The 60,948-nt window shown below is 41.0% G+C and overlaps 2 protein-coding genes across 2 annotated transcripts; one reads left to right on the forward strand and one right to left on the reverse strand.

The window, feature by feature from the left end:
- The first annotated feature begins 31,062 nt into the window (after nt 1-31,062).
- On the forward strand, nt 31,063-57,648 carry LOC128733412 (phenoloxidase-activating factor 2-like). The gene is made up of 4 exons (XM_053826985.1): nt 31,063-31,350; nt 44,620-44,744; nt 56,162-56,776; nt 56,839-57,648. Exons 1-4 carry the CDS (start codon nt 31,183-31,185, stop codon nt 57,440-57,442), a joined length of 1,512 nt encoding a protein of 503 aa, XP_053682960.1. The 5' UTR covers nt 31,063-31,182; the 3' UTR covers nt 57,443-57,648.
- Nucleotides 44,828-46,783, reverse strand: LOC128733422 (mitochondrial import inner membrane translocase subunit TIM44). Its single transcript, XM_053826996.1, has 3 exons — nt 46,632-46,783; nt 46,407-46,517; nt 44,828-46,298 (listed from the first exon to the last, which is right to left on the reverse strand). The coding sequence occupies exons 1-3, from the start codon at nt 46,632-46,634 to the stop codon at nt 45,099-45,101; spliced, it is 1,314 nt and encodes a 437-aa protein (XP_053682971.1). The 5' UTR covers nt 46,635-46,783; the 3' UTR covers nt 44,828-45,098.
- Nucleotides 57,649-60,948: the final 3,300 nt, after the last annotated feature.

Below are 60,948 nucleotides of genomic sequence, written 5' to 3' on the forward strand. Positions count from 1 at the left end.
TCGACTGAAGTAGAATGGATGAACTGAAAAGAACTGAAACTGAACTAAAACCTAACAGAAACAGGACAGAAATTAAATTAAAATTGAATTGATTCTGAATTGAAATTGAAATGAACCCGAACTGAAACTGGACAGAAAGTCAACCAAAATTGAAGTAAAACTTCACTGACACTGAACTGAAACCGAACGGAAACTGAGCTAAAACTGAACTGAAATTGAACTGAAAGTGAAATTAAACAGTAAATGAACTAAAATTTAATTGAAACTGAACTGATAGTGAACTAAAACTGTATTGTAACTGAACTGAAACTAACCTGCAATTGATACTGAACTGTAACTGAACTGAAACCTAACTGAAATTGAGCTCAAACTGAACTGAAACTGAACTAAAAATGAACTGAAACTAAACTGAAAATGAACTGAAACTGAACTGGATCTAAACTGAAACCGAACAGAACTTGATCTGAAACTGTATTGGAACTGAATTGAAAATGAAATTGTACTGAGACAGTATTGAAACTGGACTGAATCCGCAATAATAGCTTGCAATAGGATTAACATTTTTTGAAACGATGGTTTTACAATTGATGGAGGGACGATAGGGGAAAGTAATGAAAATTTTTTGGGAAAGGAGGGGAAAGAGTGGAAAGGAAGGGGGGGGGAGGGTAATAGGTAGCTACGCTTAACAAGTTGTCGTTGTGACTCCTATCTTTTGTCCAATGCTGGAAGGTTCATGGGTCGAGATTTGAACCCACAACACCTGCCAGGGCGTGTGGCTCGCTGGTACCCGTGTACCTTTGAACCAGAGGCGCTGGACAAAAGTAGACTGCGCCACCCACCCCCCTTATTAATGTAGCGACCTATCTGGATTTATTTTGGGTTATTTTTAGACACACAGATTGTGTCTCTTCCTCCGTCAACTGTAGAAACCACCGACCGAGAAGTTTTGATCTAACTTGTTTTTACTTTCAGGACGACGACGCTATGCAGGCCCTTACGACTTGCAAGGTACTGTGTGTGACGTTGTTCGTCCGGGTAAGCGTGTTAGTCCGCGTTTCTCAGCGCGGGTCTTCGGAGAAAGGCTCCGTTCCTATGAAATTGACCAAACTCGTGTTTTAGTCTTTGACCTTGAAATACGGTCAGGCATTAATATTAATATTTTTTTGATACGATGGTTTTACAATTGATGGAGAGCCTGAGAAAAACGAAAAAGAAGAAGAAAAGATGGCTGAAAAAATAAAATTCTGTCTTCTTTTTCTTTGGCTGTGTTACGTTTAAAAACCTCAAAAATTATAAAAGTCTTTGCAAAGCTACTACCAACAAAACAAAAAAAGTTTGTTCCAATAGGTTGTGTAGTTTCTGAGAAAAAGGTACATAAAGTCCGAAAATCGTGGTTTTCCCGGAGCGGCGTTTTATTTCGCCGAAGTTGTTCCACGCCGCACTGGAATGCCTATGTGTATGATCGTTTTTCGGCCACTTCCCGTGGTCGGATCATTACAAATTTAGTATCAAAATAAGCGGAAAAGACTGCAGAATCAAAATCTAAAATTAAAAAAAAATGATTTTTCAAAATTTTTAGTCGTTTATGTCCCCTTAAAAATGGAGGTGCTCCCATCAATCGAGGGAATGTCCGATCGGCACCAAATTTTGGATTTTTAGTTTCTGATCGAAAACAACCAATCTGGCTAAATTTGGTTCAAATCCGTGAAGGTCGCTTACACGGGTCTCGGACACTTCGCGTGGAATGACCCAACTATATTGTAACTGAACTGAAACTAATCTGAAACTGAAAGTTAACTGAAACTGAACTGAAACGGAACTGTAACTGAACTGAAACTGAATTGAAACTAAACTGAACTGATCTCAAATTGAACTGAAACTTCACTGAAACTGTATCAAAACTCAACTGAAACTAAATTGAAACTAAACTGAAACTGAATCGAAATTAAACTGCAACTGAACTAAAATATAAATGAAGCTGAACAGAAACTAAACTAAAATTGAACTGACAGTGAACGGAAACTGAATTGAAACTGAGCTAAAACTAAACGGAAACAATACACAAACTGCATTGAAACTGAACTGAAACTGAAATTAAGCTGTAACTGAACTATAATATAACTGAAACCGAACAGAAACTAAACTGAAACTGAATTGAAATTGAATTGAAACTGAATTAAAACTGAAACTTTAATTAAACTGAAACTTACATGAAACTGAAACTGAACTGAAATTAAACTGCAACTGAACTAAAATATAACTGAAACCGAGCTGAAACTGAAACTATACTGAAACCAAACAGAAAATGAAATGAAACTTAACTAAAACTGTATTGTAACTGAACTTAAACTAACCTGAAACTGAAACTTATCTGAAACTGTATTGAAACTAAACTGAAACTGAAACTGAAACTGAAATTAAGCTGTAACTGAACTAAAATATAACTGAAACTGAACAGAAACTAAACTGAAACTGAATTGAAATTGAATTAAAACTTAACTGAAACTTGCTGAAACTGGACAGAAATTGAATTCAAACTGAACTGAAACGAAACTGAACTGAAACTGAACTGAAACAAAATTAAAACGAAACTAAAACTGAATTGAAACTCTTCTAAAGTTGTATTGTAACTAAACTGAAACTAACCTGAAACTGAGACTGGACTGAAACTAAAATTAAACTGTAACTGAACTAAAATATAACTGAAACCGTGCTGAAACTGAAACTATACTAAAACCAAACAGAGACTGAATTGAAACTTAACTAAAACTGTATTGTAACTGAACTGAAACTAACCTAAAACTGAAACTTATCTGAAACTGTATTGAAACCGGACACGAAACTGAACTTTTTACTAAAGTGAAACAGAATTGAAACTGAACTGAAACAGTACTAAAACTGTATTGAAACTAAACTGAAAAAGAAGCTGAAATCAAACTGTAACTGAACTGAAATATAACTGAAACTTAACTAAAAATGAACTGAAACTTCGTTGAAACTGAACTGAAACCTAACTGAAGCTTAGCTGAAACTGAACTGGAACTGAAATTGAACTGAAATGAAACTGAAGTGAAACTCTACTAAAATTAAATTGAAACGGAATTGAAATCTATTCGAAATTGCGGTTTAACTGAACTCACTGAAAGTAAATTGAACCCGAACAGAAACTGTATTGAAACTCAATTAAAAATGGAATTGGACTAAATTTTAAATTAGTTTAAAAACATAAACTTTTGAATTTTACTTAAAACCAGACTTCGAATAAAATAGATTTAAAATTAGAATTGAGATTGGACTTAAATTCTGACATCAAAGTGGACTCAAAATTTAATTCAGGGGTCAAAAATTAAAATGGGGTCAAAATTAAACTTGAAATTTTACTTGAAACCAGACTTGAAACTGGATCTATTTTTACACAATTAATTTAATAATTGCTTGAACAAATTATATTCTGCAGATTTTTGTGTTACCCCTTTTGTTTTGAAATGGATCTTTGAGAGAAGGTGGGGTACTTGGGCCCCAGTGTCCCCCAAGCCTGAGCTCGCCAGTGGTCAAAACTCTGCTCAAACACAAAAGGGCTCTGCTCAAAAATAGAAAGGGCGAAGTGGACAGTTGAGTCCAAAAAAAGTTACTTTACTTCAGGTTAAGTTACTGACTTTAAATGGAACTTCTATTAAACTTAAATTAGACTTCTAATTTGATATGAAAATGAGCTTAACTTCAATCGGACCTTAAATTAAGCTCGAAATCAGACTTATAATGGACTTGAAAGCAGAGTTTGAATTGGACAGAATAGATTCGTCGAAAAACCATATTCTAGCATTAGCCGACTAAGCTCATCTCGTTCGACTGAATCGTACGCCGCCTTAAAGTCAACAAACAGATGATGAATACCGGAAATTGTCTAGTAACTTACGCATGCTAACTATCTGGTCCGTCTCAATCCTACCCGCATTTTCAAAAACCTACTGCATTTACCAGTAGAATAGCAAAGTAGGGGTTGCTGCCTTACAAAGTATACAGAAATGATAAACTCAACATCATTTCTGTCACCATAAAACACGATGATGAGATGAATTTTTGATTGATTTTTTCGGTGAACTCAATCGAAAGAAATTATTCATCGATATGAGTTCCAGCTTTCACATGCCCGGCGTGTTTCACAGTTTCACATTTACTGTCAGAAAAGAAAATATTTACTTTTATTGAAATGCTCTCCACCTGCTCAACGTTCGCATTGCTTCTTCTGATAGGAATATCCGCCCAATGCCTACACATCATGACTTCGAGAATAGCACACCGACGCACGCACGGGCGACCTTTTCAACCTATCAAATACCTACACAGGTAATCCTATGTCTACGGAAACTTTCGGAGAAAAAAAACTCAACTTTATAAAAAAGAAGGCCGGAATCGGTATGCATAAATATATCTCCCACTTGATAGCATTTCAATAAACTTTGCTGCACGAACGTTGTCGACCCACGGCAACCGGAAAAAAGGAAACCGTCTGACTGGGGGATGGCGTTCCAAAACCTGCCCCAAAGTTATTCCCTACTTTATTGACTCAATCAATTTGCAATTCGAGAATGTTTAAATTTCGATTGTGGCTGCCTGCCTGTGCCTGCCTGACTGCCAGTGCTCCATTTAAAGCTTTAAAATATTGGCAAAAAAAAAATTCTAAACCGTCACACTCTCACGCAAATGTCATGGAATCCTCATAATTTGGATTGAGGTTATGATAACCCTCGTTCCGAATCCGGACAGTAGTGACAGCCGTCGTCAGGTGGTGGGCGTGCGAACAGACAAACGCGACAACTCGTCTCACACCTGTCACCGTCAGCGTCACCGTTGTTCGTCGGAGTCGGAGTCGGATTATATTCCGCTCACGGTTTCCAATTAGGACAGTGCTCCCCTGCCGCCTGCTGGCTGTTGGCTGCTGCCGGCTAGGGTGAGATTCCTGCGGAAGACGCGCACACAGTGGAAAATTCGGTCTTAATCCATTTTTCTTACTGTCTGCTTATTTACTCACAAAATAAAAAATAAATAAAACCAATCTCTGACGGCTGCGACGGAAGCATTTTCGTCGAGCCTGAAAGACAAAATGCTTTATACTTACGTGATTTCTCCAGTGTGCTGTCCTCCAGTCCAACCAAACCTCCGGAGGCACTTGCTTTTCCAGCCTGGCCTGGGTCTGGTCTGGTGATGAGACCGAGTGAAGCGACCGAGGTTGTGGAATCTCAAAACGTTCCACATTTCATGACACGACATGAAACATCAAACACACGGGGAATTTTCACCCACGTAAGGATGCGTGCTCGCACGCTTATGCCTGCTCTCTGTCAGGGAAGATTTGCCGGGTTCCTTCGTGAAATTGTAAAGGTCAGAGCAGCTGTCAACCGTCGACGGACGGTCGACGTCGGAGGCACTATTCCAAAACCGGAGTGAAGAGGTTTAAAATATTCAAACCCAACCGGTACACACGTAAATTTATCCTAAATTTCAAAGAGTTCATGGGTTTCGTTTTAGCGTGTACCATCATTGGAGCAATGTATGCAACCACCGCACACCCCACTGACTTTTCCCATTACACCACGCTTTGCACAACTCATAATGACAGAGTGTCAGCCGGATTGCGATGACGGTGCGATCTTTGAGCGTTCGCTCCTTAAGGGGCTGTGGATAGGATTGCTCCTTAGGTCCTTGGCAAGGCACAGTCGATGTAAGATGAACTACAGCCTGCCTCTGCCTGCCGGCAGCATAAACCACTACCAGGACACCAACGCGACACCATACACGGGAACAACGAACGCAAACGACGTGTTTCATGCTTGCCTGCCGTGTTTACTAGCGATTGCAATGGCGGTGATGGCGGCTTGCTTGCTGTCTATCGCAGTAGGCAAGAAGGTGAAATGTGAAGTTTGAGCTGTAAGCAATTTGAGGCAGAGGACGAAGATTAAAGCACTGTGGAACTTGATGATTTTCTTTGCAATCTTATTTACCGTTCCACTGATTGTGAAGCACAGAGATTTTTGTTGGTTCGGTGGTTGGTGAATTTAGTACAAAGAAAAAAAAATATACAGCAAAACTGGTAAGTTTTCTTTATTTGTCATTTTTTATTTTTCCTTTTTTCATTTGTCATTTTTCTTTTTTAATTTTCATAGAAAATTGAAAATAAAAAATGGAAAATAGGAAACAAAAGAAAACCAGAAAACAAAAAACAGCAGATCAATAATCTGCAAGCAAAATACAAAAAATGAAAAACGAGAAATGGAAAATGAAACATCTTAAATTCGATAATTCGGAAAGCCAAAAGGTTGAAAAGCCAAAAATTCGACAAGTCAAAAGTCGAAAAGAGAATGAAATTAGAAATGAAAAGTTATAGATTTTAAAACAAAAATCTATTTATATAATCTATTTAATTTAATCTATAAGCGGCTTATGTCTGTACCGAAAACCAGGTCTCTGACAGGACGTCATAAGAGGCTTATCGGTAACTAAAAACAGGTCCCTGACAGGACGTCATTTCGTTTCGTAGCAATGGGTTGTATTCTCAGTCACCTCACTGCACAGTGGTCCAAACAGCGAAATACGTGATCGTTTGATATTGCGCCGAAACGTGAAGTTTCTCGCATATGGTGCCTTTAGGAACATTTCTTGGTATAACAAGCCCCTTCTTGTGAGATAAATCTTTGGGTGATTAATTCCCTTAAAAGTGAGATGCGAAATTTATTTTCTCGTACATTCGAGATACAGGTTTGGTACTCTCGGAAAAGTTGTAGTAAATATCAATACAAACAACTTTGTCGAAGACACCATACTTGCATCTCTTCATGGAAACCCTTTAAAACAGTTTTTAAACCCTGACTTATTCTGATCAACTTTTATGTGTTCCTAGTGTTCTAGAAAATTGTTTATCTAGCTAAAATCAACGTATTTGTAGAACATTATTACACGCGATTTTCTGCAGTTTCGGAGATTTTGAGCATTTTTGATGAAAACTAGTACTAATTTGAGCTTAAATATTTCCCAAGGTGGCAAATGGTGGCAGATCAAACACCTCCTACTTAAAAGTACAACAAAAAACCTTAAGCGAGTGTCAATTATCTGTATCCATCTCAGTCATGTTTATCGAACAATTAAACTGTACTTCGGATGCAATAAACGCCATTTTGTTTACGCTGACAATCTCTTTCTAACAAGTTGAGTTACCAGCAATTTTTCACCTATTTTCGAGTCGAAAATGAATGTAGACTTGAAATTATTATTCGCAATCAATAAGAGAAAAGCTTCCAAATAACCAACTTAAGTCTATTTTGTTCAATACCTCCGATTGATGTCTTTTCAAAAGAACGCACTCATAATGGGCCGGTGCCGAGTGACCGAAACACAAATGGTCGAATCACGAATGGCTGAAATCCAAATGGCTGAATTTCAACAACAGTCACAGAATGCCGAATTTTCCCGGAATGACTAAATAACTATTTAATTAGAAAACACGAACTAACAAGCAGTTAACAGTTAACTTTACTCAAACCAAAAATAAAATAAGCAATACATCTTTTTGTTGTACTTTTAAGTACGAGTTGTTTGATCTGCCACCGTGGGAAATATTTAAACTATTTTTCATCAAAAAAGTTCAAAATCTCCGAAACTTCAGAAAATCGCGTATAATAATGTTCTACAAAAACGTTGATTTTAGCAAGATAAACAACTTTCTAGAACACTATGAACACGTAAAAGTTGACCAGAATAAGTCAGGGTTTAAAAACTGTTTTAAAGGGTTTGTCCACGAATAACACTTCAAAGGTAATTTCCATGAAGAGATACAAGTATGGTGTCTTTGACAAAGTTATTCGCATTAATATTTACTACAACTTTGTCAAAAGTACCAAATCTGTATCTCGAATGTACGAGAAAATAAATTTCGTATCTCACTTTTAAGGGAATTAATCACCCAAAGATTTCTCTCACAAGAAGGGGCTTGTTATACCAAGAAATGTTCCTAAAGACACTATATGCGAAAAACTTCCCGTTTTTTGGCACAATATCAACCGATCACGTAATTCGCTGTTCGGACCACTGTGCACTGGTCGACTGCTGGACTGCTCGATTGCTCAACTGGTTGTCTAAACTGCTCGACTGGACTGGTCGATTAGACTGCTCGATTTGATTGCTCGACTAGACTGCTTAACTGAACTGCTCGACTGAGCTGTTCGATTGGACTGCTCGACTCAACTGCTCGAATGGACAGATCGACTTGACTGCTTGACTGAACAGCTCGATTTAACTGCTCGAGTGGACTACTCGACTTAACTACTCGATTTGACTGCTTGACACATTTGCTTGACTCACTACTCGACTTAACTGCACGATTGAACTGCTCGACTCAACTGTTCGATTCGACGCTCAACTCAACTGTTCGATTCAACTGCTTAATTTCACTGCTCGGCTGGACTACTCGACTCAACTGCTCGACTCGACTGCTCGAATGAACTGCTTGACTAAACTACTCGATTGGACTATTCAAATCGACTGCTCGACTCAACTGCTCGACCGGACTGCTTGACTGAACAGCTTGATTTTACTGCTCGACTGGACTGCTCGATTTGACTGCTAGACTTGACTGTTCGACTTGACTGCTCGAACCAACTGCTTGACTCGACTGCTCGACCCAACTGCTCGACTCGCGTGCTCAACTCGATTGCTTGTCGCAATCGAGATGAGTTAATGAGTTGAGTTAATGAGTTAATGATAGTAAACGATCAAAAATTTTCTAAGCAACATTGTACTCTAATCAGACTACATAAATATTGCAAACAGCCAGAAGTTTTTATTCAGTTAAATAATATTTAATACGACCATAAAAACTATTAGTTTCAGTTTCCGGCTATGACTCTTTTATGTACAACATCTTAGAGCTATATTATGCAATATAAGAACTGAAAGAACTAATACAAAGATTAAACATCTTCGCAAACACTGGCCAATGGAATGTATGCGCAGTTTTCGGAATTCTGAACAGACATTTATATTTTCCGGATCGTAAGATTCGGTCTCAACTAGTAGATTATAACCTTGACAATTTGTTATCTGTATCAGTATCCCAAGCAACAATGTGGGTTTTATTGTACTCTTATGGCGATTTTCAAGACCAATTTTGGTCTTAAAGTGCGTAATAAAACCCAAACCCCAAGTAACAATACTTGGGATGACAATTCAAGCGTGAATTGTATTTGTAATTAACGTTTTGTATTTTACATCGAAAAGATGATGGGGTTTTTACGCCCACTTGAAGGATCATCACCTCAACAGAGTTTTCTCCATCCTAGCCAAGAACGCTAGCCTGAACCTCAGGAAGGCACTCTGTGTATCGAGTATAGATCATGTATGACAGTCTAATTAAAAAAAATAGTTAACTTCAATGAAACACTGATTTAGGAAACGAGGGGGCGCCTAATCGGGTCTTCGCCAAGGGCGCCACAATGCACAATGGGCAAAAACGCGCTTGTAATCCTAATAATTAGAAGCCGCTAGTTTAGAATCTTACAAGATACCTATTCCTGTGTAAAAAAGATGCAAGAAATCGATTGATAATAGTGGTGATAGATGATGATGATAGTAGTATTTAATTGTGAATTGAGTAAAATAGACTATTCTTGTATTTCGCACAGTATGGAATGGATGGGATTTGATACTTTTGATATTTTGACAACATTTGGAAGCTATTTGAATTCAGTTTGAGACCACTTACCGAAGTTTGCACAAAATGGGACCATCACCAATCGATTCCTTGCATTTTTTACATAGCAATGGGTATCTTGTAGGATTTCAAACTAGTGGCTTCTAATTATTGGGACTACGAGCTCGTGTTTGCTCATTCTGCAATGTCACGCTGCGGTACTGGAACCAGGTCCAGGATCTGCATCCAAAATCTGATCTAATATCTGATGAAAAACGTGGTTCAAAATATGGTCCACAATCTAGTGAAAAGCTGTTGCAAAATCTTGAACAAAATATGATATAATATAGTCCAGATCCAAAAAATATGGTCTAGGTCCAGAATCTCCTTCAAAATCGGTTTCAAAGTCTGGTTGTTGGTTTAAAACCTGATTAAAAATGGGACCCAAAATTTGTTTCAGGTTCAAAATTTGATGAAAAATGTCATCCAAAATCTGATTTATAGTCACCCAGTTTGAGAATCTGGTCCAAAATTTGTCCCAAAATCTGGCCCATTTTGAACGAAAATCTGATAAAAATCGAGCCCAGGGCAAGCTGGATCAGATCTAGAAACTGGTTTTAAAATCTAATCCAAAATCTTATAAAAAATCTAATCCAAAATGTGGTTCAAAAGTCGGTCCAGAATCTAGTCCAAATCTGTTCCACAAAGTGTGTAACAAAAGTTGATAAAAAAATCAGAGGGGTTGTGCACAAGACACGACCGCATAGGTGACATAGGACCACGTAAGTCTCTTTGTAGCGATAGTAGGATGTATCCATGTATGTAATAATCTTCATGTATACAAGCTACATACGTAAACGTAACGTTTATCAAAGTAGAAAAATTGTATATATTCAATCCTCAACCGATTTTGAAGTTATATCCATGAATTGGTTGAATATATTTTATTAAAACGAAACCAGGTCAGTAACTAAACCAGTAAATAAAAAAATAGATAAATTTTTATATGTTTCTACGTTGAATAGTGCTTTTCCTCTAGTTATCGGTACACGGTACGCGCGAGTTTTCAAGAAGTTGAAATATTGCGCAACTTTTTTGCGGCTTACAAAAGAACACTGATAAAGCATTTACAACCTGCAGACGTTTTGGAAGTCGCAGAAAATGTCGCCCGTGACCAGAAAACTTATTTCCGTCATTTGTTGGTCGTCCGCAATGGCGAAAAATTCAACTTTTCCCTCGTTGCCTGTGTTATTATGCCATAATAATTATGGTATTAACTGGGCAAGAAAATATAATAAACTCTTCAATCTTTGTGTGGCCCTTAAAAGGACCGATTGTTTGATTATCATAACTCCATCGAATCGACCACACCTATTTTTCATGGTCCTTCATTCTATCATGTACGTAAAATAAACTAGAACATTTCAATTTCAGTCTGCTGAACAAAAGAGCAAAGTTACCAGTGAGCTGTTCGCCTTTTGCTGCCAAAGAAAAATTACGCTACGTATTATTACTGTAGCATTGGTGATGAATAAATTTGTGTTGCTAAAGAAAACCAAGCGGAAAGCCCTAAGTTCCAAGTTTCCTAGGTTTCATCAATTACTGAAAACCGTTCTTTGAAGAACGAACAAATTCTTATATGAAGATGTAAAAGATGTTACTAAATCTCTTACATTTTATTAAACCCATGGTTTCTTTCATTTTGACGCATGACCGAACACATTTACTTGGAGCTGGAATATTTGTTGGCTGTTTTGGTACCTTCCGAGACGTCCAACTCAACCAGCAACAAGCGAACAGAAGCACGAGAGGTTAAAATCGGTTAAAATTATTTGATATGAAGTGAACAATTATCAATCAATCAATCAATCTAAATTAAATAGAATTCAAATCAGTGAGTGAAAATTCCTTAAATCTCCATGAACATATGTTTCGTTCTTAAAAGAACGGCTTTTCGACGTGATATGCTGGAAATTTAAGCCTTCTTTTCCGTCTTCTTGGGCAGCAACAAAACAGTTTAGATGTGCCATCACGGCAACGAAATAAACCACCAACAACAAGCGAACAGAAGCGCGAGAGGTGATCGGTTAAAATTATTTGATAAGAAGCGAACAATCAGATCAATCTAAATTAAATAGAATTAAAATCAGTGAGTGAAAATTCCTTAGATCTTCATGAACATGTGTTTCGTTCTTAAAAGAACGGGTTTTCGACGTGATATGCTGGAAATTTAAGCCTTCTTTTCCGTCTTCTTGGGCAGCAACAAAACAGTTTGGATGTTCAGAAAGACACTTCTCATAGCAGCGGTGACACGGGACAGCAATTTGTTCAACTCTTCGTTGTTGCGGATGGCCAGCTGCAAGTGACGATAATTCTGATCGTTTCGTTGTCGCGAGAAGCATATGTCCTCCCAATTCCAGAACTCCTGTCGCCAGATATTCCATCACGGCAGCGAAACGAGTGCTCCAGCTCTAACACCTCGCTAAGTGAATGTGCATGTCTTCGTTGCCTTATCCGTGGGAAGCAGCAACAGCTGAAGATCAACAATTTTAGGGCAAACAACAAACTATAGGGCGTAAATTCAATACAATCATAAGGAAGCTTAACCCATAGCTTATATCGTATATATTTCTGTCATCCGTGCTAGGGAAGCACTGACGAGGGAAGGCAAAAATATGAAAATAATTCAAATTTTCAAAATCAATCCAAAAACAAAAATTTTTCAAATTCAATCGATAAATAATTTATTTATGAAAATATGAAAAAATATTTTCAATCGATTTCCCGATCAATTGGTGTAAATATCTTGGAAATCTATTGAAAATTGACTGAATTATAAGCCGAAGCGTGGAAACGCGTTTCTACTTTGATGACGTCATTTCCTACAACCAATCACGAAGCGAGAATTCTGGTAAAACATAGGTTCATTATTTTCAATTTTTCAATAGTTCAACATCAAGAATCCACTCTTTTCTTTATTTGGGTCAATTCTTAGAAGATTTTCCAATCGATTGGTGTAAGAATATTGAAAATCGATTGGAAAACCGCTGAGCTATTAGCGCTCAAAACCTTTCATTTTTCGTGACGCTCGCATTTTTCGATTTTTTGGAATGACACCCTGTCTCAAAACTTGCCGTAAGACGTAGTCCTACGTCAAAAATGTGGTCCAGATTCCGAGTCTGGTACAAAACCTGGTCCAAAATCTGGTTGGTGGTTTGACGCCTGATCAAAAAACTGTAGCCCAAAATCTTCTTCACATTCAAAACTGACCCAAAGAAAAAGGTGGTTTAAAACCTGGTCCATTTCCATAATCTGGTCCAAAATTTAACCCAAAATCTGGCTCAAAATCTGGGGTGACATTGCGATTCTCGTTTCGAGTGATTTTGGTTCGTTTCGACCACGTTAAATGAATGGGCGAAACGAACCAAAATCACTCGAAACGAGAATCGCAATGTCACCCCTGATCGAAAATGTGATCCATAATCTGTTCCAGAATCTAGTCCAAATATGTTCCAAAATTTGAAACAAAATTCGGAACAAAGTCTGATACAAACTGTGGTCCATAATTTAGTGCAAGTTCAGTAGTTGATTGGTGGTTTAAAATCTTATGAAAAATAACAAACTTGAAAGGAACATTGATTTCAGAAATGAGCGAGTGCTGAATCGGGCCTTCGTCAATTCAAGGGCGTTTTTTCGGAGGAGGTTTTAACACTGGAACCAATTGAATCTGCTACTGAGTTGGTCACTTTTCTTGGTCAGTCGTTCAACCATATCGATCGATGACGAATCGATGATTAGATCAGCAATAAGTAAACTCAAAGCATCTTACTCCGCTGGTTCGTCCTAATAGAATCGCATCCATCTTGCTGTAAAAGTGTTCTGCGCCATATTTTTAGTATGTCTTTGGCAGATGGCAAGTTACCAACCTTTTGGAAATCTTCGTTTTTGTTTCCTGTCTATAAAAAGGGAGACAAAATGCACATTGACTATTCTCGAGGAACTTTCGCCATGAGCTCGATATATTGGACCATATTTTTGGATTTCACCTACCAGCTTGCATTTATGCCAAAATGTTGCAGTAACCAACCTTCTGCCGTTTACTTGTTATGTAACGGATGGTTATAATCACGCTGAGGAATAAAATGCAATTTATTTCAACCTGACAGCAGCCTTCGATAGCATCAACCACGAAATCGTTTTAGCCAAAATGGGGAAAGTTAAGCTCCTGCGGCACATCTATCAGCTGATTACGTTCGTACCTCGTTGGTCGTCAGCTATCAGTGGAAATCAGTGATAATCTTTCCGATGATTTTGCCGCTCCGTTTCGGTTTCTTCAAGGGATGCACCTGGGACCATTGATTTTCGTTATATACTTTAATGGTGTGAATTTTAAACTGAGAGTTCCTCGTCTGTCTTCCGCCGACGATATAAAAATCTTCAGTCAGATTAGCTCTGTCGCCGAAGGAAACAGTTTTCCGTAAATTTAATCCGTATATTTAGCTTTACGCGAATAAAAATTTCCTGCAATAATGCCATAGTTACACTGTGTATAATTTGAAATTTACTCACTCTAACCTATAGATTTTAATTCTTAGATTTAATTTAAACGTAATTTCTAGTTTAGTCTTTCAATAAACTTACTTTACTTTAAGCACTTTAAATATGTTTTAACTTCTAGTGTATAAGGCCTTTTTAATTTAAGAACGAACTTTTAAATATAATCTATAATCACATAAGCACGATTTTATTAACTTTTGACCAACTCGTAGGCACTTTACGCAATCTTCTCCTTGATGACTCGACGTTTTTTCCTGGCGATTTGTTTTCTTCCGTAACAAACTGACACTGACAGATGGATCGTCTCTGCCAGCACGGTGAAGCGCCGCGTTCTCAACGTAATTTATGCGTAGGGACGGCGTTGCACGGATGGCGTGCGCAACAGTCCCCCCCAGGAAGTTGGACACTGGTCCGGCTCACTCCCATTCGTACCCACGTCCAACACGGCAAGCTTAGTTGCGGGTCTCTCATACAATCCCAGTCTGGACGACCGCTGAGCGCACTTGTCCATCGACAGATGTCTTCACCGACACCACCCGACCTTTGGGCCAGCAATTCTTCGGTAAACTCGGATCGACGATGATGACGATTTCTCCTACGGCAATCTGTCGCACTGGGTAGAACCATTTGGTTCAACAGGTAAGCGTGGGCAGGTAGTCCTTTATCCACCGCTTTCAAGACAAGTGAGGAGCAACCAAGTGAAGAGCCCAACAAACTATCGTTGGGGGTAAGCGCTGGTGAAGAACAATCATCCATGGGCACATGTGTTAACGGACGACTGTTGATGATGTTTTCTACCTCAATCAGGTAGCTTCTCAGCATTTCTTCCGCAGGCACCCACTGCGGTTTGACTTTGGCTAGAATTTTCTTCACGAATTGGATTAGCCGCTCCCAGCAGCCACCCATATGCGGCGCTGCGGGAGGGTTGAAGCGCCACGATGTTCTTGGCGTGGTAAATTCTTTCATGAGTTTATCCTGGTCAAGTGTCACTACCGCTTCTTTCAACTCCTTATCCGCGCCCACAAAGCTCGTCCCTCTATCACTTACAATTTCTATTGGCGTGCCCCGTCGAGCAAAGCAATTACGGACGTATAAATGCCACTAACCTGTACTCCGGTAGAGAAGCCATCACCGGTGGAACCGGAGCGACACGTTGCAATTTGCAGACCTGGAGACGACGAACGCTGGCTGCGAGGATTGCTAGCTCAGCCGCATAGACTTCCTCCTGGGCACGCTTGTTCTGGAACAACTCAGCCTCGAGTAGCTCATGACTAGAGAGTGGTCCGATGAGCGGTTGTTACCCGTGCTTCTTCAGGCGGATATTATTTTCAAAACGTAGAACTAAAGCCGTTGCGCGTCGCAAACGGTACCATGAGGAGAAGTTCTGCGGCAACAGAATAGTTCGAATTCTTCCTTCGGTATGGTGTAACATACTGGGGCGAATTTCTTCGACGGTTTCAGTAACATTCAGCAGTGACTTTGGCCATTCTTCCGTTGACTTCCACAGGAACGGAGGTCCTTGGAACCATCGACTCGTTGACGAAAGATCCGGCTTGTTCTTCCATTTAGTACCATCGCCGGCCACGTTCACCTACGAGCTTAACCATCTCCATTCCGTAACCTTCGTCGCTTCTAACATTTCTCCCACCCGGAAGGCTACAAACTGAGAAAATCTACGGTGGTCTGAATGAAGCCAACACATAACGTTCCGGGCATCTGTCCAGAAATATCGACGATTCACTTTCACTGTGATTGAATGGCCTGCCGCAATGCTTTTAGCCAAACGCTTGGTAACAGCTGCTTCCAACCGCAGGCGAGGAATGGAGACGAATTTAAGGGGGGCTACACGAGTCTTGCTCCCAACGCATTGGACGAGTCCGTTATACTCGAAACGGAAATAGGAAACAGCCGCGTAATGCTCAACTTTGGTCGACAATAGCACCAAGGAATTTCCACTGACTCGAGTTCAGGCAGCACCCAATTCCTCATATAGAATCCAGCCTGCTGGTGAATGTAACGGACTTCGTTAGCCAATGTTATTGCATCCTCTTCCGTATCTACGCTAGTCAACATATCGTCGACGTAGTGTCTATGATGAATAGCGTCGACGGCGGTAGGATACTCCTTCGCAAACTGGCTGGCGTTTTCGTTCAAGACGAAGATGGCTGTCCTGGGTGAACACGTTGCCCCAAATGTCACCATCTGCATCACGTAGTCACACGGTTCCATTGTTTCTTCGTTAGCACACCGTACCGTATCCATTGGCTGTCTTCATCTTTGGGCTTCATACGTATCTGATGAAACATCTCCGCTACGTCACCCCCAGACTAACTAACCGTTCCCGAAATTTGTACAATACTGGTAGCAGATCGTTCAGTTGATCGGGGCCTTTCATCAATACCGAGTTAAGCGAGACACCACCGAAAGAAGCAGCTGCATCGAAGACGGTTTGTAGGGATTTAATACCGGGAATATCGGCAAATACCAGGTTCGGTCCCCAGTTTTCCGTGTTTTTTCGGGAGTAAGCTTCCGAATATATCCTTTGTGCTCGTAGTCCGCCATCTTCGAATGCACTATTTTAGATAATTCGGGGTCGAGTTCTAACTTTTTAGTTAAGCAATGATGACGCCTCAGTGCCATGGACCGGTTGTTAGGCAAGCGTATATCGTCATATTTCCCGAGCAGCCCCACCTGATATCTACCGTTGAGGAACATTGTCGTACTACGCAGTTTTATCAATGCTTGTTCAGCCTCCTTGGATAAAAGCTGGTTTTGTCGAGCGCCGATCCTTAAACTATCGAGCGTAAAGTATTGCTTGACTGTCTCATGCAAGAGCTCCTCCGAGTCTCCATAGTGGAAGCAGATTTGAAAGCTGCACGATGCTGCAGGGGTGCTCTCCGGTTCGCACGTCCCATAAATCGTCCATCCTAGGCGTGTCTTCACTGCAACTGGTTCGTTCTGCATTCCTATATATATATCGCGCCCCTCGTTTTGGCGACAGACATAAGCCTCTTATATAAATAGATTGTTTGATAAAATTGTTACTCATAAGTAACATTAACAATTTGATCAATACTTAGGTGGTATTCAAACAGAAATTAGCAGCTAAAGCTAAAATGACTCACAATTGTGTGTGACCCATGATTGTGGACTGACTGAACATGTTATTATTTTTCAGGCGAAAACCTACTGAAAAAGAGACTAAATCGAAAGATTTTTTTAACGCTTTCTGGTCATTGGATTGTATAAACTTCTACTTCTGTTCGAGTTTTTTAGGCTATAGTGCACACAGTCAATTGATTTTATACAAAAAATTTTGACTCACGTACAAATATTTTTTTTGCCATTCGATTTATAAAGCTAATAGGTAATGGGAGGTAGGGGGGTTGGCTTAATTCCAATATTAGATAAAGAAGGCGAAAAAGTGAGCAGAAAAGGCAAAAGAAAGGCATACAGCGCAAAACAGAAAGCAAAGTAGAATGAAAAGATGGCAAAAAGAAAGCAAAGGAACCAAAACAGTTGACAGAGAAGGCAACCCGAGCAGACGCGAAGAGCAAAATAATATAAAAATGTGTTATGAAAATCGAATAACTCATATCAAAATTTTATCTCAATAAATCTCAATAATCTCAGATTTGATATTCAAATAAAACAAGTAGTTATGCTTTGAATCTTGAAGGAGCAAAAATTTGATATTAGTTTTTGTTATTTTACTAACTATGTCAGCCAAGATAAGATCAAATTTTGAAATGAGTTATTCGATTTCCATAACACAGTTTGATATTGTTTTGATATTATTTTGCTCTTCGCTCCTGCTCGGGAAAAAAAGGCATAAAAGGCAATAGCAAGGGCAGAAAAGGCCTCAAAGAAGGCGAAGAAGACATAGAAGGCAAAAAGAAGGCAGAGATTGCAAAAAAGAAAGCAGATAATGCAAAGTAGTCTCAAAGTAATCTCAAAGAAGTCACAAAAAAGTCTCATAAAAGTCTTAAAGAGGTTATAAAAAAATCTCAAAGTCTCTTTGAAAGAAAAGTCAAAAAAGTCTCAAAAAAGTGTCAAAGAAGTCTCAAAAAAAGTTTCAAAGAAGTCCCAAAAAAGCCTCAAAGAAGTTTCATATACGGCAGTGCTTTGCATGCGAAAACCTACCAAAAGAGAGACAACATCAAATGAAAAAAAAAATTACCACTTTCCGATCATCGCATTGTTTGAACTTCCACTTCTGTTTCATACTTGAAGCGTTAGCACACTTGGTTTTCGGGTTCTTAAGGCTTTATAGCGCACCAACTAATTTTCTTTGACACCATTGCATTGGGGAATTGACTTTAACATTTGGCGTTATTATTTGAGACTTATTTCATTCGAAGCAGTAGTTCGTTTGTAGTTGTTTAATTTATGTGGAAAACCACCGTTCGATAACTTCCCATTAGCCATAAATACATTTGGCATACGGATGGTTGCCATACATACAATTATCATAAACTTGTTTACCATTTTTGCCATAGTGCACACGATGGTTAATCGTTTGAGTGTTGTTTCAACTCAATGTTTTATTAGATTGCGAAAAATGCATTCAACTATCGACAGTTAAACAACAGGCAATTGTTTTAAACTTCTAACGACACACATAATCCAACCAAACGGAAAATAATGAACCCAAGCTGCAATATTTTTCTCCGCTAATCACAGCATAAATTCTTCCTACTCACCTTCACCACCACATTTCCCACCAAAAAGTCGGTTAAACCTGTTGATAAAACAGACTCCATCATCATCCATGCATGCAGGATTCACGTTATTACCTTCCCAAAAACCGCAGAAAAGCGCCTGGTCGGCAGGCAGGAGTTGGAAAAGTGCATCAACCATCGCATCGGGAGCAGAATGGCGGCGCCTGTCACAAATTGTACGATATTGTACCGGCGATAAAACCCATTATCGACCATTATTGTTTTCCGTCGTCACCCTTCCGACCGACGGCGACGCTTCGAAACGGGCGCGCAGATCGATCGCAGTAGCCTGTGTGAAAGTTGTGGTTTCCATGTCGTCGTCGTCGCCGTCGTCCTCATCCTTGTCGTCATCGGTAGGTGATGGTGAATAGAAAACAGATTTTCTCAAGCTTTCCTTTTACGAGCGTCGCTTTTCTTCTCGTCGTCGTCGTCTTCGATCGGTTTGAGCGAGAGGTTCGGAAACAGGAATCATCATCATATAAAATAATGGGCTTGTTTGCGTTTGTGGATGACACTCTGCTGACTGCCAACAAGGAGTAAGGTGGAAGACGACACAACGGTGATTAAGGCACGACCCCGCTGCTTCGTCGGAGTAATCATTATTGTTATCGCTTTATTTAGGGCTGACCGAGGAAAGTGTTCCAACACTAACGATAATGGTTATTACTGTCCTGTGCTGTCCTTTGGGTCGTTCCGGCATTTTTTTTTTTGTTGTGGCAACATGGCCAAACTTGATGCTGATACTGACTGGGAGGAAACCACGCGTAAGGTCCTGGCCAATTCCCACACCCCATAAGTTAATTAATAATTTTATGATCGGTTTCCGTTCGGAGCGTAATAAAGTGTGTTTTATTTTATTATGCTGATGCAGAACCGAACCGAGCCGAAAGGTCAGTCAGCAGCAAAACTGGCCCGGCCCCGGCTTGGGCTCGTAAATACTTAATGAAGAGCGATGGAGTTTTCTGGTCCATATCGTTAAAGTTATAATTTATTCCGACGGCAGTGAATTATTCAGTGTTTAGCACACGAAAAAAGCTTATGCGAAAAAAATATGACTTTTGTAAAATTATGTCAAGCGGAAAAAGTTAAAAGCCCCCGTCGGGGCGACGGTGGCGGCGGCGCAAAAAAAAAGCTAACTCCAATCAAGTTGACTGTTAATCTTCCATTTCCGGCGGGCTTTGTTCTACCCATTATCCTCGCTTCGCATGATTCCTCGTTTCGCAGAATGCGATTGTGCCTTCAACGAGCGAAAATTTGCAGTAAATGAAAAAAAAGAATGGCAAAAGAATCCCCTCAGCGATGGACTCCACTCCGATGCAATATATATTCGTAATAAAGCTCGGCTAACATAATATTCATCATCGTTGTCGTCGTCGTCGTCGACGACGACCAGCAACGGCAAACCCGCCGGCCCAACCGGAGTAAAAGCGTGCGTCCGACCGACACAGTTATGCTCCACTACTGATGATGGTAGCCATAGCCAGTAGCAGCTCCAACAGTTAATATGTCCTCCGATGTTAGGGATGTACTCCGGACACTCGTCCGTAAGTCACAACTTACTCTTGTTGAGTGAAAAACAATATTCCCAGCAAGCAACGGACAGGTGCCCAATTTCCGCCTCCACAAACACCCGCGTACCACGGTGGGGGTCAAAGTGTCGACAAATTCGTTGCAAAACAGGAAAACTACAAATTTGATCACCTAAATTTTTCGACCATATGGAAGCCGCCGAGTGATTTTCCAGCAACGAACGAGACCGTGCGCCCGGCCGGCCGGCAGCGTCGTTGTTAACGTCGGGCAAACAATCCCGACAAATTACAGCGGCTTACGGAACCGTCCGTCGCCTCTCGCCAGTGCCCAGTGCCATCGTAATTTTCCCGACTGCCGATGCGGGGCGCACTCCGCACCGACCGGCTTTACTCCGAGCAAAGCTGAGGCACAGGAATAGAATATATGCAGCTAGTTTCAGTGCAGGGAAAATTTTGCCAACGATTTGCATATCATTACCCCCGAAGCGTCGTTCGCCCGCTGGCTGTCGAGATTTCGGTCAGTTTGGTTGGGCGCGGTGCGACTTCCTGCCCGGATGTAAAATTTGATGGAATTTGTAGTTGCATTTAATTCTGGGAAATCTCGCTTGCGCGAGATGAAAACTCGTTTCAAATTTGATTGATGAAGATGATTTAGATTTTCCGTTGTTTCTGCAAAATTTCGGTTGGTCAGAGGGCGACAGTAAAAGTCTTGAATTCATTTGAAATTCTACAAATGCTAAAATTGTATGTTCTAACATTAGCCTCGATGCGTCAAGCTGGCGAAATTGCCACCTTTCGCTACTTTGACTACCGGCTCCCATAACCCACCAAAATGTGGAGCTTTCGGTGGCGCGATTTGCCAAGTTATTCCTCCATAGACGCAAGCAGCACTAATTTAGTCTTGTTAAACAGGACTTCGATTTCAGTGCTCATTCAAAATTTACCTTTGTCTAAGAGAACCGGACGTCTCCGTCGAGTGACTCCCGACACATTTCGCCCACTATGTTCTCCACGGTCAAGGGTGGCATCTCGCTTCGCACCGCAGCAAATCTACGGCATTCGAAGGCAGCGTGCTTCAGTGCTTCTTCTACCTCTCCGAACTCTGAACAGACAGAGCTCTCTACCTGTCGGAGCTGGTGCAGAGATTGCCTAAAACAACCGAGACCCGACAGGAACTGCGTTAAGTAGAAGTTGACTTCTTTGTTTATAAATTATCTGCTTTATAATTACTGACTAGCAGGATCTCCGTTTCGTGGAGGGCGACTCCCTGCATCCACCAGTTTTTCAATCCTTCTGATTGCTTCGGTCACCACCATTTCCGCCTCCTCCAGCGTTTCAATTGCCAATGATAAAACGATGTCGTCAGCAAAACCGACTATATCCCCAACTCTCGGCAGCTTCAAGTTCAGTACACCGTTGTGCATCCCGTTCCAAAGCGTCGTCGGGCCCATGATAGAGCCCTGCGGCACTCCCGTCGTATTCTTCATCGCCTTTCGCCCTGTCAGCGATCTCATAAACAAGCACCCGATTCCGGAAATAACTCCTAAAAACTCAGTATCATTTAGTAAAACGTCTGTATTTAATAAAAGTGCAAAAAAGTGATAAGAATTTTACTCACAATCCAGCTTTCCACGAGCGATAATGGCGGATATTGAGCACAAGTGGGCACAATCTTTTGACATTTCTTGGAGGAGCGTCGAGTTCGCCCTGACGGAGTTACTATGGATACATTCATGATTGTTTGTTGTTCGACTGTAAAAATGTAAACATTGTTTATTTTGCAGATCAGCTAAAGAGGAACATAATTGAACGGACAACAAGTTTTATGGATTGTGGCTTTGCAGTTTTCGCGAATTTCAGGGAGAATGGCCAAATACGCAACGGAAAGTTTCTTATCAAGACGAGACGCTGTTCGAGAGCAAACTTGGCAAAAACGGGTCGACTAATATGAAGTTAATGTCTCTCAGTTCACTCGGATGTTTAATTCGGACGATTGTAAAAAGTATCCTGAGCCGGTGCTTTCAGGAAATTATGGCCGCAAACCACTACAAAAGTTTGAATCCGTTCATTTATGTTCCATTTCAGCTGATCTGCAAAATGAAACAATGTTTACATTTTTACACTCGAACAACAAACAATCATGGATGTTTCCATAGTAACTTCGTCAGGGCGAACTCGACGCTCCTCCAATGAATGTCAAAAGATGGTGCCCACTTGTGCTCAATTACCGCCATTATCGCTCGTGGAAAGCTGGATACTCGTTTTTGAAATTTTAAGTTATCAAAAATGGTTCTTCGAATGGTGGTGAGAAATGGTAAGAACATAAATAAATATTACTTTGTTGACTGTAGTCAATATCAATAAATAATGGCACATATTCTAAGTTTCAGTAGTCATTTTACAGCTGGTCGATAAGAAACACAAAACCTTAGAAATATGATAGAAAACATCTTTACCCACTAGCGTGGCCAGGCATAAACAAAAGATGGGGCACTTTCAGAAGAATGTTTTGGCCTGAAAAAAATGAAGTAATCGTTGGATGGCAAATCTATCATCACTTATCATAAAAATACCGACCGATTAGGTGAAAGCTTTGGACTTTTGGTGTGGTTGGATTTAAAATCAAAATTGAAATCGGACTAAAAATTACACATGGAACTGAACTAAAAATTGGAGTTCAAACTGGACTTGCTGTCACCTTTTCCTTCAGTGTTTTGTGTCATGTGTCCTTACTTCATTCTCCATTCCAATGCCGAGCGTTCCTTGGTAATGAAACTTACTTGTTTGCCGCCTCCTCTACCTCTTGTTTGTAATTGACTTGATTAGAAACACAAGCAAAGCAAAGCTATGGGTATAAACGTCCTTTAGAACTTGACCCTTCTTTATCAACAGGCTTCGAAGTCGGTTATTAGAGTACAGGAAAACTGCGGGGCTAGTGTAAAGATCCTATTGACTCCAGTCAAGATTCGAGCCTACGACGACTGGCTTGTTAGACCAGCATCGTAGTTCAGAGCTAACTGGGCGGGTGATTAGAAACACTAAATCTTAAATTTTGCTTGAATGACTAATTTGAACTTGATGTTTTATTTCAAACCGCATTTGGATACGAAATTTGACACGAATTTTCACTTACTAGAGATAATTTTTTTTTGTGTTATCCTCTCACTGCTTTTACCACTTTTGTGTTCCGTTTTTTCTCTTTTCCAATACGGGGTTTTTACTGTTTATTGCGTTTTTTCTCCTTTTTCTGTACTTTTGTTTTTGGGTTTTGCTCTAACTTTTCTTTCGTTTTTCCTCTTTTTCTTTCGTTTTGCTTAGTCCTATATTTTTTAACCTTCCCGTGTCCCATTTTATCTTACTTGCATTCCTGTTTTTCCTCATGTTTTCCACTCGTTACTTCCATTTTTTATTTTCTTTCCCCTTCCCCTTTGTTTCGTTTCCACTGTTCCTCTTGTTCTAACTCATTTTATTTCTTTTCCGTCTCATTCATCGTCTTCGTCTGTTTTGTTTTTCCTCTTTTCGATGCCCCGTTTTCCGTCTTTTCTGTGCATTTATTTTGTTTTTGGCTCCCTTATTACTCTTGCCTCTCCGGTTCTTTTTTATCTCCCGTTTTTCTTCTTTTTCTGTTCCATTGTCCATTTTTTGCCCCCTACCAAGCAACAATTTGAGTTTAATTACACGCTTATGAAAGGTTTTATGACCAAAATTGGTCATGAAAACCGCGATAAGAGTTCGATAAAACTCACATTGTTATTTGCCCAAGTAACATTTTGGGCTTTATTGCACTCTTATGATGGCATTCGAGACCAAAATTAGTCTTGAAGACCACAATGAGAGTACCTCTACTCCTTCTCCTTTTATAGGCCCTCTTTTGAGAGGCTGTTAGAGTCAATAGGATCGTAGCACTGACCCCGCACTGTACTGTATTCTAACAGCTGGTTGCGAAGTCTGTCGTATAAAAACAGAAGGTCAAAATTCGATAACGGAATCAGGACTCAGGCTTTGCTTTTTTGGCTTTTTTGACACTCTCCTAGTTTCCTCTATTGGGTTTCTTTTTTCCCTCTCTCGTTATTCTTTTTCCTTCCGATTTCTCTGGTTTACTGTTGCGTATTCCCTTTTTTGTCTTGTTACATTCTTTTCTCGTTTTTCCTTTTTTCTACCCGGTGTTGCCGCATTCTCTGTTTCCTTTCTCTCGCCCATTTTCTTAGCCCTGATTTCCCTCTGTTCCGTTTTTGGTTCTTTTTTCTACCGTTTTTCCCCGTTTTTCTGTCTCGTTTTTGTCATTTTGTTTCGTTTCGTTTTTTTTCGCTTTTTAACTCCTTTTCTGTTCCGTTTTTCGTTTCGTCTGTCCCGTTGCTCCTCTGTTGTTTTCGATTCTCCAGTTTCCTGCTCCAGCACTTTCTTCTTTTTTTCTCGGGTCCGGTTTTCCTATTTTCCAGTACGATTTTTTCACTTTTTAATAAGTTTTTTTTTTGGGTTTTGTTTGATTGCTCACACTTTCCTTCCGTTTTTCCTCCTTTTCTGTTGTTTTTGGCTTTCCTTTGTTTTCTTTTTCATTTATCCGTTTTTCTTCGTTTCCTGTCCCATATTTTGCTATAGAACTATTTCTCACTCGTTTTTTGTTATTTTCTTACCTGTTTCGTCTTTTCTGTATTTTCCTTTTTTTGTTTCTAGTTTTCGTCTTGTTTTTAACTCATTTTATCTCCTTTCCTTCTCATTTTTTGTCTACGATTGTTCCGTTTTTCCTCTTTTTGAAGTTCCGCCTTTTCTGTCGAGTTTATTTTGTTTCCCCTACCTTTTCGGATTTCCTTTTTTAACCCTCGTTATTCTTTTTCTGTTTATTATCCCGTTTTTGGTCACTTCCTTGTATTGTTTTTGGTCTTGTCCTGTTTTCCTCGTTCTATCGGTTTCCTGTTCCCTTTTGATAGCTCCAGTTCTCGGTTCCTTATTCCCTTTCTTGTCTCGTTTCCCCTTTTTTCTCGCTCGTTTTTCTTTTTTTTCGGCCCGCTCTGTTTGCCGCTCTCTCTATTTTTTTACTGTCTGTTTCTAGCCCATTTCCTTGGGCCTGATTTTACTCTGTTCTGTTTAGGCCATTAAAAATATTTTATAAAGTTTTTGTCCTTCCAGTGTTGGGCCACTGAAAAGGGGGGAAGGGCAAAAGAACTAAGCAGCAAAAAATATGGGTTTTAAGCATTTTTATTTAAAGTTTAAACGTGAAAACCAAATCTATTCTTGCCTTTATTATACACGTTATTATTTTACATGCAAAAATCTACGAAAAAAAAGGCAAAAACGAAAGAAAATTTTTTGGACGATTTTCGGAAATTCCATTGTTTGAATTTCCATTTCTGTTTCGTGCTAGAAGCGTTAACTCAACTCGTACACTCATTTTTCGAGTTATTCAGGCTATAGAGCCCGCGGACAATTAATTTTATAAAAAAAAGAAACTCCTATCCTACAAATTATTTTTTTGCACCCCGATTTTTCAAGCCAACTTCAAGGGGGGGATGACAAAAACTTGAAAAATAATTTGCAATGGCCTTATTAGAAATAATTTTTTTTGTATTATTCTCTCACGGGTTTTACCACTTTTCTGTTCTGTTTTTTCCTCTTTTCTAATACGTTTTTTTTTTACTTTTTATTCCGTTTTTTCTGTACTTTTTTCTTGAGGTTAACTCGAACTTTTCTCCCGTTTTACCTCTTTTTATATCGTTTTTCTTTTCCCTGTCTTGTATTTTTTAACCTTCTCATGGCCCATTTTTTCTTATTCGCAGTCCTGGTTTTCCTCATGTTTTCCATTCGTTTTTTTTGCTATTTCTTTCCTTTTCATGTCTTATCCGTCTTTTCTCTTCTCTATTTCCCTTTTGTTTCGTTTCCACTGTTCGTTTTGTTCTTGAAATATATTAAATATTCACTTTACTTCACGTCACTTTATATTAAAATAACCTGGGCCGTGATATAGTTTATAATAAAACAAGACACTTGTTATCTGGTCGCAGTATCGATCAAGACTGATTGTCTTCTTTAATTGCTCTCTATACGTGCCTCGAGAGGTTCATTGTAGCACCAGAATCTCGAGAGGGTTTAACCCAATAAATCGAATTTACATCTAGATATAACAGTTCTAACTCTTTTCATATCGTTTCTTTCTCATTTTTAGTCTCCGTCTGTTCCATTATTCCTCTTTTCGATGCCCCGTTTTTTCATCTTTTCTGTCGCATTTATTCTGTTTTCGGCTCCCTTTTTCTTGCGCACCTCCCCAGCCGTCCTTTTTTATCACCCGGTGTTCTTCTTTTTCTTTCCCATTTCGTATTTTTTGTCCCATCCTTCTACTTTTAAAATCTCTCTTTTGACCTCATATTCCCATTTTCCTCGTTTCCCCTATCGGTTTTCTTTTTCCTTTCTCGCTACTTTTATTCCTTTCGTTTTCTTTAGTTCTCTGTACCGTATTCCCTTTTCTGTCTAGTTTTCTCGCTTTTTCCCTCTCGTTTTTCCTGTTTCTGCTCGCTTCACTCTTCTTTTCCTGTCCCGTTTCCATCCATTTCCGTAATCCTGATTTTCCTCTGTTCCGTTTTTCGTCTTTTTTCTTTTGCCTTTCTTGTCTCGTTTTTCTGTTATTTTCTATTTTATTTCGACTATTTTTTCTTTTCTCTTTTTCTGCTCCGGTATTTTCTTTTCTGTTCCGGCTTTTCCTCTTTTCCAGTTCGATTTTTTAACCTTATTTTTTAACACGGGAATATGTTTGATCTCTACCTTCTCATTTTATGGCCCCACTTTTGATATATTTTTCTCGTTTTCCTCGTTTCCACTATTCGTTTTCTATTCCCGATTGGGTTTTCTGTTCCTTTCTTGTTCCTCGTTTACCCTTTTTCTTTTTCGGGCTTCCTTTCTTCTACTCGCTGTTGCTTTTGATTTTTTGATCAGCATGCAGATTGTATAGCCTGCTGTGCCAATCATATAGTCAACATTTTGCTATTTTCATCGGTCCTATGTGCTATGCTATTTTCTATTTCGTTTCGCCTTTTCATTTTTTTTTTGGTTCCAATTTCCGTATCTTTTCGCTTTTTAACTGCTTTTCCGTTTTTCGTTCTCATCTGGTCCTGTTTTTCTCCTTTTCTACCACGTTCTGTTTTCTTTTTTCGTTTTATTCCTTTGGCCACCCATTTTCATTATTTTCTCTTAATTTTTTTCGTTTTCTGTGCCATTTTTCATCTTTTTTGTTTTCTCTAATTTCCTGCTCCGGTATTTTCTTATTTTTTCATCCTATTCTGTCCTATTTTTTCTCCTCATTTTATTTCTCGTTTGCCTAACTTTTTTAATTTTTCTTTCTTTTCTCTTTAGTTTTTCTGTCCAGTCTCCTCGGTTTTTGCCTAGTTTACGCTCTTTTTCTCTCCCGTTTTATTCTTTTCTTCCTGTTTATCCACCTTTAGCTCCATTTCTATTCCACTTTTCGTGTTCGTCTGTTTAGTTCTTTCTCTTTCTTCTTCTTTGTCGCTTGTTCTCCTCCATTCCTATCACATTATCATGTTCTCTTCCGTTTTATTCCTTTTATGTTTCGTTTTCATTTTGTCTGCAGTTTTTTTCTTTTTCTGTTCTGTTTTTACTCTCTTTTGTTCTCGTTACCCCATTTTTCTTTTATTCCTTTGCTGCCTTAGTTTTGGCTTTTCATTCTTTTCTCTCATTTTTCTACATTTCCTTCTTCGCACTTTTTACTCTATCGATTTTCTTTATTCTTTCTCACTACTCTTTTATCTTTTGGTTATTCTGGTCTTCTTTTCCGTATTCCCTTTCTAGTCTCGTTTTCTATTTTTTCTTTCTCGTTTTTCCTTCGGTGTTGCCGTTTTTTTGTTTCTTCTTTTGAGCTTCTTTTTCTGTCCGCTTCGCCCATTTCCTGCGTCATCATTTTCCTTTGTTCCATCTTACGTCTTTTTTCTTCTGTTTTTCCTAACTCGTTTTTTGCCGTTCTGTTTCCTTGCAGCCTATTTTCTTTTTTTCGATTTCCTCTTTTCTTCTTTTCTCTATTTCCCTTTTCTTTTGTTTCCAGTTTTCGTCTAGTTCTAACTCCTTTTATTTCCTTTCCTTCAGCTGTTGACTTACTTTGGAGATGATTGAAGAGTAGTGAAGATTGGCAGGACAAGGCTAAGATCTGTCACACGATCTGGTCTGCGCAGCTTCAATGGAATAACCGAATAGGATTTGACTTATAGAGCGGTAGAACGTCTTGAGTTTATAGCGTTCTGCGTGCAACGCAGCTTAAAAACTCTATCGAGTAAACTCACCATCTGCATAAACTACCAAAAAACTGCCAAACAGTTGAAAAACAACATGAACCGACGTGGACTCAGGTTGCTACCCTGTGGTAGTCCGGAAGTGCTACTGAACATGGATAAGACCCACGAACCGAGTCGCACCCGGAAGAGTTCCTTCAGTCAAGTAGAAGTTTTACCATTTTATTAGCTGCTTATAGATATGATACTGGCTTTTGGTCACGGGTTTCGTGCGAAAATATTTATATTTCGTTTAATGTCGACGTTTCGAAGGGTATCCCTTCATCCTCAGGACAGCTATTGATTTACAAAATTTTTACATAGCTTTCCAATCTAACATTTAACATTTAACTACTCACAATGTATGCAAATATTTTCTTTGTCAAGTAATTTGTGTCATTTGTTGTCCATAGTTGTCCTGAGGATGAAGGGATACCCTTCGAAACGTCGACATTAAACGAAATATAAATATTTTCGCACGAAACCCGTGACCAAAAGCCAGTATCATATCTATAACAAAACCAACGGTCGTTTTTATTATCATTAGCTGCTTAGCCGTGTTAAGTCACGATCGCCATCGTAAAACTTTATCATGAATATGGATGAACGGCAAGCGAAAACAATATTCAGTAGGGAGCAGGTCAACGACTTTGAGGCAGACTTCAAATACGACTAAAATCTTTAAGTAGGTAATTTTACATTTTATCTACAATTTTACGTAATAAAACTTGTTTCACTTGTTGCACAGGTGCCTGTACAACTGCAACGACTATATTTTAAATTTCTGAATTTTAACACATGAAATCGTCAATCTTTTTCATACTTTAGCCGTGGATAGAGCTAAGAAATAGGTAACACCGACGAAGTACCCCACATAAACTCTATCCTTTCACAAGAAATGGTACTATTTTCCAACAAATCTATCAACTCACCTGGGAAAGCAGCAGGTAGCAGATAGAGGATATTACCAACCCGTAAAAAAGCGTTTTAATTTCCCTAAAAGCATGCGGGCAAGGCACGATTCCCATCCGGAAATGATGGCACAGTTTCCTGCTGCTACACCTTTTGCAGAAGTACACTGGCACCGCTGGAACAAGCAACAACTGTTGTATTGCCACAATAAAATGCAACCCCATCATGCTTCTCGGTAAGCTGGCAATTGTACAATCCAACGCCATCACCAGCGAACAATTGCAACCCAACAGCGCTAAGATTACGGTAGGAACGGGTAAACTCACATTTGTCCCGGCTTGTGATGGGAAAAGTGGCTGAAACTGTGGCAGTGCATAATATGACGATGGTCGCGACGTCCTCGTCGTCGTCGTCGCTGACGTTGGGTTTTGCATGAGGGAGGCTAACTTTCTATTAAACTAAAAGTCGTCCTGAAAGGATGGCGGCGGCGGCGGTGTTCCTGACGGAACACAGGTGTGCAAGCAAACTACCGTTTGCTTGGGTTAGTTGTGAGTGCATACGTGTTTTGTTAACAACCGGCCCTCGTATTTATGTTACTTTACGGCAAAACTTTATCAGCTTGAGTAAGCAGAACAGTTGGATGAAATAAAAGCAGGTTGGGAATGAAATTCATGATATTTTATGATCGTTTGTAGAAAACTTAAAAATGCTGGCAATCTGTGCCCTAACGGGCACTTAAATAACAAACGCTATTAACGACTTAATTGGTATAAACTTTTTCCTTCATTCAAATTGACGCATTGAATGAACATTGATGGTGTCCTTCGACACCGTACCAGTCAGTTCAAGTTCTAATAGGGCTTAAATGCATACATAACAGGCCCTAATGTAGGTCACTACCGACCAGATTGATTAAAACCACAAAGGAAGTTAACCGTGAGTTCAGCCGCTACGCGGCACACGTAACGATTGGGATTTTCCCAACCTCACGATTTCCACTCGCGGCTGTCCTTTCTATAAGCATGCCCACCTGTAGCGACGTAGTACATACATGACTAACTACCGCGCAGCGCTTGGCGAAAGAATTCAAAATCCGGCTAATCGGCTGAACTTGACCTTGCCGTCCGTTGCTCCCTCTCGCGCTGGTGGTTGGTGCGTTTAAGTCGCTGAAGCCGAATCACGTTTCCAAAAGTCGAAAATTCGTCATCAACGGCGCTGCGCGCCGCTTAGTTCTGTCTAGCACCGACAAACACACACGTCCACGCGATGTGAGGAGCACCGAGGATCGCCATCAATGAAGACGAGAACAGCAACGAACGATAGAGGCAGTTAATAAATTTTGCAATCACTCCGCGCGGTGCACTCAGTTGAACGCCGATCGTCCGTCCGTCCGTCTTGCTTGCTAGCTAGGCTAGCTAGGTAAATAAAAAAAACTCGAACACGCGACTTACGTCGCGGAAGACGTTACAGTGACAGTGTCAGTAACAACAACAACAACAGTACACAGTGTAGGCATGGAAACCCAATTAGTGCAACTATTTGTGCTGGTGCAAGTGATCTGCTTGCTGGGGCCAGTTCATGGCCAACTGGATGGCAGCTTCTGGTGGATGAACGCCAACCTGATCAAGAAAGCGGAAGAGTACCGTGAGGAAAAGGATGTGAAAGCGATCGTGGTGAATAATGTGAGTGAAATTTCTTACGTTGGCCAGTCCAATTAAACATGTTGGGAGCTTTGGGGAGACATCTACTAGTCAATGGGCCAGTGCCAGCTATAACATAGAATTGATAATTGAAATGTTATTGACTGCGTTCAAGTGTAAAGTGCATCTGACGGTAAATTGTGAAAAAGATCATGGCTCTGTGATTTAAGTTAGCGATAAGAACTGTTTGTTTGATTCAACCGGGGATCTTTTCAATGTTGGGATGTTTTTCTACGCGTTTCTCGGAAGAAAAGATCACTGGTTTGCAATACAGCATGATTTGGGTCTGATAAACCCTCATCGTTTGTTTTTTAGACGACAAAAAATAAAGTTTTGGTTTGGTATTGGTATCTAAAGCCACTAGCGTACCCAGACATAGACAAAAAATGGGGCACCTGACAGTTTAGAACAATGTTTGACCTGAAAAAAACGGAGTAATCGAAGGATGGCGAATCTTTTATTGATGATCACAGAAATACCGGCCGGTTAGGTTAAAAATACCGGACTTTCGTGTGCAATTGGTTTTGAAATAAAAGCTGAAATCGGACTAGAAATTGGACTTGGAACTGAACTAGAAACTAGAGTTGAAATTGGGAATAGTCCATTTTGCCCAAATCACCCTCATATACATAGATAACCTAATTAAAGCGATTAAAACTAACTCAAAGGTAAAAACAGTTGAAAGCAATTAATTGATTGGATGCGGAGTTATTGAGCAGAATTGATTTTTATGTGTACTTTTTAAATAAATTATTATATCTCGCAACTAGCAAAAGATAGATACTTACTATATTCAGCAAAGTTGCTCATTCTGGTGTGTTATATAATTTTTCTGAAGAAAAAAAATTTTTTGGACGTATTCAAAGAAATAAAAGTTTGTATCACCCTGATAGATGAATATAGGGTCACCTAGATAGTTTGAAAAGATGCGCTGTATTTCATTGATAAACTTTTTCAAAGACATCATCGTTGAAAAATTACGATTTTTTACGCAATAGCAAATAACGTGTTTTTGTAGATTTCTAGGAGATAATCAGGCAAAACGAACCGATTGTGGATTCATCACTGTACTAAATCGATGACAATCAACTCTTCTGATGTCTTTCGAGTAAATTGGTACTATTCAAGGTCATTCCCCTGTTTTTAAATTAGTTTTAATCGCTCTAATTAGGTTTTACTATGTATTTGGGGGTGAATTGGGCAAAATGGACTATACGTGCATTTCGCACAGTATGGAATGGATGGGATTTGATTCTTCTGATGTTTTGACAAAATTTGGAAGCTATTTGAGTTCATTTCACGGGCGGCAAATAAGTTTTTATACTGTTTAATTAGCTTTTAACATGATTTTTGGATAAAATAGGGCAAAATGGACCACTTCCCGAAGTCTGCTAGGGATGAAACCATCACCAATGGATTTCCTGCATTTTTTTACATAAGAAAAAGTATCTTGAAAGATTCCAAACCAGCGGCTTCCAATTCTTGGGATTACGAGCTCGTTTTTGCCCATTGTGCATTGGCTTTAGTTGCCGCGTATCTCTGTTACTCTGAGTATTTCTAATCTAAACCAGACGATGGCGTCCGTAGAAATGCTCTTTTACTCCGTTCTGGTTTCTCCATTGATAGCCCCAACCCCATACTTCATGCCTAGCATTGAGGTCACCGGTGTGTTCACGAACAGTGGCCACTATGAGGTTATGAGGGCCCTTCGATGTGTTGACCTCGACCTCAATGGGCTTAATGACTTTAAGTTTGAAGCATTAGACTGTCCTTAAAAGGATGGTTTGTGGTAATGGATGATAAGACTAGCTGGAAGCGATTTGTTGTACCTTATAATTTTGTCCACTGTTGAACTGTGCAGTGCCCCTTTCTATAACTGAACTGTTCCGGGATAATTATGCTGTTCTCCTCGATGTGTTCCATCAGCCGTCTTAATATGAGCCTTTCCAATAGTTTGCTTACTGCTGACAATAGTGTAATGGGTCTATAGTTTGTCGATAGAGTGGGGTCTTTCCTAGGTTTTAAGTTGAAGACGACCTTCCCGGTCTTCCACCTATTCGGAAAGTATTCAAGTTGCAAGTATCTCGTGAAGATGGTCGTAAGGAACCCGTGTACCTACCTGCAACTCCAACTGGGCGACAGTCTACCCTAGCATGTTCTCTTGAGGGCCTCTCGAGGTGTGCCAGGGCAAGCTTGCTGGCGATGGCGTTGGCCTTCTCTAAGGGAGTCACGAGTTTGCCTCCACCATCATCCTTCAGGGCTGGAATTGCTTTCGGTTTCTGCTTCAAAATTTTTGCCACCTTCATGAATGGCTTTGAATGGTCACCCATTTGACCTTGGTCGGCAGAGAACTGCTCGTTACGGATTGTTCCAACCCGGTCAGCAATGATACGGTTGAGAACGCCGACTTAATGGTTCTTTTGTAGGCTGGAACTGCCGTCTGTTGGTGTTTCGATGTTGAATTATTCGACGGATGTAGGCATCAATCGTGGAGAATTTGCGCCTCACCGGAACCCAGCGGATGTATGTCTTTTTTGCGGTATGTACGGCTTCCTTAGCCTCCCAGTTGGCTTCGAGGTGTGACGTTGGCCTAATAAGCCAGTCGTCGTATGTTCGAATCTCGGCTGGGAGAGGCTGTTAGAGTCAATAGGGTCGGAGCAACAGGCCTTGCAATTGTCCTGTTCTCTAACCGCTGGCTGCGATGTCTGTCGTATAAAAACAGAAGGTCAAGTTTCGATAACGGAATGTAGCACCTAGGCTTTGCTTTGATTCAGGGCTTCCTCGAACGGCTGCAGTTGGTTGTCTATGGTTTCGACGGATGACAGATCCGGTTCATTGAGCAGGTGTGAATTCACCAATCGGCTGAATGCGACCCAGTTTACACGATGGTAAACTCCACCGAGTATTGGGCTCAACTCAAGTTCGCACACCACTGGGTTGTGTTTGGGGCGCAGTTCTTGATCAGTGATCGGTTTGGACAGGGCCATATCCGATATGAAAGATTTAGGGTGGAAGTAATACCAACTGGTGAGAGAAAGGTCGGTTCGTCTGGGAAGTGTACAGTACATATACCTGAGCTGATCTGCCAGGAGATTATCATTCTTGTTGCATTTATGGTTCCTCGAGGATACAGCGTATGGCGTATGAGGTTACCGATAACCACAAAACCGGTATTGGTATTAGTGAGTTTTTGAAGATGTTCGGTGACAGGTTGGATCTTGGATATGCCGTTACTATCAACACATTGGTGAGCAAACAGAGAAAACCTTGCGAAAGGCTTTCAGACTAATAAGTCTGACATCAACGCAACTCAAGTTGAAAGAGAAAATCACGGATAACTATATCCGCAATGAATTTTAAAAGAACTCGCCGTTACATGTAAATCAACATGCATACCAAAACGGGGCACCCGTGTACCTACCCACTGCACTGCGTTATGACGTTAATTAAGAAATCGCTCAAATATCAAGAGACGTCTTTTTGTGTTTTCCTAGATATAGAAAGTTCGAGGCTTTGGATAACGCGTCCTTCGCTTCAATTTTTACGGCTCTCTTTCAAAACGGAATCGACTTCAATTAGCTATATTCAAGCAATACTTTCAAGTAGAGAAATCAAAGTATCATTGGGAGATACATCTGTCACGTTTTCTGCGATAAAAGGAAATCCACCAGGAATTGTCTCACCTTTGCTCTGGTCACTGGTGGCCGCCGTATTCCTTCACAAGCTATCGCAGCTTGGTTACGAGACTATTGCAACTAAGAGCTATAAACACCATAACATGGATATCATAACGTGGTATGATGTTTACAAGAGGGGCTTAATATGAACCCCACAAAAGCAGTCGTTATACCATTCACTACGCAATGAAATCAAACTTCTCGGAATAATTCTGAATAAAAAACTGAACTTGGTTATCCACCAAGATTATGCTGTTATCTCGTTGGAATTAAATACAAGGTTGCCTTTGGCAACTTTTTTAATGAAAATATTACGGGAAGGGTGGAAAGGAAGGGGGGGGTAATAGGTAACTATGTTTAATAAGTTGTCGTTGTGACTCCTATCTTTTGTCCAATACTGGAAGGTGCATGGGTCGAACCAAGCTGTAATCAGAGATTATAACCGGATTTAAACCCACCACACCTGCCAGGGCGTGTCGCTCACTGGTACCCGTGTACCTTTGAACCACAGAGGCGCTGGACAAAAGAAGTCTGCACAACCCCCCTTATCAACCATAGCGACATGGGTTGGTCTATTTTTAGATACAAAATGTGCCTCTTCCTCCACCTACTGTAGAAACCACCGACCGAGAAACGCGGACTAACACGCTTTCGGACGAACAGCGTCACACGCAGTACCTTGTAAGTCGTAAGGACCTGCATAGTGTCGTCGTCCTGAAAGTAAAAACACGTTAGACAAAAACTTCTCGGTCGGTGGTTTCTACAGTAGGTGGAGGAAGAGGCACATTTTGTATCTAAAAATAGACCAACCCATGTCGCTATGGTTGATAAGGGGGGTTGTGCAGACTTCTTTTTTCCAGCGCCTCTGTGGTTCAAAGGTACACGGGTACCAGTGAGCGACACGCCCTGGCAGGTGTGGTGGGTTTAAATCCGGTTATAATCTCTGATTACAGCTTGGTTCGACCCATGCGCCTTCCAGTATTGGACAAAAGATAGTAGTCACAACGACAACTTATTAAGCATAGTTACCTATTAACCCCCCCCCCCCCTTCCTTTCCACCCTTCCCCTTCATTCCCGGAAAAAAAAGCCTTCTTCATTACTTTCCCTTACCGTCCCTTCATCAATTGTAGAATCATCGTTTCAAAAAAATATTAATAAAAATCAGAGGGGTTGTGTACAAGACACGACCGCATATAGGTGACGCAGGACTACGTAAGTCTCTTTGGAGTGATAGTAGCATGTATTCATGCTTGTAATCATTCGATTCTTCATGTATACATGTTATATGCAACATATATACATGCCAGATCTGTTGTATGTAACATTTATCAAAGTAGTAACATTGCATACGTTCAATTCTCAAAAGATTGTGCATTTGAAAACAATTTAACAAAATCAAGAACACAAACTATTACTTTGCTGCTACCTTACTGAAATTAAAGATTGTTTTTATTATCCATGGTTTCCCACGTTGAAAGGATTTTACCAATTCAATCCTATTTTATCAACAGCACATCTTTTCACTACACTTCTAATGAAACGGCAAGCATGCGTATTCTACAGAGCCGTATTATAACCGAACACTACAGCTGTAGCACATTTTTCCAACACAGATATCAAATTCGCCGAGGTTTAATCGTCACGCAGTAAAGAATTTGCGATCTGTTGGGACAACGAACTTGTGTCATTTTTTCTGGCACACTTCCCTAACACAGACATCAGATTGGACTAGGTTTAATCGCGTTCGTAAGAAATCTGTTGGCACGAGGGGGCTTTGTTACTCTCTCTGGTGTACTTCCCAAGCAAGGACATCAAAATGGTCTAGGTTGAACCGCGGTGTTAAGAAATCTTGTTGAAAGGAGGAGACTTTGTCACTTGTTTTGGCTTACTTCCCAAGCACATATATCAAATTGGTATAGGTTTAGATCATCGTAAAGAATCTTCCAACCAATCACGAAGCAAGAATTCTGGTAAAACAAAGGTTCATTATTTTCAATTTTTCAATAGTTCAGCATCAAGAATCCATACTTTTCTTCATTTGGGTCAATTCTTAGAAGATTTTCCGATCGATTGGTGTAAGAATATTGAAAATCGATCAGAAAACCGCTGAGCTATTAGCGCTCAAAACCTTTCATTTTTCGTGACGCTCGCATTTTTTGATTTTTTGGAATGACACGCTATCTCAAAACTTGCCGTAAGACGTAGTCCTACGTCAAAACATGTTGAGCAAAGAGAGTGCCCCCAAAATACGCACGCAACGCATCACTCGCTCCAGTGCAGCTCTATTTCGGACACGTCGCTTTGTACGGAAAACCTCGCTCGTGCACCACCTGCCATAGCTGTTCGCACTCGACTGAATCGTATGCTGCCCGGGAATCTACTAAAATATGATGGGTTGTACTCCCGATACATCTGGATGACCTGCCGAAGAGTAAAAATTTGATCCGTAGTAGCACGGGCATCCATAAAGCCCACCTGGTACTACCCTACGAACTCTCCTGCCACCGGTGATAGACGACGCAACAAAATCTGGGAGAGCACCCTGTTGGTAGCTTTGACCAGCGTTATGCTCTGGTAATTACAGCAATCTATCTGAGATGGCACAAACCACACCCTCAATCTACTCGTCCGGCAACCCTCTCAAACTCCTGAAACCATCCAGTGATGTGTCGTTGCTGGAGGTTCTTGGCCATTCCTGCAGAGTTCCGCCGGGAGTTGCTCCTTTCCGGTTCTAGCTCTTCTCGATCTCTGTCCCACCTCTGCCACTTTCGCCACTATTATGGCGCGTAAAAAGCTGGAAAGTCTTTGTTAATGCCGTTTACGCCCAATACTACTCTCTATGCTCTCTGGTCAGTTATGAACAACTGAAAATCGCGTATCGTATGCACTTACTGTTCAATAAGCGTTAAACATGTACAAGGGTTAGACAAAATGATCGGGACAGGCAAAATTTTGATGAAATTCAAACGGCCATAACTTTTACAAAATTGAACATTTTTAGATGAAACCAATTGCATTCGGCGGGCGTTTATATCCATCCAAGGCGTTTTATATCTCTGATACATCAATGGCTACTGATTCGGTGATAGCATTGATATAGTTCTGATCATTGCCCACTTTGCACCAAATCATTTCATCGTAATTATCACTAATGGCATAAATGAATGAATCATCATCGTAGAAAGCTTCTGGATCTTCTGATTGCTCAGAATGCAATACGAACGATTTTTTATTATCGTCGCCGACTGCATGAACTCTAGTTTCTTGGTTGATGTTCCGAATGGTGTGGATCCTCGACAACTTAGGGCTGTTGATTTTGATGTTCAGCAGAAATTATTATTTTCCGTTTTCGTGAATCTGGTACTTCATCATCATGCTTCTTATAGATTGAACTACATTTCTTAGCATAATGTCCTAAGTAATTGCAAATACGACACTTAACATTCCTAGCCGAGCATTGTTCTTCTGACTTGTGCATTTTATAACCACACCTGCCACAACCACCTGTAATGCGACTCTGTGACTGGTGCAAGCTCTGGACTTTCACGATTCCCTACATTGGGCCATGGCTCTTGGAACAGACTTGGAACTCAACTGCTCTTTGGTGATCCTCCGTCATAGGACACTAAACGCGCCCTTGGCGTGGTGGAAGTTCACCTGAATGCAGCGAAAGCTACTCATTTTGTGGTAGATTTACCGTTGTCGGCATGATCCAATAATAGATCGAACCTTGGGGTAGGCTCTGGTTGCTGCAGGCAACAGGCCACAAATGTTCGACCCACACTTAACGGCGGATTGATCTTGCTATGATTGCTATTCTACCGGTGGTTGCTGCGTACGCCTCTTATGAAATTTTCAGGGTGTTCGCAGAGTTTCTATACTTGGATGGTGGCGGAGCACTCCCAGCAGGGAGTTCCGCTCGTACGCGCTACTCGACGATCTCGGTTGTTAACTTTTGGTCAACCTCCATCAGCAGTTTAACGGTGTTTCCAAACACATTTACCCTTATTCTGCGAGGCGAGTGACGTGACTATGTTGCAGTCACCGCGAATCAGGTGACAATTGTCACCTAGGTGACTCGCCTTGTCACTTAGGTGACCAGGGTTTCTTACCTAGGTGACACGAGTGTCACTTAGGTGACTCGACTCGCCGTGGCGAGTCACCCAAGTGACAATTGTCGTATTGAGTCATGTGACTCGCAGAATAAGGGCAATTGTGACGACGTATTGATCATGCTTGCGTTGAAAAGCCGTCGTTCTGGTTCTGAGGGAATCGTAAATTTCTCTCGTCCGTGGTGCCGACACTGTCCTGAAAGTACCCTATGAAGGTATGAGCCTTCGACAGGTCCTTCGTGTCATAGGCCCGCAGTTTTCCTCCTTTCCACGGGACGAGAGTAGATGCCGTTTGCTCCAGCCATTTGACCGTGTTCCAGTAGCCGTTCTTGAGTTGGCTGCACCGGAACTTGGGCTATGTTTGAGATCACCTGGCCAGCTATGTGATCCAGAAGAACGGTGCGAACAGTCTGCGGCTGATCCGTAGTGCCCAGGAAAGCGGGATAATCAGCCGTAGTAATAGCAACGCTCAAAGCTTTCACTATTTTCTTGTATTTATGCGTACCCCGAGACTGTATTTGGTGTCAAAGGACCTACACAAGCTCGGTTGTATGGTCTCTTTTTAGTGAGACTTTTATTGCTGATATTCAGCCGAATGGACAGGCTGGTAGGCCGGCAGAGTTTCTGCGCCTCATCCATTGAATAGCCCCTGCTACGACATTACTTCTGCCGCCGTAGTCGCGAGTTGGAGAGTCGCTTGACCACATCGCCGGAGGTCTCAGGTAGCATCGCCGGATCGGGATGATTATCCGTTCAAATCTCCCCAATCCAATTTCGCATCACTTGTTTACTATTTTTACGGAGTCACACACGGTATACACTACACCGACCATAAAGTTGTCTTCGACAGAGTTGACCACCATATTCTATTTACCAAACTCGATCGTCGGGGTGTGCCCCCAAACTAACAACTTGGGAAATAGCAACCTCACGGCATCGCACCAAAACGTTCGAGGATTACGGACAAAACCCATAGTTACCCGCCAGTACAGCTATAGTACAGCTACTATCCAGCAAATTAATAAAATCCCTAACGAGAATGGACCCTGTTTGGATCTTTGCTTCACTACCGTTCGCAGTCTTGCTGCAGAATGTACGTTGGCAACGGCTCCTCTCGCTCCTCCATCATCCACCGTTATCCACAGTGCCGATTTCAAATCTTATCCTAAGAACTTTAACGAGTATCGAATGAGACGTTCAGCGTAGATTGAAATGTAACCCCAAGTCGTTCTGGACATTTGTCAGTGCTCAGCGAAAAAACGACGGTCTTCCGTCAGCCATGCTTGGAAACGACACCGCTACTAATATGGATATTGTGACACATTATTTGGATAGTTGTCGGTAGCGTGTAACTGCCACAGAGAGAGAAAGTGTCAGGAGTCGGTTGACAGCTTCTCGCGTGAATGGGATGAGTGAGTCAGTTCGTGTTAGATCGTGAACCGCTGGACATCATAGTTATGATTTGTCAACTGTTCTCGCGGAAATTCTCCAGTGTTGACGAACTGTTTGCCACAGAAGTATCGACTGCACTAGACAGCGTTCCCAATCTCGGTGACTCTCTCAAAAACCTGACTATCTGAAGTTAAAAAGCTCTACGTCCGGTAGACCGGATGGCATACCTACAATCTTTTTGAAGAACTGTATTGATGGCTTGATAGATCCGTCGTCTATTTAGCTTATGAATTAGCTTGGGTGCATTTCCTTCTGCTTGGAAATCCGCTTACAATTTTACCAGTTCATAAGAAGGGTAATAAAAGAAACCTGGACAATTACAGAGGGATCTCCGTCTTATGTGCATTATTAAAACTCTTCGAGCTCGTTGTCATCGTGCCAATTTCCTCCTTTGTCCAGCAATACAAAGCCGGATTCACGCCCAAGCGCTCACGTCACTCACTTCCTAGACAGTAGACTGCTTCGAAGCCCGTTCTCAGACAGACGTCATCTACATGGACCTCTCTGCTGCCTTTGACAGAAGCTGAATCGTCAAATCGCCGTCGCTACACTGGACAAACTCGGCAGTGGAGGGCCGCTGCTCCAGTACAGAGCGTTTAAATCGAATCTATCGAATCGTCTTGTTAATGTATCTATCGACGGGTCCCTTTCGCAGACTTTCACCGCTTTTTCCGAAATCCCGCAAGGTAGCCAACTTGGGACAATGGTTTTTCTTATTTTCTTTAACGTCATCATAATGTTCAAAGGTCCTCGGCTTGCGAGCAGTTTGCATCGAAGATCTCGGGTTACTACTCGACTCCAAATTGACCTTCAAAGTTCAAACAATACGGTTCCATCGTTGACGAAAAAGCTTGCAAGAATTTGGCATTCATCATGCGTATCCCGTAAAAATCCGTCAAAATTTCAGTGATATAACGCGTGCAGTAATAAAATGGGCTTTTTTCGGATGGTGATAAAAAATACTAAGACAGCTAGTTGAGTTTGATCAATTGCCCATGAAAGGTAATTATATTAGCTTTCTTGCAAAAAAAAATCTACTCCCTTCCGAGCGGCCTTCCGGCAGATAACTGAAACATTCGCTATGGCGGACAAAAACATGCGTGTAGGTATATCTTTGAGTTCTTTCTTCGTTTTATTTATCAATTCCTCCTCAGTTTTCGTTTGTCTCTCGACTTCTCCATTGGCTTGAGGCCAATATGGAGCAGTATGATTTAATTTAATATTTCTCGACCGACAATAATCTTCAAACTCTGTGCTAATGAATTGACGACCACTTCTTTAGAACGGCTGTAGTAATCCACGATTACTAGCAAGTATTCGTTTGACTTACTAACCGACATCCTTCACAATTTTTCACTGTTCTTCTGGCCTCATCATCCATGCCAGGCCACCATACTCGATCACGTAACCGAGATATCATTAAAGTCTCTTCTGGATGGCCTTCGGGCGTAAGCTGTAGCGTCCTTGCTCGCAGACTTTGGGAAATAACGATTCTACATCCTCGTATGACGTACCCCTCGAGCAGAATGAGATCGTTTTGAAATGGCGTGTACTTCTTTACCCTACTCCTAATTGTTTCATTGCTCCAGTCAGCTGTTTCCAACGCATCTTTAACTAATAGTAGTTCAGGATCAGTATCCAAGGCGTTTTTTATCTCTGGCACATCAATGGCTATTCGATGATAGCATTGATATACATCTGATCATTGCCCACTTTGCACCAAATCATTTCATCGTAATTATCACTAATGGCATAAATGAATGAATCATCATCGTAGAAAGCTTCTGGATCTTCTGATTGCTCAGAATGCAATACGAACGATTTTTTATTATCGTCGCCGACTGCATGAACTCTAGTTTCTTGGTTGATGTTCCGAATGGCGTGGATCCTCGACAACTTAGGGCTGTTGATTTTGATGTTCAGCAGAAATTATTATTTTCCGTTTTCGTGAATCTGGTACTTCATCATCATGCTTCTTATAGATTGAACTACATTTCTTAGCATAATGTCCTAAGTAATTGCAAATACGACACTTAACATTCCTAGCCGAGCATTGTTCTTCTGACTTGTGCATTTTATAACCACACCTGCCACAACCACCTGTAATGCGACTCTGTGACTGGTGCAAGCTGTTTTCACTGGATATTTTATTTATGAATCTAGGATCTCGGTTATTACCCAGGGTGTTATCTGTACTAACTGCAGGTTGGCCAAGTTCACGAATCTGATATTGAATGATAGATAGATTGATTGATAGATGAGTGTTGACTAGTTTTGAGTGAGTTGGTCTAAGTTGATGGTAGGTTTTTCCAGGATCATTCTACGGAGTTCTAGTGGAGCAAGCATTACCTACTATTTTGTCGATTATGGCGGCATCGTCCAATGTTTCACCTGCGACTGGCTTTTCATTCCAAAATGAATGTCTTTCGAATGTATCATGACGCTTTGGAGCAAAGTAATCGTCAAGCTTACGGATGATCTGGTTGAAGTCGTCTTCACCATTTTCAGGATTGTCAATATCCGCCGTAATTGTCGTCCAGCCACAGCCAGGAAAATGCTTTTAAGCTTTTTTTTGCTCAATACTTGAGCAATATGTAATCAAACTGCTTTTTGTTGTCGACCCATTTCTGCTTAAGTTCCAACATGGCAACGTTGTCGCATTCGAACGGTGGAATCTTGAGAATTTGGTCATCCATTTCTGCGAAAATGATTAATCTATTTTGTATATTTAAGGATTTTTTTTGTAAATTAATGAAGTGCGTTATTTTATCATCTAGTTTTTCCTTTTGTGTTGAATAGCAACCTAAACATGTTTCTCTTGTTGCTATGCAACCAGCTGCATTGTTCGCTACATTATTTATTCGACGAAAACATGTCTTTCTTGTTGTTATGCAACACCTTTTTTCAAAATGATTTGATTTCAACTGGATACGAATGCGTCGTTTTGCCTGACCCGATCGGAATTTTTCGTCGCTTAGGCTCCTCACCTGAGGCTTTTTTTTTTGTAATTCCTGACCCAACAGAACTTTGTTCGTTGTTTAGGAAATTCTCGTTCGTAACGAGGAACTCTTACTTTTGCCTGACCCGACCGGATTTTCTCCATCGCTTCTCGTCGCCAGATGTGATAATTGATAAATCTTCTCTGAGCTCGCCAATTATAATAAGTTTATTTAATAATTCACAAGCACACAATTAATGTTGAACCGAATTCGATCGTTGCTAAGAAAAGATTGATTTGGTTTCTGCTGCAACACAGCAAGGCCTGCTAGCATCGATTCTGCAACATTCACCACAACTACCATGGAAAGACCTGATCGGACTACCAAGTTATGGACAGCGTTGTCGTAATCAATGGAGTCCCAATTACTGCACCTTAAGCACTTTAACTGGCTAACAACGCAAACTTAACCATTTCGTGACCTGTTTCGAATTTGATGCCAGCCGCAACTTGCTGAAATCCCGCTTCGGGACATTAGCTAGTAGTTTTAAAGAAGTCATTAGGGATTAGGATTAAGAAATCTGTTGACTTTTTTAACAAATAAACTAGTTCGAGTCTTACTTGATTAATCGTCGATTTTGAGTTTATGTCAAATTGGCATCGACGGAATCAGATAAATTTCACAACGCTTCAGATGCCCCACAAGGCAGTAATTTAGGGCCGTTGTGATCTATCATATTGAATATGTTTCTCTTTAACCAGTGAAACTATTTGTTTTACTTCAATGTTAGTGATTTCCTTTAGTTTATAAGCGTTCATGTAGACTATTTGATGAATTAGATTTGATTCGCCTCTTGAATCGACTTTATTAAAAAATTAAGCCAAGAGCACATGAGGTTAAGACTGCTCAACAACCAATTTAAAGCGAAATCTTAGTCATATTTATGTGTCATATATCATTTATCAGTTGATTCTCAATCATCATCAGCATGTATTGTGTAATGTAATCAGTTTTCAAAACCCTCATTAGCATTTCTTCTCTTGCTAATGTTTCCCGTACTGTAATTCCAGGAAACCGAATTTGACTCGATCCGCCTGCAAGACAATACCTTCACTGATGAGACCGATGACTCGCCGGACTGCATTTGTGTGCCGAGCAAACGGTGCAAAAGCACCGCCAGCGGTAAACAAGGAAGGTATGCATGCTTATTTTTGATTTGCTCTATTCAATCATATTTCGGATTATCCCAAACAAACAAACACACACACGAGCTGCTGATTTAAGTCGTTTATCTTGCTCGATAATCAACAAATGAAAAAAAAAATTCATTTATTCTCGGCTCTCTTTCTCTAAGACTAAGTGATTTAAAATTATAAGCTTACAGCTGAAGTACAACTTGCTTTCGTTTCGACTGAAATGACAAAAACCGTCGAACGAGTACTTCTATGACCAGCCTTTCCCTCCCGCTTGCAAAACGCGAGCCAACATAAGGAACAACTGCCCACGCTTTGCCGAACTCTCCCTTCCTCCTTTTTTGTCTATTCCACCACTAAACAAACTGTTCTGTACTACTAGCTTGCAGTTCCATCAGCCGCCAGGCTGACTTCGGGTTCAACTCGTTCGGATCCCGACAGAGAACCCACACATAATTACATCGCATCACCTTTTCCGGATCTCCTTCAACGACATTGTTTTTACTATCCCGCACGCACATGATCTGCTGCGTCTGGAAGGTAATAATCAACACCGGACCCTGCTCCATCACCTTACCCATGGCCAGATCTACGTTTTCGATGTCGAGAATCTTGGAATCGAGAAAGAAGCCCGCCTTCTGCGCCTGCGCAATCGGAGTAGCGATAACGTTGTACGTACTCTCGAAGCACCAGTCCTTCAGCACCTCCAAATCACCGCGTACCATCGCTTCCAGGATGTTCGGAATGAAGTCGTTCTCACAGTCTCGCAGAAACTGCTTCTGCTCGAAGTTTGGATCGATCTTACAGATCTCCGTAAGGGTTTCCGACAGTTCCGTCTTGGAAAACAAATTACCCATCACGTCGCTCACCTTATCCGTCAACAGGCGCGAAGCGCGAATCATCGGATTCTCGGACTCGTCGTACTTCATCTTCCACGTCAGAACCTTATTCACGTAGGCGTTGTTGTTCTTAAAGTTCTCCCAACTCTGGTAAAACTTACTGTCTTTGTGCAATTCAACACCCATCGCTTCCGTGTTAGCCTCAAACACCCGCGAAGCATCGGACAAATCAATTTCGACTCGCTTGCGCAGCTGCTGCGGCGCCCGGTAAACCCTTGCCGCAATTCCTTGACTATCAATCTCCTGCCGAACGGCTTTCGTCGCTTCGGAAATACCTTTAAACGCTCCACTCTTGCCCAGCTCTTGACTTTTCTCCGCAATCGTTTCGCCCATTCCTTTGGCCGTTTTCCCTAATTCTTCGGTAATTTTGCCCGCTTTGCGGGCAATATCCGTTTTAGACGCTTCATCCAACACTTCCGTCACCTTCCCCCGAATTTTATCGAGATTTTCCTTCAACACTTCACTGCTTTTCGAGGCTTCCGATTCGACGGTGTTGAACTTTTGCCGCGCTGCCTTTAGGGCATCCGATTCTTCCAGTTTTTGCGCTTCCTCGCGGAACTTTTTCAGATTATCCTTCATCTCTTTGTTTTTCTCCATTTCCGCTTTGATGTTGTCCAGCACTTGGGAGAAGAAACCCGGTCGTCGGGAGGAGTAACACTGCGAAGTTGAATTAAATTGAAAGTCAGAATTAGATGCTGATAAAAAAAACGCGAGGATGGGTCAAGGAGCGGTGATTACATCACCGCTCTCTGTAAAGTAACTTACTGCCGTGCATTGAAGGGACACATTCTGCCACCGAGAGTGGCCTCCTGACACTAGCGTTGGCGTTGTTGTTCGATGAAGATATACTAATCTTCCTGCTTTGCTTAGACGTTGCTGAAATAGGAAGAAATAAAAATACAAGCAATAAAATTCCGGTTCATTGCTTCTCCCGATGCTGCCACAAGGTCGGATGTTTTCTGCTTCCTTGAAGCGAAAATCGGAACTTACCATTGCTAAAACGTGCCCCAATAGGTTGATCCGGTTTTCGATTAACTAGTGAACGTTACTTATTTCGTAAAGTTGGTGGAATCTATCGATTAATGTTTCATTTTTGGTGAAAAACTTATTTAATTTAACTTTACACAACAATCGACCCGCATTAAGCAACACGGCACGGCGAACACTTGCACTGACATTGACGTCATTCTCGTTTTCGCTTCAGTGGAGAAACGTCAAAACGAGGAGAAACGCATGTTTGTGACGCAAAGTTGGCAATCGCTGGTTTGCGTTTCGATAGAAATAAAGAAAGCTGGGGTCGCATCACAGAACAGAAGTGGAAGTCCGAACGATTCGGTGATCAAAACTGGCATAACAGAGTCTTTTTTGTTTTTATTTTTTTTTTGGGAAAGTTTTCGCATAGAAGCGAATAACAGCAATATAAGCAGAACGCTCGCTGCCAATCGCATAGCAGATTTTACATGCTTTTGTGTGCATTCGTATGCGTTTGTGTATTTTCGTGGGAAAAAGTGACTCACTACCGCCAGGTTCGCTAGTAGGTATCTGTAGAAAGGAGCATGTACTTTAATGTACATGTGTATTAAAGTGGATTTGCATTGTTTTTCATTGTTGAACATACTAAAAAAATCAGAGGGGTTGTGTATAAGACACGACCGCATATTCAACGTAGCACTACGCAAAGTTAATGTAAAGGTGCGTTTAGAATGGGATATTTTGGCTACGTTGGGAATGCGATGTGTTGCTAGTTTTTGCTCAATGTTGCTTGTGTCGCCACCTGCACATTTGTGGTACGTCGCCATAGTTACTTGGAAACATCAGCAACTGTTAGGAACAATTGCATGCCACTAGTTGCCAATCTAGACACACCTTACTAAAAACATTTATGAAAAAATTGATTGCTAATGGAAATCATAATACCACAAACTATACAGACAACACGCGAACGATTTTTCCAGGTACCAGAAGGGACGTGAGAAAGTCACTCATGGTCCCTTCACTAGTACTCATTTATCTCACTATTTAGTTCATCAACAGGTCATTATAGCAACGCGAAACAAACATTTTTGGTAACCATGTGAAACAAAAACAGACTTTCTTACCAACTCAATAGTAATCTATAGTAATACTAGCTGACCCGACAAACTTCGTATTGCCACAAATTAACCTGTGTTGTACATAAATCATGAATCTCGGATGATCTTTGTCACTATCTCGAGTTTTGCAAGCCCCCCAGTGGGCGGCACTTGCGACGGCGGGTCACCGGCAACACTCGCGACCGTCTCGTCCTGAATGATCTAGTGTTACTATAGATAGTTTTTGTGGTCTTGTTATTGATTAATGTTTTATGGAACAGTCTCGAATTTCTCGAGTTGGATTAGTTTTTGAGTTTCGCAAAAATTTCTGTTTTATTTGTATGAGAGTCCATATCCCCCTACCACAGGGGTGAGAGGTCTCTAACTATCATAAAATAAATTCAAGACTCAAAAATCTCCTACATGCTAAATTTGGTTCCATTTGCTTAATTAGTACTCAAATTATAAGGAGATTTGTATTTCATTTGTATGGGAGCCCACCCTCTTAAAAGGGAAAGGGGTCGTAATACACCACAGAAAAAAAATTCTGCCATCTAAAACTCTCACATGCCAAATTTGGTTCCATTTGCTTGATTAGTTCTCGAATTATGAAATTTGTATTTTATTTGTGTAGAAGCCCCCCCTCTTGAAGTGTGGAAGGATCCTAATTCATCGTAGAAAATATTTTTGCCTCCAAAAACCTCCACATGCCGAATTTGGTTCTATTTGCTTGATTAGTTCTCGAGTTATGGGGAAATTTGTATTTCATTTGTATTGGAGCCCCCCCTCCTAATGTGGGAAGAGGTCCTAATTCATCACAGAAAAAATTCTTGCCTCCAAAAACACCTACACGCCAAATTTGGTTCCATTTGCTGGATTAGTTCTCGAGTTATGAGGAAATTTGTATTTCGTTTGTACTGGAGCCCCTCCTCTTAAAGTGGGGAGGGGTCCTAATTCACCATAGAAAATTTTCTTGCTCTCGAAAACCTTCACATGCCAAATTTGGTTGCATTTGCTTGATTAGTTCTCGAGTTATGAGGAAATTTGTATGGAAGCCCCCCCTCTTAAAGGGGAGAGGAGTTATAATTCCTCTTATAAAGAGGGGAGGGGTCTCAATTCACCATAGAATAAATTCTTGTCACCAAAAAAAACACCCACATGCCAAATATTGTTTTATTTGCTTGATTAGTTCTCGAGTTATGAGGAAATTTGTATTTCATTTGTACAGGAGCCCCCCCTCTTAGAGTGGGGAGGGGTCCTAATTCACCGTAGAAAATTTTCCTGCCCTCGAAAACCTTCACATGCCAAATTTGGTTCCATTTGCTTGATTAGTTCTCGAGTTATGAGGAAATTTGTATGGAAGCCCCCCTCTTAAAGGGGAGAGGAGTTACAATTCCCCTTATAAAGAGGGAGGGGTCTCAATTTACCATAGAATAAATTCTTGTCACCGAAAACACCCACATGCCAAATTTGGTTCTATTTGCTTGATTAGTTCTCGAGTTATGAGGAAATTTGTATTTCATTTGTATAGGAGCCCCCCCTCCTAAAGTGGGGAGAGGTTCTTATTCATCACAGAAAAAATTCTTGCCTCCAAAAACACCTACAAGCCAAATTTGGTTCCATTTGCTGGATTAGCTCTCGAGTTACAAGGAAATTTGTATTTCGTTTGTATAGGAGCCCCCCCCCCACTTAAAGTGGGGAGGGGTCCCAATTCATCATAGAAAAAAATTTTGTCTCCAAAAACACACACATGCCAAATTTGGTTGCATTTGCTTGATTAGTTCTCGAGTTATGAGGAAATTGGTATTTCATTTGTACAGGAGCCCCCCCTCTTAAAGTGAGGAGGGGTCCTAATTCAACATAGAAAATTTTCTTGCCCTCGAAAACTTTCACATGCCAAATTTGGTTCCATTTGCTTGATTAGTTCTCGAGTTATGAGGAAATTTGTATGGAAACCCCCCCTCTTAAAGGGGAGAGGAGTTATAATTCCCCTTATAAAGAGGGGAGGGGTCTCAAATTACCCTAGAATAAATTCTTGTCACCGAAAACACCCACATGCCAAATTTGGTCCTATTTGCTTGATTAGTTCTCGAGTTATGCAGAAATTTGTGTTTCATTTGTATGGGAGCCCCCCCTCTTAGTGGGGGGAGGGGTCTCTAACCATCACTAAAACCTTTCCTGGCCCCAAAAACCTCTACATGCAAATTTTCACGCCGATTGGTTCAGTAGTTTTTGATTCTATAAGGAACACAGGACAGACAGACAGACAGACAGACAGACAGACAGACGGACAGACAGAAATCCTTCTTTATAGGTATAGATAAATGCTTGAAGCAAAACAATTTTAAACTCGAAAAATTAGTCGCCCTTTCAAGCAAAATTACTAATAATTAAACACCGCATCACATTTTGGATCGTGTGGTGGACTCCCAGTGAAACTGCGTAACGAAAAAATTCAAATAATTTGAACAATAATTAAAATCGTTAAATTAATATACTCCATAGCTTTACATTGAAACCCGTTTCATTTCTGGCGTTTTAACGTATACTTAATACAAAGCTGGAATGGTTAAATCATCCAATATGGGAAGCTGGTCTTCTGTGAATTTCAACTGAACCGCAACCCAGTTATCGTGGGTTGTTCGTTTGCAATTATCCATCGTTTCACGTAGTAGGAACCAGCTGCGGATCAACTACATGTGCTCCCAAATGCTCCAAAAGTTCGGAACAAATTCAGGCACTTCGTACGGGTACGCAGCAAAGCCCGCGAACACCGAAATGGCGATCCGCTTTTATGTCCACTGGACATTGTCCAGCCCATCACTTCTATTTGCTTCACTGGAACAACTTGACGCAACTCTCAATCTTTTACCTTAAACCATTGTTGTACGACGCCCAGGTCATCAATAAGCATTACCAATGCTATTTACATGCAAGCCAATAAGCATTTAAGTAATCATAATTGCTACTTAAATGATACTTTGGCAAAATATGCGGCTGCTTTACTGCTAACCCTCTTATCACACTGACAATGCTTATTACCAGCTGATTAACGACAAGAAGATTTGATATAGAATTTAGCATGCCAATTTACAACAACTACGCACTCAAAAAGCTAATATACATGCTGCAACGTGTTGTATAAAAGCCAGATATGTAAATAAGCGATTGATTTACTGCTTACGAAAATGCTTATTGGTTACCTGGGTATTTTCTTTGAATAGTTCCACAAACATGACACCAAATTGTCATTCAAATTTTTCATTTCATTCAAATTATACCAGCTAGTATTTTTATGGATAATCACAAACTTCAAGAGTCAGCTAACACTCATCTACTTCCAACTCATCAACTTCCAGCTATCTATACCTATAAAGAAGGATTTCTGTCTGTCCGTCTGTCTGTCTGTCTGTCTGTCTGTCTGTCTGTCCTGTGTTCCTTATAGAATCAAAAACTACTGAACCAATCGGCGTGAAAATTTGCATGTAGAGGTTTTTGGGGCCAGGAAAGGTTTTAGTGATGGTTAGAGACCCCTCCCCCCACTAAGAGGGGGGGCTCCCATACAAATGAAACACAAATTTCTGCATAACTCGAGAACTAATCAAGCAAATAGGACCAAATTTGGCATGTGGGTGTTTTCGGTGACAAGAATTTATTCTAGGGTAATTTGAGACCCCTCCCCTCTTTATAAGGGGAATTATAACTCCTCTCCCCTTTAAGAGGGGGGGTTTCCATACAAATTTCCTCATAACTCGAGAACTAATCAAGCAAATGGAACCAAATTTGGCATGTGAAAGTTTTCGAGGGCAAGAAAATTTTCTATGTTGAATTAGGACCCCTCCTCACTTTAAGAGGGGGGGCTCCTGTACAAATGAAATACCAATTTCCTCATAACTCGAGAACTAATCAAGCAAATGCAACCAAATTTGGCATGTGTGTGTTTTTGGAGACAAAATTTTTTTCTATGATGAATTGGGACCCCTCCCCACTTTAAGTGGGGGGGGGGCTCCTATACAAACGAAATACAAATTTCCTTGTAACTCGAGAGCTAATCCAGCAAATGGAACCAAATTTGGCTTGTAGGTGTTTTTGGAGGCAAGAATTTTTTCTGTGATGAATAAGAACCTCTCCCCACTTTAGGAGGGGGGGCTCCTATACAAATGAAATACAAATTTCCTCATAACTCGAGAACTAATCAAGCAAATAGAACCAAATTTGGCATGTGGGTGTTTTCGGTGACAAGAATTTATTCTATGGTAAATTGAGACCCCTCCCTCTTTATAAGGGGAATTGTAACTCCTCTCCCCTTTAAGAGGGGGGCTTCCATACAAATTTCCTCATAACTCGAGAACTAATCAAGCAAATGGAACCAAATTTGGCATGTGAAGGTTTTCGAGGGCAGGAAAATTTTCTACGGTGAATTAGGACCCCTCCCCACTCTAAGAGGGGGGGCTCCTGTACAAATGAAATACAAATTTCCTCATAACTCGAGAACTAATCAAGCAAATAAAACAATATTTGGCATGTGGGTGTTTTTTTTGGTGACAAGAATTTATTCTATGGTGAATTGAGACCCCTCCCCTCTTTATAAGAGGAATTATAACTCCTCTCCCCTTTAAGAGGGGGGGCTTCCATACAAATTTCCTCATAACTCGAGAACTAATCAAGCAAATGCAACCAAATTTGGCATGTGAAGGTTTTCGAGAGCAAGAAAATTTTCTATGGTGAATTAGGACCCCTCCCCACTTTAAGAGGAGGGGCTCCAGTACAAACGAAATACAAATTTCCTCATAACTCGAGAACTAATCCAGCAAATGGAACCAAATTTGGCGTGTAGGTGTTTTTGGAGGCAAGAATTTTTTCTGTGATGAATTAGGACCTCTTCCCACATTAGGAGGGGGGGCTCCAATACAAATGAAATACAAATTTCCCCATAACTCGAGAACTAATCAAGCAAATAGAACCAAATTCGGCATGTGGAGGTTTTTGGAGGCAAAAATATTTTCTACGATGAATTAGGATCCTTCCACACTTCAAGAGGGGGGGCTTCTACACAAATAAAATACAAATTTCATAATTCGAGAACTAATCAAGCAAATGGAACCAAATTTGGCATGTGAGAGTTTTAGATGGCAGAATTTTTTTTCTGTGGTGTATTACGACCCCTTTCCCTTTTAAGAGGGTGGGCTCCCATACAAATGAAATACAAATCTCCTTATAATTTGAGTACTAATTAAGCAAATGGAACCAAATTTAGCATGTAGGAGATTTTTGAGTCTTGAATTTATTTTATGATAGTTAGAGACCTCTCACCCCTGTGGTAGGGGGATATGGACTCTCATACAAATAAAACAGAAATTTTTGCGAAACTCAAAAACTAATCCAACTCGAGAAATTCGAGACTGTTCCATAAAACATTAATCAATAACAAGACCACAAAAACTATCTATAGTAACACTAGATCATTCAGGACGAGACGGTCGCGAGTGTTGCCGGTGACCCGCCGTCGCAAGTGCCGCCCACTGGGGGGCTTGCAAAACTCGAGATAGTGACAAAGATCATCCGAGATTCATGATTTATGTACAACACAGGTTAATTTGTGGCAATACGAAGTTTGTCGGGTCAGCTAGTCTTTTATAAATATAAGCACGCAAGGAACCCGTAAAAATACAAGCTACAAGTTTAGTTCACTTATTTAACGAAATAGAAATTCAACATTATCGTCTATAGGGATGATCAAACCACAACTATAGTTTGTAATCAAAGCGTTCTCTTTAATTTATAAAAAATATCCAAGAAATCAAATTGATGGACTCACAATGAATATAATTATCACGAACATTTTACCTTTGTCGGTATTTTTCATTATAATACTTTGTCAGTTTATTTTGGATCCATTGATTGTAAAATTAACATGACAGTTTATTTGTCTTCTTCTTCTATGTCTGCATAGACGTTTAGGCAGCAGTCTTCACTGTACATAATTTCCTATCATTTGGAAACTTCACCGTATCAGCAGCTCAGACAATTTCAGTACAATAAACCAAAACTGCAACAGACAGATGATCGGATCATTCCCGGGAGTTATCTCGAGTCACATAGTACCAAAATTCAACATTCCCTTCCGAGAACTAATGAGACTAATCGGGGCATCGTACTCAAACGTATTCTGGAATTGCCGGTCTTCCGGAGTAGGTATGATCTGTGGCACCTGGCACCGCAATGCTTTGCTTCCAAGTTGTCTGCCAGACCTCGGGGAGCAAACATGGAAACACGGGAATCACCATAGCCCTCTTCCATCTAAACTAACTAGCGCCAGCGCCATTTGTAATGTAGTGATAATGATTATGTTATACAAAGCTGGAAAAAACCAACGTTTCCCTGTAGCATTGGGGTATTAACAATAAAACTGAAAAATGGCGAGAAAAACTAAATTCTTAGATTATCTATAATATATTTTTCATTGTTTACCTCGCCATTCCGCAATCACTACGACAACTTCGCATAAATGAACTAATGGAAAAATATTATGGGTAATCGAGTTGCTGAGTTTCACGTGTAAGTAAATTTATAAACCTCAAGCAGAGTAAAAGAAATAGGTAGCGTTTGAGAGCCACTCGATACGTGAGCTATGCAAGGGACGAGATTCACTCGCTTCAAATGAATTTGGTCCCTAAAATTTTATGCTTTTTGTTCTACGCGTGGTGTCTGTATAGCTTGTGATAATACTCTTCATTGACAGTTATGATGGTTCTGAAAAGAACCATTTTGAAAGTTTAAAATTGACTGAAACGATTGGATTGGCTGCTTTGTGCTGTAGAGAAAAAGCATAGTGTTAGCATTACAAAAGCATTACATTACATTACCTATTGCAGAACTTAGCATCGTGTAAATTATAAGCAATCTGCCCAGGTAACCAATAAGCATTAAAATAAGCAGTAAATAAGATGTTTATTAGCATCCCTGGCGTTTTATACTGCAGGTTGTTATTTATCAGCGTTTTGACTGCATAACTGTTGTAAATTGGCATCCACAATTCTATTTAAATTCTTGTTGGTAACTAGCTGCAAATAAGCATTGTCAGCACTATAACAGGGCTAGCAGTAAATTAGCCGCATATTTTGCCAAAATAGCATTTAAGTAGCATTTAAGGCAACTTAAATGCTTATTGGCTTGCTTTTAAATTGCATTGCAAATGCTTATTGGTTACCTGGGTGGCACATGCTAAACCGTTATTTAAAGCAGCGTGGGGTCGAAATCAGACATCATGATAATGCTGATAATTTAAGTTTTCTGTTTGACACTGTGGATTAAAGTAATGTATGTCTAATCATAAATGACATTATAAATCATTCGATTCTTCATGTATACATGCTATATGCAACATATATACATGCTACATGCGTTGTATGTAACATTTTTAAAAGTAGTAACATTGCATACGTTCAATTCTCAAAATATTGTGCATTTGAAAACAATTTAACAAAATCAAGAACATAAACTATTGCTTTCCTGCTACCTTACTGAAATTAAAGATTGTTTTTATGACCCATGGTTCCCCACGTTGAAGGGATTTTACCAATTCAATCCTATTTTATCAACAGCACATCTTTTCACTACACTTCTAATGAAACGGCAAGCATGCGTATTCATACAGAGTCGTATTATAACCGAACACTACAGCTGTAGCACATTTTTCCAACACAGATATCAAATTCGCCGAGGTTTAATCGTCTCGCAGTAAAGAATTTGCGATCTGTTGGGACAACCAACTTGTTTCATTTTTTCTGGCACGCTTTCCTAAGACAGACATTAAATTGGACTAGGTTTATTCGCGTTCGTAAGAAATCTGTTTGCACTAGGGGGCTTTGTCACTCTTTCTCGTACTTCCCAAGCAAGGACATCAAAATGGTCTAGGTTTAACCGCGGTGTTAAGAAATTTTGTTGAAGTGAGGCAACTTTGTCACTTGTTTTGGCGTACTTCCCAAGCACAGATATCAAATTGGTATAGGTTTAGATCATCGCAAAGAATCTTCCAACCAGTCACAAAGCGAGAATTCTGGTAAAACATAGGTTCATTATTTTCAATTTTTCAATAGTTCAACATCAAGGATCCATACTTTTCTTCATTTGGGTCAATTCTTAGAAGATTTACCGATCGATTGGTGTAAGAATATTGAAAATCGATCGGAAAACCGCTGAGCTATTAGCGTTCAAAACCTTTCATTTTTCGTGACGCTCGCATTTTTCGATTTTTTGGAATGACACCCTATCTCAAAACTTGCCGTAAGACATAGTCCTACGTCAAAAGGTAAACCGAAAATTCTGGAATTAGCGCCGAACTGTTAACCTGCTTAATCAATTACGTTCTAATCACAGAGTACTGCTCTCCGTTTTTAACATTTATGTACTACAACCTACAAACTATTTCCCATTTTCCCTCCACAGAGATGCATTGTGTGGCTCTGGAAACACTTGCTGTCGCCGCAACGCCATCATTCAACAATCACATTTGTTCGAGCATGTACTACCACCCTCTCCAACTCAACCAACCATTCGAACCACTGCTAGACCACTTCCAGCCACACCACTTAGACCACCAGCTGATCTGCAACCAGCTTTTTCATCCGAACCACTAGCCGATCCATCGCTGCTGTTGGAGATCACCGCTCTTCTGGACAAATTTAACAACCCCAACGGAAACGATCAGCTTGAACTGGAAGCAGAGTTTATTTTCGATATAACACCATCCAAGATTCCGACGACTCCAACAACAACAACGACCACTACCAGAACCACAACCACAACCACTACAGTTAAACCACCTCCTCCCAAAACAGGGAAGAAATGCGGCCAACGTCGAGCTGCTCTATCCAGCCGAATCCACTTTCTGGACGATTCGGAAAGCATAGAGCAACGCCTCAGTGGGCCCGTCGGCTTTGCCGAGTTTCCCTGGACGGTTTACGTCGAGGAACGTCTCGCCAATGGCAGTTTCTTGTACAAATGTGGAGGAGCACTGATCTCACCCGGTGCCGTCGTGACCGCAGGTCACTGCGTCGCTAAGTATGATGCTCAAATTGTGTAATTTTTAAAATTGGTAATCAATTTACGTAATTTTTTTACAGCGGCCGCAACACACCGCAACAGTTCCGCATCGTTGCCGGCGACTGGGATCGTCGCCATCGGCGGGAGAAACTCACCGATCAACAACGAACCGTTCAGCGAATCGTCCTTCATCCCGACTACTATTCCGGATCGCTTTTTAACGACATAGCCATTCTGTTGGTTGCCGATCGATTCAATGATTCACTCGCAAACGTTGCCAGTGTTTGTCTGCCTTCCCCGGACGAAGAGGACTCCTTCGACGGCGGAAGGAGTTGCATCCTAACAGGATGGGGTGCAAGTCCGGCTTCGCCGGATCGAGAAGAATCAATCCAGCAGTTTGTATCACTGTCGCCGCTGGCGACAGAACAATGCACGACAAGGTTAAAAACGTCTGTGCTCGGTAGACGGTTTCAAATGCATGAGAGTTTTCTGTGTGCCGGTGGTGTTCGGGGAGTGGATTCCTGCAAGGGATCCGGTGGAAGTCCACTGGTTTGCGAACGGAATGGAGCGTACTCGCTGGTGGGGTTGATGTCCTGGGGTGTTAGCTGTGGGCAGGGTGTTCCCAGCGTGTTTGCTGGGGTGACCCGGCAGGTGGGGTGGATTCGGGAGGTCGTTGGTTGGTAAGATAATGTATGTTTATTTGGGATAGTTAAGTTATTAAAATGAACACAATTTGGGCTAGGGAACTGAATATTATATATCACAATTTTATCGCCCATTTTGCAGTATCTTGCATAATTGTTTAAGCTTATCCTACCCCAAAAAAATTGAAGACGAAAATGCGTCTATTGTTTGTAAATATTTTTCACTTCAAAATTAAATTATGATTTCATGCTCCACATTTAATACTCATGCGAGAAATGTTTAAAATAAAACTAGTGAATAATTCAAACTTACTCGAAGAAAATTCTGGTGATAATTTAATATGTAACAAGCAATGTTGCGTCATCAACTTATATCACAAAGCTCAATAGAGTTTGATTCCGAAATTTCCGGAATCAGACTGAATGACTAGGGTGGAAGGACCTAGGAGTAATACTTACTATGAAGTCCCACATTTCTTCCAATATTGACCAGTCAAATCGTAGTCTTGGGTTCATATTTAAGATCGTCGGTGAATTCAATGACTTATTATGCTACAAAGCTCTCTATTCTTGTATTGTATGGTCGACAATGGAATTTGCAAACATCGTTTGGAACCCGCACGAATCTATCTGGGCCGCTAGACTAGAGAGCGAACAGCGAAAATTTGTTCGTTATGCGTATCGTCGTCTTTCCTGGAGGAATTAGAAATATTTAACGCCCTGCTGTCCACTTGACGTCGTTTCTCCAAACTCGAGTTGACGGCATTAAGTCCACTGCTAAAAAGTTAGTGAGTAAATGGTTAGCAAGTGACGCCCGAGCTTGCTTTGTATACAGAAAAATACGCCGCGAAACCAAATCCTTCGGGAGGAATATATTGGAAGAGTTGGATCGACTGCATCGTTTTCAGGAAACGCGAAAGTTCTACCAGAAAGCCACAATGTGTCGGGAGAAGAATAGCAGTATTCTGACGTACGATCGCGAGGTGACCGATAGATGGAAGCAGCACTTCTATGAACACTTGAATGGCGCCCAGGTGGAGAACCATGGAGACAGGGGAAAGCAATTTCGACGGTGCAACAAACGGGAAACAGGTGCTAGCCCCAACGATAGGCGAAGTTAAGGAGGCCATCATGCAGCTAAAGAATAATGAATTAGCTGGGAAAGATGACGTCAGAGCGGAGCTTATTAAAATGGGACCAGAAAAGCTGGCCGTTTGCATGTCTCAAATCATTTTCTGCCGAGTATCACCAATTGCGAACAGATTTGTGAGAACTTATCAAACCGGCTTCGTCGAAGGTCGGCCTACAATGGATCAAATATTTACACTGCGGCAGGTCCTCCAAAAGGGTCGTGAATACAGAGTTTCTACGCACCATATGTTTGTTGACTTCAATGTAGCATACAATACCATCGACCGGAAAAAGCTATGGAAAATCATGGATGAGTACAGCTTCCCTAGTGCTGTGTTCGGATTTCGGGTGGATTGTCAATTTCACTCGAATCACATAGAGGGCTCCGTCAAAGTGATGGTCTCTCACTCATGCCTGCTGTTTGTTGAGCCAGCAAGAGGGCCATGAACAACGTTTATTAAGATTGAGGCAGGGAAAACCCTTGACCAATTCATGTTAAATTTAAGTCGGCGAGAGGACCTTGGCCAACGTATATTAAGATTGGGCGGCAAGATGCCCCGGGCTCAAAATTTGACAGCGGGCTCAAAATTTGCCAGCGGGCCCGAAACACTGTCGAGGCAGTCGAGTGAAACGTAGCGACGAAGTGCTATCTCATTTCGGCTCACGCTATCATGTTGGCACCCAAAACATGGTTGCCTGCCAATAGGGTGTGATATTCAAAGCATATTCGAGGGCTTACCTTGAATGTATAATGTGTATTAATGACACATTATGTGGGTAGTTGCCGGTAGCGTCGGTTAACTTTAACAGTTTCTCGCTTAAATGGGATGAGTAGTGAGTAGTCTCGGATGATGATTTTCACGTCGTGTTTTGGGCACTCTCTATAGGTCCTCTCAAGCCTGGCGTAAAACTCGTCCTTAGCTTCATTGGATTTATCATTTGTTGGGGCATATAAGTTGATTAGGCTGTAGCAGAAGAATTGGCCCTTAATCCTCAACACGCATATACGGTCATCTACGGGCCTCCATCGGATAACTCGTTGCTTTTGTTTTCCCAACACTACAAAACCGACTCCATGTGCCTGCTTTCTCCGGAATTTGGCTACCGAAATTCCTGAATAGTAGCGATCTCCACTCCGAGTTGATGCAGCTCTCGAGTAAGCAAGCCAGCCCGTGCCGGTTCATGGAGAGTTCGGACATTCCAGGTACCAAGTTTCCAATCGTTATTCCTTAATCGTTTCCTTGTCCCTAGTCGTGTCCTATACCGATTGTTCCGAGGATCGGTCATCATCGGAGATGCAAACGCGCAGATCGGGAGGGAGGAATTCTTCCGTCCAGTTATTGGAAGACATAGCCTTCATCTGTCGACCAATGATAACGGTCTGAGGCTCATAAATTATGTCGCGGCCAGAGGAATGGCCATCTGTAGCACCTACTTTCCACTCCTTTGAATTTTCGGAAACACACCTGGAGGCATCCAAATGGAGACTCTAGCTCTCAGATCGATCATGTCTTGATTGACGGTCAACACTTTTCGGATGTTATCGATTGACGGTCTTTTCGGGGACCAAATATCGATTCTGACCACTATCTCGTAGTGAGTAAGAATCGCGCAAGGCTGTCGAACACGGCGAAAGCTTGCACCGAGAGGACGCTGCGTTTCAACATCCAGCGGTTAACGGCAGACGGCGTAGCAGCGGAGTACGCCAGGAAGCTTGACCAACGAATCGCAGAACAGCAGGTAGAAGGAGAAGATATAAATGGGCTGTGGAGGAACATCCATGGTACCATCGAAACAGCTTCGAGAGAGGTGGTAGGCACGACGCGTAGAAGACAACGTAACAGCTGGTTTGATGCCGAAAGCCAGAGAGTGACAGATGAAAAGAACCTGGCCAGGAGTTGCATGCTCACTGCGGCAACGCGTCAAAACAGGAAGAGGTACAGAGAGGCTAGAGCTGCGAAAAAAAGAATCCATCGTCTAAAGAAACGCGAGTACGAGGAGCACGTGCTCGCCGGCGCAGAGAAGCGATACGCCAGCAACGACACACGGCTTGCCTGGCCTGTGATGTGCAATGATAGTGCTGGCAACCTGCTTACCGACAAAACGGCGGTAGCAGCCAGGTGGAAGGAACACTTTCAGACACTGTTGAATGGAGAGGTAAATGCGGAAATCAGCAGGGACAGGACAGGAATTGTAAGCGATGGTCAAGCTGTGGAGCCACCAACACAGGATGAGGTTAAGAAGGCAATCAGTGAGCTGAAAAACGGTAAGGCTGCTGGGAAGGGCCGTATCCCGGCTGAACTTCTAAAAGCGGGGAGCGAGCGGCTGTACGAAGCAATCCACCGGATCATTGTCAGGATCTGGGAGGAAGAACAAATGCTCGAGGAGTGGTTGGATGGCCTCATTTGTCCAATT

Source organism: Sabethes cyaneus, chromosome 1 (genome assembly GCF_943734655.1).
Source record: "Sabethes cyaneus chromosome 1, idSabCyanKW18_F2, whole genome shotgun sequence".
NCBI classification, from domain to species: Eukaryota; Metazoa; Arthropoda; class Insecta; order Diptera; family Culicidae; genus Sabethes; species Sabethes cyaneus.

Excerpts from the sequence above, each read along its gene's own strand:
- LOC128733412 (XM_053826985.1), top strand. The coding sequence starts at position 31,183 with ATGGAAACCCAATTAGTGCAACTATTTGTGCTGGTGCAAGTGATCTGC. Across the intron at positions 31,351-44,619 it reads AAGCGATCGTGGTGAATAAT|GAAACCGAATTTGACTCGAT; the intron begins GTGAGTGAAATT and ends CTGTAATTCCAG. Across the intron at positions 44,745-56,161 it reads GCCAGCGGTAAACAAGGAAG|AGATGCATTGTGTGGCTCTG; the intron begins GTATGCATGCTT and ends TTCCCTCCACAG.
- LOC128733422 (XM_053826996.1), bottom strand. Across the intron at positions 46,299-46,406 it reads TGTCCCTTCAATGCACGGCA|TGTTACTCCTCCCGACGACC; the intron begins GTAAGTTACTTT and ends TCAACTTCGCAG.